Source organism: Dreissena polymorpha, chromosome 9, assembly GCF_020536995.1.
Source record: "Dreissena polymorpha isolate Duluth1 chromosome 9, UMN_Dpol_1.0, whole genome shotgun sequence".
Taxonomy (NCBI): domain Eukaryota; kingdom Metazoa; phylum Mollusca; class Bivalvia; order Myida; family Dreissenidae; genus Dreissena; species Dreissena polymorpha.
In genome coordinates, this window is record NC_068363.1 from 74,082,488 (window position 1) to 74,143,435 (window position 60,948).

The following is a 60,948-nucleotide window of genomic DNA, read 5'->3' on the forward strand; positions in this document are numbered from 1 at the left end:
GGCTAAATAACGATTTTCATTGACGCGTTGAATTCCAATGCTTATCTTTTTATTCAAGTGCTTTGCAACAATACTACACCGTAATTACACAAATTCATATTTTGAAATACACAAAATCCTTTATATGTTTTATGGGGAAAATGACCCGTTTCAATTTTTTTCACACGCAAAATTTCATTTTTTGTATTCAATATATTACAACAGCTAGAAAACACAATCGGAGATAATTTTCACAGTCATTACTTTACCAAAGTATTAAATGTATCGGCCCTTTCCAAACAAAATCAAGCCGTTATAAAAATGCATAAACTAAAGACGTTGATTTAAAAATCATCCGCAAAACAATCCTCCTTAATGAGTGATCGGAACCATTAAAATTATAAATAAACTATATTTGATGTACATACGTCCGGGGAGGTAAAAATAGCATTTTGTTGTCACCTATCACGTTGTGCTCGTATGTGTGAGGATGGCGGGAATATTTTCAAAATTATTTTCGGGATAGTATGGGTATTCTAGTACTCGCTCGAAGGCACGACGTGCTAAGGCGTACCTGGAATAACTCTTTTTGGCTTGAAAACCTACGGTACGGCATACCGCGGATTTATTTTGCCGGTTGCGGATGGCCTTGGCGATTGCGCATGTATGTTATGTTGCACGGTACGGCGTACCGAGAATTTATTTGGCCGGTTGCGGATGGCCTTAGCGATTGCGCATGTATGTTATGTTGCACGGTACGGCGTACCGAGAATTTATTTGGCAGGTTGCGGATGGCCTTAGCGATTGCGCATGTGTAATATCTATTTCCGAACCACCAATGTGTTCGTTGAAATAGAAATTGCATACATTTGCGAAATAGCATAAACTGGCGTGGATTGTCTGTTGGCGATTATTGCATAAACGAGAAGCTCAATCAATAGTGCAACTGGGGTTGGGGCTATCTTTAGGGCAGTACTTCCGGTCGACTCCTCGATATGACTCAGTTATAGTGCTAGTCTATAGCTGAGGTTTATTTACTCTAGTGCCAGGCTGGTGTAAATTATATTTCGCCATTTGGCCATTTATTCCATATATATTTTTGTATTGTTCCTCTCATATGTTTTCTATTTTTCAAATATAGAATATAAAATGTGTTTACGTAAAGTATCACATTAAAACATTATAATAAATATATATTGACACAGCTGGCTTTTCTTGTAATTATTCATCAGCCATTGCTCTTGTTAATATATTCGCGTAGAACAAGTGGATGTCACCAAAAGATCAGGGATCAATTTGATAAGTTTGCTACTGTAACCTAACGTGCATGACATAGACAAATGATAAAGGACGCTTACACTTTGTAATCCGAATAACTCTAACCGGATGAATGACTCGAATCTTGGTTAACTAATGGGGTACTGAGCTGCTTTCTGAAATAATACACTCTAATCCAAAAGTCAAAACAAAATCACGTACATCCAAAGTTATTAAATCTTTGGATCAATCGTGTAATCAATTATTTATGTATCAATGGCCGTTCAATGCATGTATGGTGTATTGATGGGCAAACTTATGGGGATCGAACTTGCGACCTTCCACTCATTAAGCGCACACCATTTACACGACGCATATGGCTAGATTGCTTGTTGTGTAATTCGCATTAATTTGTCAGCATTGGTAAAGTTTTGTCATGGGATTATATTAATCTTTAATTCAGTAATATTTTGCTCGGATCGAAATCTCCTGCTTAAAGATTGAAAACGACTCTGTTAAGCATAATTAATCGCTATGTTGCATGACCGAATTTTGCTACAATTACTTTATGTTTAACCATGAAGAATATTCAAAGAAAAACGTGTGTGTAAAGCTGACAATGGATGTTGTGTTGTCGAACTCTTAGGCTACTTAACCTTGATATAAGAAAGTAAATGCTCAAAGCTTTTCCAACTTCCGTATTATAATCTTACTTACACCTTACAAAACATTCAACATTTTAGAATATACGTCCTTAAATATCTCTCACAGGAACTTCAAGTTAGTTAGCAACTGTTTTCATAAATAATCTGCGTATCTCTGGTTAACCGAAAATTGTTATTTTTATTCAACATCTAGACATACATATACATCGCTTCAAATTTCGGAAAGTATTAGAAAATTTAAGTACTATCAAATGCAATTGTACAAGTTATATAGTTCGTATGTATTTATGTTTTAAAATCTTAAATTAGCAATTACTGAATAAATATTGCAATCATGGTGACTTTAATCTAAATAACTAAACTGTATGCTATGAACGTAAACGCGGATGGTGGAATAGGTTATTCAAATAATAAGTATGTTTAACTATTATGTTAAACTTGTTCAATATTATTTCCGAGATTTTGACGATTAGTTATGGCATCGTATTTTCGAGATTCCTGATAAAGTGATTATTTATTTCTATCAAAATATGTTTTCTGAATATAACACATATTTCAATATTGTATCGTGCTGGACGTTGTGTTTTTGAACGTTGAATATCATACATATTTTGTAACTCGTATAATTGAAAAATAGGACGTTGGGCTACACGGAATTAACGACATTCATTTTCATTGATGGTATTAAGATGCTTGTGTACTTTCGTCATTTCCATGCAGATTAGACATCGCCGACATGTAAGACAATGTTTCTTTAAATGCCATAGCATTACCAGTGTCAGGTCTTTATATGTACAATGTTCTGTGAAATTGGGCTTATTGAACTGCGATAGGTGTCGTTCCTGATTAGCCTGTGCACTCCTCATAGGCAAGCATGAGACAACACATTCCGCTTAAATTAGATTTTCGTTAAGAATAATTCCTTTTTTTAAACGAACATTTCAATACAATCGGACAGTGTATTCCCGTATATAGAGAATACTATGTTAGTGTGATTGTGTACTTAAATTTATCCCACGAGTGAAGAAAGGTTTACATGGCGAGGCTTGCCGAGCCTTTTAATCCTTTCTGACACGAGTGGGATAAATTTACACAATCACACTAACAAAGTATTCTATTTATCCTACAATATTGTTTTATTTGATTTATTCCCAAATTAAAAGCAAAAACACATTAAATTAACTGAATCTTACATTGCGTAGTAATATTTATTGCGATCTTTTCTGTTTACGGAAATCGAAATAGTCCTTAAGAATTCCACGCAAAAGAAAAGTAACGAGACGAAATATCGCTATACGCCTCGATTCAAATTTAATCAGCGTTCAAAATGAAACACACTCAAGTAGAACACAGACGGTTGTGTTCAAACTACAGTTCTTGTTTCACCAATGTAGAAAACCAAAAAACAAACATGGCTCCCGCCATTTTGAAATTGACAAAATGTGTAGACACATACCGTGGCTACGTGAAGCCTGATTCAGCGTTTATTCCCGCTGATATTGTTAATTTTAGTCTTTAAACAACTCTTCTTTTTACACACTTTATACTTACTTACATAAAAGTATTGTTCTACTCACCGAAGTTGTATAATAACCACGTCCATGTTTATTTTCGTAATGTTTATTTTGCTTCCATGACGAGATAAAATTCTAGACAAACTTCTTCATCGCCATCCATCTTTTCCATTTTAAAGCACTGGATGTATGCAGGCATTTCTTTGTGGATAGATATTCTTTGATCGACTGACAAAGGAACGACTAAACAATTAAAGAAATTACCATTTTAATTCGACATCGATTTCCTTCGAAAAGGTAAAGAACAATTCACTGACACTTTTCTTTAATCCATCAATTGTTCAAAAAAACATCGCGTTATTCGAGTACATTCGACATTTAAAGTTATTTTGAAAATGCAGTCTCACCAGTTTTATTCCAGTTTTATATCCAAACACTGTGTTTTTCACATTCATAATATTATAATAATCCATCGTTAACACACACACTCGTAAACTCGTTAAACGACTGTGTGCCCAATGACCTAAATGACGCAATCAGGGGTGAAAGGCCAAAAAAAAAACTAGTCCCTACGAAATGTTCTTAAAATAAGTGTGAACGAAACCTGATTAAAAAAATAACCGTGGAGAAAACCTTATCTTTTCTTTATGAGTCGTATGTGTTCTATAAAATAATTTAGCTGTAGGATATAAGGCTGTACGACACATGACGCACATGCAAAAAGCCCAGAGCAAGGCTCAAATCTCCGCAACAATGCGCGTTCAATGTTGAGGCAATTAGGACTACATTGCCAAAGGTTCAGGTATCACATTTACAGTGTTCGTCTACCTGTTCGTCGAATTGAACATAAACGATGTTGTAGTAAATGAAAGTATACGCAAACACCAAGTGCATTATCAATATTTCAAAATACATTTATTCGAAATGAGTTTATGTGAATAGTGCATTATACTTTGTTACGCATGTATTAACGTAATAGCATGCTTAAACAACGAATTTTTCCACCAAATCGTATTTCGATAATCGTTGCAAAGAAAAAAATAATGTAAACAATCAATGTTGTTGACCGTATTTGAACAACATAGCGGTGTGATGAAATGTGGACAGCTGTGTGTTTCTAGTCAAATTTTACATTATTGAATTTTAATAGAATTACTAAGTTTTTAAACATGTATAATGTTCAAAGAATGTTAAGCTGTCATTAAATGTTGTGTTTTCGAACTCTTAGACTACTTAACCTGGATAAAATATACTAAATGCTAAACGCTTTTAGAAATTCTGTTTTAATAACCGTTCTTATAACTTACAAAACATGCAGCTTTTTATGATCAACGAACACAAATATATAGCGCAGAAAATTCAAAGAAGTGAGCATCTGTTTTCATTTATAATCTGCATATCTCTGGTTACCTGAAAATTGGTTCGGAAATGTCGAAACTTAAGCGCAAGTCTATGTTCACTATTTTTTCAACATCTAAACGTAAATATACATCGCTTCGATGAAAGAATGAGAAAATTACAGTGATATCAAATGCTATCGTACAATTTATATAGTTCTTATGTATTTCTGTTATAAAATGTTAAATTGACAATTCATGTATAAATAACAAAAGCATGGTGTATTTAATATACACAACTAAAACGTATGCTTTCATCGTAAACGCGGATGTCCTCTAGATTATTTGGCTTTGTGTTTATGTTTGTTTGTATTCTGCTGTAGTGTGCTGTTTTTATGACACTAAGTAACATGCTAACTAGATTATATATGGGAAGTAATTAAGATGCATCAACAAGCTAAATTAGCAATGTGTGTTATGCATACCGATCAATATAAACGCAAAATTGATAAAATAAAATTCACAATAAAACGTCAACTTGTGTTAAATGTTCAGTTCTATTATCAAGAAATCTGCCTGACAAACCTATATATTCACTCCATCTCTGTTTAATCATTCATACCTAGGCTTCTACACACATGGGGTGATGAACTTGCTACATTTGATGTAACATCATCCTAATGGAGACGTTACATTATCTATCTATTTAACAGTGCCGATCCGCCCAAACGACTGTTATGTGACGTTCACTTGTGCAGTTTGCTAGTTCGCTTGGTCTCTTGACATTTTGTTGTTTTCATCTGTTTCAGAGTTTAAAAAAATAAGTTGTGCATACATAAATTAAATTTAAAAAATTGAAAATGGCCGGTTAGGGCATGATAGTAGTCGTATTGAATGTTAAGTCTTAAAATGTAATCCAATCACGATTGAAAGCTGTGATTTAATACACACGAATGATTTATTATTTAAATACATGTTTATTTTGTAATAACTTCGCCACCCACGTCTAAAACACAACAGTCATATATATATATATATATATATATATATATATATATATATATATATATATATATATATATATATATATACTTATCTACGATTTTCGCGGTTACCAATACCGTTACCTATAACTTCAACATGCTTCAAAAGATTATTAACTGTTGCAGTATTTTTTGTTTTTTGGTAAGTGATATATAAGAGCTTATGTGACTTTGAAATTAGCTGAACTGATTTCTAGAAGCATAACTTTCTGCACCATCTATTTAGATGATAAGTGAGATTTCCTTCACACATAGCATACTGAAGATAGGGCAGTGTCACTCACAAACAAGTGTGTATTTGCGAGTTAAATTATGTCATAATAAAGGAGACAAAAATCATTTTTTACCAATATATATATTGAACAAGGTTTGAATGCAAAAACTACTAAGACATAACACATTATATTAAATGTGATAGACTGTAAATGAAAAAGACAATGATCCATAATATGGATTGACTAATTTATTGACGTTCAGTGTCAAATTTTGAATAACAAAAATCACCGGTAACTTCATCTTACCGTAAGGTATTTTGTCCATTCAGGATCAAGGTACTTTTAGAATGCTGCATTGTTTTATTTCAATATAGGCATGTTTGAATCACACAATCAAATTTATATTGGAGTCTGCGTTCAAAGAGTATGCTATTTTGAATGTAATTGTTCACAATTTCAATAGTTCAAATTCGCACACATATAACATTCTCAATACTATCAAGTACATTTATTTAAGCGAATCTTTTAATCTTAGTATTCATGCTGATATTTAAACAACAATTACAAATTTAAAATTGTGCTTAATATTATATAGCATTATTCAATATTCACTAATGCGTGCAACCAAAGTTTAGTTATAAACGTCATTTTACATTATGATTTTCATATCGACCTATTTTTCCGTTATTAATGGCATTTTGTATCATTATTACATGTTGGCGTGTTGAAAATCGCATGAATAAACGAAAGCCCGCATTTATTTATCTCATCGACGTAACTGTTTTTGTTAAACGGACGCGACATTACTAAAATCAGTTATTTTTTTGTACATTGTACGTGTGACTATGGGTGTTTATTTGTGCTGTCTGTTTTATTAATTGCCCGGTTTTCTCTAGTGGTTTTATACAGTATATTTTCAACCAATATAATAAAGGCAACAATCGACAAACTCGAAAAAGTTATGACTGTACGTCATGGTCTAAAGTCGTTTAAAATGTTAAATGAAATGCACATTCAACTGTGATATATTTTGTGATGTTGTGCCATCCTAACGGCGACATATAATTTAGCGAACGTTAGGTTTTTGTTTTTTTTTGTGAAATTGGCGCAATAATGATATATATTAGGCTCCAAATCACAAAAAGTGTATATAAGTTTCCAGTACTTACCAATCTGTTTTCTGGCGTATTTAACTCACGATTTTGCCTATTTTTAAATGCAAGAATGATATATATTAGGCTCCAAATTACAAATAGTGAGTATACGTTTTCAGTACTAACCAATCTGTTTTCTGGCGTATTTAATTTACGATTTTCCTATTTTAACCCAATTATATGCCAAAATAATTGGAAATATCAACACCATAGGGCCTTATATCGCATGAATAACCATTGGCGTGGTTGCGTGGGATTTCCAAACCCTCCAACCTCGCCAATCTCAACACAGAGTTGTCGTTCCTTGCACTCACATACAATCTCTGCCAACACAAGAAAATCCTACCAGATTGGGTAGGATGTTGTTTTTTTGTTTAAGTATTATATTATAAAAATTAGTATCATTTTCTTTTTATATTTTGAATATAGTGTATTAGTTTATGTCCATTATAAAAAAATAATTACCTAAATTAAAAAAGTAAAAAAACAACGACGACAATTTTTCAATTTTTTAAGTGTTTGTAAACATGGTGTTAGTAAACTCGGAAATAACGAAAGCTTATTTTAAATTTGACCAAAAGCGAATCAGATTGAGTGTTATGAACATTTTTTATCAGGCAAATACATAATTGCCAACCTTCCTGTAGGTTATGGGAGGATTATGATATCACATATTGACAAAGTTGTTTAACTTAAAGAGGATACACTGCAAAAAGCGATAATATTATTATTAGTCATATCTCCATTAACAATCACTCAAATGAAATGAAAACTCTAAAAAGCATGATGTTCAGGCCTGTAGTCTTTCTTCCCATGAATGTGATGACTGATGGTGAAATAGAGGTAAGAAATAAATCTCACTTCTTAAGTATTTACCCTATACCGTTGATTATCATTTTTGAGACTTCTTTCCTGTAAACACTATCACATTAGGTAATAAAAATCTGCAGTTTTGGTGCGACGCAAGCCTTTTTCGCCCCAAATTTATGCCACGGGCCTGAATATGGTCACCATTCCAAATGCAAAACATGTTGTTTTTTAATCAATCATTTTTTTATAACTTGAAACAATTTGCTTGCATAAACTTGATAAAGATATTTATAATTCTCTCAAATATAAATTAATATACAGACTGAAAGTTCGAATCATATAACAGTGAGTTTTAGTTTTTTTCTTGTTGTAGACATTGTTTGGATGTTAGATTAATAAAATTAAAACTAAAAGAATCTTTGTTGTATTTATGGCATAGTACCTTTATAATATTTATGTAGAAATTGCAAATATCCCATATTTTTAGTCATTTACCTTGTCATTTTCCTTGTTCAACAGACCGACTGACTGACACTTCAATCGGTTACATGCTGATGATTCACCTTGGTATTGCAAATCTTAATTGAAAATTGTAGCAATACCATGCAGTAGCAAAAATAGCCATCTGCTTGTAAATAACCAATTTTGGATGATTGTGAAAACCTCTTAAATTTACTCTAATTGTCAAACTTTTGAGTGGGGATATTTCAAAACTGCATGTATTTTGTTTTCTGAAATCAAAATAGTTGGTTCCAACTTCATATTTCGTAGCACCAACACAGAATTCATATGACATTACTTTGAATTGGGGTTTTTACAACTTTTTAGTAGATCCATCAATAATAGGTTAGTACATGTAACTGTAACTAGACTAAAATCATGGTATGACATATTTCAAATTTCTTTTCATACTGCTTGAATAAATGACATATATTTATATAGCATATATAGACTTTGCTTTACTGAAAAATGCCATGGTATTTATTGCATATTATTATTTAATAATATATATATAATCAATAATTATACCAGTAAAAGTAGTACCATATAACTCCCACTCTGAGATGACCCAGTGAAATACTGGTAATCATTCACATATTACTTGCATATATATATATATATATATATATATATATATATATATATATATATATATATATATATATAGTTATACAGCTGAGGAGAAAGATATGGTTTACAATATTGCAGAAGGGTGATTTGTAATTATTTTTGCACATCCGGAGGCACTTCTTATGACAGTCAGTGAAAACTACTTGCTGAGCAAAAGACAATTCATTGATCCTGTAAAAGGGGTAGTGATCGATGAATGTCACATTGTAAAAGAATGGTAAGAGAGTGAAGTAGAGACTATAGGTACCATAGAACAGTCAGACATATACAATGATTTTTTTCTTCTTTATTAAGTACCTTTATAATATACTTTCCCAATTGAGGAAAAACTACAAAATTCCCAAATGCCTTCTGGAAAATTCTCCAAAGGAAGAACAATTTTATCATTTTTGTTCGAAAAGTCCATCATCTGAAAGTTAACAAAACAAAATGAGCACAGAAACATTTCAAGCCAAAATGCATGTAAATGAATTTTTCAATTTATTGGTGCAATTTTTACCATGCAATTATAAAAGCCCCATAGCTCCCAGTCAGTAGATTTTACAACGCAAGTTTTCCCAATTTGAGGGATTTTCACAATAGTTTTTCCCAATTTATACGATTCAGGTACTTTTTTCAATTGGACAAAACAAATAGCTGATATATACTCCAAATTTTCATATAAAATTTATAAGTCTCTGTAGTTCAATGGAAGAACACTTCCCCTGCTCTGTGGAAAGATATCTGGGTGCAACCACCAGCAAAGGCCATAATTTTAACATGGGTAATTTAGAGGATAAAATGCTTTTGCATGGCATTTGTTTTAGTATTGGTAATTAATTCCAAGAATGATACTTAATGGTATTTATTTGCCTTTCATAATTGATGTTCAATAACCATTTTAAGGGCAAAATATTAACTGTTTTGATGAAGGTATTTTAATTATATATTTATACCATTTAAAATGGTTTCTGTCAACTGCATGTACAAGTTTAGTGCATGAGCAGTTTAGTGCTGGTACGAATCACAGAAGAAGTGGACTAACATTTATGGATTGTTGTAAAAACTTTACTGATTCATTTCTGTTTGTTTTTAATCTTAGCATAATCTTAATTAATATATGAAATTATGTTTATCATATTTTCTCTCATTTTAAAAGAACATTGGACCGTTATTCCAACGTTGTTGTTTTTATAAAAAAATGAAAAATAATTATGGACTAAAATTAATTCTACTGGCACAAGTGTTAATAATAGTGATGTTTGATTTGCTCACCTGGATTTCCTGTTATTTGTCTGTGACCTTGTGCCCTATATTAAAAGTCAAGCTGTGTTTTTATATATTCAAAGGAAATAGTTTAATTCTATTTAAGGTATTTAAAAAAAATACTTTGTAAATTGTTATCAAAATGTAAAAGATAACTTTAGTATAGAGTAATAATAGTGTTACTTCTGTTTTTAAATCTTTTCTTATTATGGTAGAGGAATTCTGGACAGCCTTTTAAAAACTGAAGACCCTTCTTGCATGTTTAATGATGTCCCATTCATGGCATTACGTGATACATTAACAACCAGTCTGATGAAGGAGCTGCCAAACATTTTGGGGCTCAGCAACCCTATTACAGTTTAAGAAAGCCCTGACCGTACACATATATACCTTAAAACAAATTCACAACTCGAAAAAATCTAGTGACACTTATGAAATTTATGAAAAAAAAATCAAAAAAGAATATGATGACCTCAAAAAAGTCTCCTATAATTATCCAGTTACCTTCCTGTTCATGCATTTGTACTATATAAGCCAGGCAGCAGCATATGTGAAGCATTTGTTTTGATATGAGGATAAAACATCTTGTATGCAGTGGTGTTTTCAAGACAAGATAATGTTGTTTTTAATACAATAGTTGAAAGACTACAACTTGAAAACCCCAAAATCAGACTTGCTCTCACATTGATATTGCAGGGTTAATAAATAAGACGTGTGTTATATATGTATATATTTTTTAAACATGTTGTACTGTCAAATACACAAACAACTCAAGACAAATTTAACGTTAGACAAATTGACTCTTAAATATGTTTGCCCTACATTTGTATCAGTATTGTTTTATTCTGAAAAACGTTTCAAACAATTATATTTATGCTGCTGTTATTTAATCACTTATCGGTATTGTTGTTCTATTGTCTGTTTAAATCTTAAATGGAGAACCAATCAACTGATTTGAAAAATGTGAAGACTACATTAACATCTTGACACATTTTGAAATGAACATCTTAAATTCATGATGTAAATAATGAAAAATGTATTTTTCCCTATATCAAATGAATGCAGACTAAATGTTGTATGAAGAATTGTAAAAACTCGAGAAGATATATCACCAGTTATCCACATACAAAATATATGCCATTCCATTAAAATGTTATCAACATGATTGGTGTTTTTTCTTCTTTTGTTTTTGCTTGAAATGCGATAAATGAGATATCCATAAGAAAATGTTTATAAGCTCTCGGTTTCAAATCATTGAGTCTACTTGCCTGAGGCTTAAAATGGTAGGGCACATTTAGTATGGAAGTCCATGTCCATGTATCACACCTCTAGTCGTCATTCCCAGATGATTCATGATAAGAACCGATAGTATGTCCATAATACAGTCTTTCTACTACTTGCTTGATCCTGAACTTAAAATCAACAGAGTTGAACACAGGAGATTTGGCATGCCTTGGCCCAATCGTCCAATCGTTTAATAAAACAAAAATGGTCGCAAGTCCCTCAAAGAATTGGATATCACATCACTGTTTGTAATTTAGCTGGACTTTGATGCCTACTTGAAACATTTCTAACTGCTGTGGAAATCCATCAACTGCTCCTTCACCATCTGTTTACCTGCAAAGGACAGGAATCGTGATGCGCTTTAAAGGAGCACTTACACTTTCCATTGACATCTCTCCTTTGCAACTTGCACTTGTAATGGTAGAGGGTTTCAGATTGTCTCAAGAGTTTTGGAGTTTAGCATCTCTTTAAAGCATTTCTGAAACGAAAGACAATGTAACATAGTTTATACTTGAATTACCAGTCAATAATTGTATAAACTAATTCCACATATTTAAAATATTAATGAAAATTCTCTGAACATTTATTGTAGAAAGCATTTTTCTAGTATCAACTAGCAGTATTTAAAAAAAAGAATAATCAAGAACTATCCTCAACTAAGAGTATGCTTCACTTCTCTCAGTGTTGGATATCGTAGTAAAGACATTTTCTAGACTTGTAAACAAAACAACCAAACAATAAGATAAAGTAAACAAGAGATGTGTTTGTAATAAACACAATGCCTCTATTGCGCCGCTTTGAAGCAATATATTTGACCTTGAAGGATGACCTTGACCTGTCACTACTCAAAATGTGCAGCTTCATGAGATACCCATGCATGCTAAGTATTAAGTTGCTATCTTCAATATTGCAAACGTTATTGCAAAATCTTAACCAAGGTTAAATTTTGGGTCACACACAATGAACGAATGAATGACAGACAGACAGACAGGCCAAAAAATATATCCCCGATCTTTCGATTCGGGGGCATAAAAAGGGTGCACAACTAAGCAAATATTAAACGAAGAGTTTACTGTCCTAGCGAAATGGGTTCTCCTTGTACTAGTATTTGAATCATGTACACTATATGTGGACCAACTATTTCAGAATGGTTCCGAGAAACAATGGGCCATGATTGCTCTATATCGCTCACCAAACACATGTTATTCTTCAGGTTAAAAAAACAAAAGTGGTTTTATATATTATGTTTAAGCTTGGGTTGCCTTGGCAATCAGAGTTATGCATGGAATGCAATCCTTCACAAAACTTTGAAGGAGCTTAATTAAAGCAACATTCCTCTTAAGTTAAAGCAAGGTTTGGCCAGCAGTTAGCGGGATAGTGTTGAAGTGAAAACGTTGAAGTGAAAATATTAATCATGGTGATCACGACCTACACATTTTGATCAAGATAGCTCACCATGACACGAGGCCTTTGTAGTCAGATAAGCTGAAAGATTTACCAGCAACAATGGTTGATTAGTACCTCCAAGAAGTCCTGCTTGATGTGCCACAGCTCTATTATAAAAGGGTGAAGATGTTCACACCGCTTTTCTGGTGTAGTTGCCAAGGAACGAAGGTGTTTTGCTTCCTCTATACGCACACTAGTTAGTTGATCACCACCACCAGGCACTTTATATGACCTAAGAAGGCTAATGGAGCCTGTTTAAGGAAAGCTTGTGATACTTGACCCTGAATTTTATTTTTGTCAACATGTCAATATTTTTTAATTATCATGAATTGTAATGTAAAATGTTTTAAATTACTAATTTCCCTGAAAAAAACTAATTGAAATTGAGTTTTTAAAATTAAAATCAAAACTTACTGATGCAAACCCGAATATCACCTTACAAATATATTATTAATAATATGCTGATTTTATTAATTGTCTGTCGTTTACTTCTTTACTGACATTTGCAGTAAACAAGAATCTATCAAAGTTGGAATAATACCTGTAATACCAGTTTTCACAAAGGACACAATTCTCTGGCACTTTCTTCTTCAGCGTACACATTGTTTGCCGTTGATATAGTAAGACGCCATTTTTGTATCACATGGCTCGGCTATCATCACGTGGCTGCTTATGAAGGCATGAATTTGATTCAGCTATGCTGGTTCCCGTCAAATCTCTGCGCTGAGGCTGAAACACGGCTATTCTAACATATGTCGCCGTTTCTATCGTTCAGACGTGTATATGTTTAGTGAGTCTTCGTGGTGGCAATTTTAAACTCGACCACAGGCCTTTTCTGTATGGAAGAATTCAGTCATCATAGTTTTGTGCACGAGTGATTGAAATGATAAAAGCCAATAACACACACAACTGTCGTTACGTTGAGTTTCGAAGTCGAGAAATGTCGTGTTTTTTATGTTAACGCAAGTAGAATGAACGCCAATTAAGATTCATATCAATTATGGGTTTTGATACCTTCTTGGGTTAAAATGATTAAAAAGGAAATACATTATATATGGGACTCAGTTTGATTAAAAAGTGCGCATCAATGCAAAAAGCTTTAAAATGTTCGTTCCAGAATAAGTTTAAGTTAAATATATAATGGATTGCACACATCTAATGCAACATCAACAGTAAATAAATATTAGACGCATTCGGTCAATTGTTAGTCAACAAGTAAAAATAATAATAGTTTGTAGAAATTAATATCACAATACTAAATAAACAACATCGTTCAGATTCGTTGCAAATATTCGCATCTTAATCCCATGGTAGTTCCATCTCGTTGGTCGTTACCATAAATCATTTTACCTCATCGATCAATTCAATACGTAGCCAAATATTGACGAGGTTCATAAGGTGATAACTTTTGCTGCATAGATTAGTGGTTTAAAACAACTTCTTTATAATGGAAAAAGATATGTACCCTTGTGAGTTTTGTGATAAATTCTTGGTTAACTGTGAGGTTGAACGTTTCTTTTAAACGCGATGACGCCTGCTTAAACCATATGCATATTTTTGTCACTTGTCCTTAAAAAAGACTATCGGAGGTTTGCAAGAATATCTGTCCTGAAAGTGTTTTCAAAAATTAATTATCCTATAAGAATTTTTTTTTTTCAGATATTAGTATGGTTATAAAACAACATGCACAATATAAAGATATAACGCATTTTTATGATGTTTTTGCACAAAAAAATCATATATACGATATGCTCAATTCATATTCAGAGCATTCTAGCATACTAGCCTAAAAGCATTGTCAGTGTTTGTTCCTTTGTTTTTGTTCGCTGTTTAATTAATTGAGTAAACATTTTATTTCAATGAACTTAAGGAAACAAAACATACCAAGTCGGTTTGCGATTTTCATTTATGTATTGCTGTGCACAACTTTATTTGAATGTAAATTACAAGGAAACGGTCGTTGTACATGTGTCCAAGTATGGTCTTGTTAGTTGCGTTTTTCTGAAACAGAAGTGACAAGTTTTAGCATAATGAAAAGATTATAAATCTTCGTTAATATAATACGCTGATTTGGAATGCATGCGAACAGACTCGAAGGAATCTTCATGTGTCGAAGCAAAGGACACCTAAGATAAATCGAAATTAACATTGTTCTCACGTTGCATCTTTAGCATAGGCATACCAACAACGATTCTTCAAACCGCATGCACTCAAAGTGATATTGTGTTGATATCGATCACATTGCATATCAGACATGTTAGACATTGTAAATTTCGTTCAAGATTTTAAATATGTTTGCGTTGTGGTATTTGTTTCGTTTAGGCTGTGTTTTACAACAACATGTGTTATACCAAACAAAATCATTCACTTATTCTCTCTAAGCTTAGTAAAAAGAACTGACGGCATCAAACTAACCTTTAAGTACAGTTGTAACGCAATAATTATCTGCCATAGCCATATTTGCCTTTGCCACCCCTTCCGTGGTGTTTACCGCGATAGCCATAGTTTCCCCCGTATCCAGAGTTTCCGGGGTAGCCGTAGTGTTTTCCGCCATATCCGTAATCATTGTTTTGGGCGTTCGCTACCGGAGCACTCGCTAGAAGCACTATGGCCGTCACTAACAAACACATCAGATGTAAGGTTTTCATCTTGTATGATTGTTACTGGAAAACAACAAGCAAACAGTATACTGAATAAAATAGTGTTTAAACCGCATACAGTGATGCACAACATATATTAAAGTAATATTATACGACATGGTGTGAGGAAAATAATACTAATACAAAATATTCTTATGTGAAATTAATTAAACATGTTTGTGTGTCAATAATTTGGGAGCAAACATAAATGTAATGCTTTATATTTAATTAAAACCTGACTTTTAAGGAATCGATGAATGAAGGCGCATTTATGGAATTATAAACTTAGAAATAATACTAAGATAATGTAGGAATTTGCGGACAACGGTAGTAAAAAAAATAAAACACCATAATAAAAAAAACGTTTAATGGTGGTTCACGGTCATCGGCGTCCGATCGTCAAAAACTCGTCAAAAATTAAAGACCTTATCTGACAACGAACGGAATGCGATAATGTTTAAGTATATTACTTGAATTTCCACGAATCTCAGCTTCATCTTTCAAGATTATTGGCATGCGTGATTAATACTGATTGAGACTGTGATTATTGTTAGTAATGTTGACACATAAAATAATTTTTATATTTAATACATGATTATATATTTCAAAAACATTTACATTTTTCAGTCGAACTACTGGCTGTTTAAAATGCGATATTGTGTTAGTTTCTTTACTAACGTGTAGAGTCTGTGTTAAATTCCACAAGAGTATAGTCTTTGTCAACAATGCTGATATAAAAATGTTTATGAAGAGCACTTCAATAGCGTTTTGGTAGCAGCGATTGTTTAAAACCAACGACTGCAGATACAAGTAAAATTAATATTGCCATACTTTATTGAACCAGATTTAATAATAGTGTAATGTTTGTCTTCCTAAAAATAAAAGTTAACACCACATTTAAGATCCGACATGATTTGTCGTGTCATACCTTATTTCATAAAACACATTTGGGCTAAATAACGATTCGTATTGACGCGTTGAATTCAATTTGCGTATATTTTTACTCAAGTGCTTTGCAACAAAACTACACTCTAAATACACAAAAACATATATTGAAATACACATAATCTTTAACATGTTTTAGAATAAAATACTTGTAATGGTTACATTGTATGTTACACAGATAGCGTATAGGGTAAAGGACCCGTTTTGTTGTTTGTTTTGTTGTCAATATATTACACCAAGGTTGTATATAGCAAAAACAATCGTTGATAATTTTCGCTGTCATTAATTGACCGTAGTATTAAAATGTATAGGCCCTTTCACAAAATTCAATCGTTTTAAAAATGCAACAACTAAAAACATTGATTCAAAATTCATCCGTCAAACAATCCTCCTAAATGAGTTCACTTAATTTACTTTTATTCAGAAGCAATTTATGGAATCTGTTTATCTTAGAAACAGTGAAACACAGGATACATATCAAACAACCTGAAAATATCATTGAATAATAAATATCCTTAACTACAAATTAAACTGTTTAGAATAGACTCACCTGTGTCGTTTATTGGAGGATTCTAAGCATTCGGTAATGAAGCTAAAATGCAGCCGTTTATATACCTGAAGTATTATGTCCATCCTAACGTCAAGTTGAAAACTTAATTAGCAGGCGCAGTATTTACATATTGTGCAGCATATTTGTTATCGAGAATATCTCTATTTTCGGTGAATTCCACAGCAGGAATCATAACGGATTTACATGTGATTAATAAAGACTAACGACAGCTTAACTCTGGAATTAAATGGCTAATAGTATGTTTATGTAAACGTTGCTTTCGAAAAGACTATGACATCCAAATACATTTCTCGGATTAAAACTCCTTAAACAAGTTAATTCAGATTCGTATTGACAATAATTTGATAGAGCATGATGCAATTTTATTTATAAAAACAAAACACGTTCAATAGTTGGTACCCATAACTATTTAGGTATATTAATTAACAATTGTCCGTTTATGCTGTATACATTTTAAACGGGTAAAGTTATTCAAACGTTTTCATTATTATGTTGATCTCTTTTTAATTACGAGTATCAATGCAGGGATCATCTGTGCAAGCCTTTGTTTAAATGAAAGACGTCTATTGCAACATTAAATGTGGAAATTTTAATTATCGTCATTTAAATAAACTAGCAGGATTATACGGATCTTATTGTATGAGGAATTTATACAGCATCTTAACAGCAGTAATGTAAATGTTAATGTAATTAAAGTACATAAGCAGAATAAAGATTTAGAATAAGCGCCTTGACTTCAATAGGATTTGTGTGCACGATGCTGCAAGACAGCAGGTGCGAAAGAACGCACTTAATGAAGTGTTGAATTGTGCGTGTAAGTCGGGTTTCTTCCAAAACGTTCTGCTCGTCTGTATTTATACGTCTATACATGAGTATGAATCACATTCGCGGATATATTTTTTCACTGTACGATTTTGGATGCTCATTGGATAAGTCTTCTCTTATAACTCTCCCGCCAGGACATTTTTTTCGAATGAAATATGCTACATAAATATATCATAATAATCATCAATGGCCAAGCACGAGGCGCTGTGAATGACTGTGCTCCAGAACACTCTAGATAAAAGAGAGGAAAGTCGCTATCGAGGCTGGCAGAAGAAAAGCTCGGGGGACAATGTGAACAATTGACCCCCTTCCCCATTGAATAAGTACTCCCAGCAGCCAACAACATACCTTACTGGCGGAGGATCTCTGTGTTGCTGAATCGTCGTCCTTCATTCCCTTCCCCACCTCTTCAGACCGGTCAAAAAATGATTATGATGATGAGAAAATATACACTGTATCAACTAGCGTGTTACTTTAACGCTTTAATATGCTGTTTTATTTATTATGTCATTAATAAAATCTCTGCTATTGTGTTGTTATATTTTAAGTAGTGTATTGAGTACAAAACTAGTAGGATTTATGTTTGATCGATAATAAGTTATGCTATTTTTGCGATAGTCTTCCCTGGAAACAGCAAATTGTGTTATAGTATTCCTTTTGCTCATGCATGTATTGAACGGCCGTAAATACATAATTACTTGATTACACGATTGTTCCAAAGATTTTATCATTTTGAATGTAGGTGATTTTGTTTTGACTTTTTGATGAGAGTGTCCAACTGTTAGTGTTACTTACAAATACATGTTGTGAAGTGGTTCACCATACATAACCATGTACATCAACATCTTTGGCGCATTTGTGTTTGAAGACTCGCATTATAATGTTACGAATGCGTGACACTGAAAACTGACTAGGTGATAGTTGGTTCTTCTATCAGGTATTTGAACAGATCGCAGTATGTTTATTTCGAAAGATCAGAGTTTCAGTTAATTTCCTTGGGCTGTGAATATACAATCGTAAAAAAGCAAAACATATAGTGCGTTTATTGTTTAAGACTTTGACTATTTCACACTCACTCCTTTTATAATTGTAAAGCGTTTATGCGATCAGTTTAGCATGTTGTACTATTTTGTAGCATTATGATAAACTGCCATACGGATGAGTCCAATCGTCCATTTCTGAATTGTACTTTTGTTTTCAGAAACTACACTATATTATGTTGTAATTGGAAATATTCAAATCAGTATTAACAAATATTTTGCAGAAAGTTTGCAGATAAATAATGATTTGCAGCGAAACGGAATAACAGTCCTGTCTATCCATTTTAAACGGATCTCAACAAGACGTGGTCCAACTTTATTCACTTTATATTAACGTGTATATACAAGTTAACCGCAGATGTTTAATATATTTGTGTTATGTTAATGATGCTCTCAGTTCTTGCACTTAATTTCGAAACGCAGCCATTATTCGTTGCAAACAGTTCACAAAATGTAGCTTTAACTAAAAGTGTAATGCGATTTGCTTTATTGGTCGTATAATCCGTCATAATTCACAGTATGTGACAAATTATGCAGCATTTAATTTCAAATCCTTTGACAAAACATGGAACCCGAAGGCAAAACTGCCAAGCAAGTGATAGTAGCATATGTTACCGCCACCGGAGTCTGATTTGCAGTCAAATGCGTATTCATTCTAAGATATATTGGTAGACTTTTAGGATAAACTTGTAACGCAGTGAAACACTATAAATTATTGTCAATTACGCAACAAATCATACATGTTCAAAATACGTTATGCGTTCAACTGACATGCCTTCTCACGTCTAGTGTAAGAAGGTGATAATACAAGTCCACCTTAATTTACAAATCTGTCAAAACAACATCATACACGGAGTAGATTGTTAATAGTTAAAACCTATTTAGCGTTTGGCTTATTGACAATGTCTCCTGAGTAGGAACTATTATTGATGTATTTGTGGGTAAACTTATGGGGATCGAACTTGCGACCTTCCAGTCGTTACGCGTACACAATATACAAGACGCATGCGGCTAGATTTCGTGTTGTGTAATTCGCATTGATGTGTCAGCATGGGTATTTTTATGATATTATATTAATCTTCAAGTCAATCATATTTTGTTCGGATCAAAAGCTCATGCTTAAAGATTAAAAACGAGTCTGTTAAGCATAGTTGCAAGCTACATGTATGTTGCATGACCACATTTTGCTTAATTACTTTATGTTTATACATGAATAATGTTCACATAAACAATCGCGAGTTAAGCTGTCAATGGATGTTGTGTTGTCGAACTCTTAAACTACTTAACCTTAACAAAAGAAACTAAATGCTAAAAGCTTTTCCATCGTCTGTGCTTATAATCTTTCTTATTACTTACAAAATAAATATTATTTTATAATCTACGTAGTCAAATATCTCACGCAAAAACTTCAAGGAAGTTAGCAACTATTTTCATCAATAACCTGCATATCTCTGGTTAACCGAAACCTGTTTCGGAAATATCGAAACTTAGGCACAATTCTATATTTTCTTCACTATTTATAAAACATCTAGACGTAAATATGCATCGCTTCAAATTCCGGAAAGCATTGGAAAATTACAGTAATATCAAATGCAATCGTTCAATTTTTTTAGTTCGTATGTTTTAATGTTTTAACATATTAACTTTAAAATTACTGAATGAATATTAATTTTAAATAACTAAAATGTATGCTATGATCGTAAACGTGGATGGTGGACTAGGATATTTAAATAATATGTTTGTTGCACTATTATGTTAAACGTGTTCAAGATTATTTCCGATATTACGAAGATTAGTTATGGCATCGTATTTTCGAGATTCCTGATAAAGTGATTATTTATTTCTGTAAAACAATATGCTTTCTGAACCTAACGCGTATTTCAATAATCTATCGTGCTGGACGTGGTGTTTTTGAATGTTGAATTTCATACATATTTCGTAACTCTTATTATTGAAAAGGAGGACGTTGGGCTGCACGCCAATAACGACATTCATTTTCATTGCGACATGTATAACAATGTTTCTTTAAATACCATAGCATTACCAGCGTCAGGTCTTTATATGTCGAACGTTCTGGGAAATCTAGGCTAAGGCTGTGCGACACATGACGCACTTGCAAAAAGCCCAGAGCCATATCCGAATCATTGCGCGTACAATGTTAAGATAATTAGGACTACATTGCATAAGGTTAAGGTATCACATTTACAGTTTTCATCTACCTGTTAGTAATGTTGAACGTAAACGATGTTGAAGTAAACGAATGTATACGAAAACATCAAGTGCATTATGAAGATTTCTTTTATTAGAAATGAGGTTATGATAATAGTGCATTAGATTTTTTGACGCATGTATTAATGTAATAGCAGGATTAAACAACGATTTTTTCCCAAATTTGTAGTTCAATAATCGTTGCAAAGAAAAAAGTAATGTAAACAATCAATTGTGTTGACCGCATTTCAACAACATAGCGGTGTGATAAAACGTGGACAGCTGTGTTTTTCCAGTCAAATTGTGCATGATTGAATTTTGATAGAATTACTAAGTTTTAAACATGTATAATATTCTAAGAAAAAGAATAAGCTGTCAGTGGATGTTGTTTTCGAACTCTTAGACTACTTCACCTGTATAAAAGGAACTAAATGCTAAATGCTTTTGCAACTTCTGTTATCATAACCGTACTTATAACTTACAGAAATATACAGTCTTTTATAATCAACAAACACAAATATATAACGCAGAAATTTCAAAGAAGTGAGTATCTGCTTTCATTAATGACCTGCATATTTCTGGTTACCTGAAAGATGCTTCGGACATGTCGAAAATTAGGCGCAAGTCTATGTTTTCTTCACTATTTATTCAACATCTAGACGTAAATATACATCGCCTCAAGGAAAATTCGAAAATTACAGTAATATCAAATGCAATCGTGCAATTTATATATTTGTTATGTATTTCTGTTTTAAAATGTTAAATTGGCAATTAATGTATAAATACTAAAATCATGGTGTATTATAGGGATAATACACATTTTCGAGGGCATGATCATCTTTGGGCGCTCGATTTTCAGATTTTGATTTTGAGAGCGCCCGCAGATGATCATGTCCGAGAAAATGTGTATTTTCGCTATTATTGCATAAACAAATCACACCTACCAAAATAAATATAAATAACATTGAAAACAATATTTCTTGTTCATTCAACATCGACGAAATAGTTCAATTATTTCATATGACATCATACAGTTAAAGGTTTTGTTTTACATATGCCCCACTAAAGCATCATCAGAAATGACGATGCTTTACCTTCGGATAGGCAGTTTTCGATTTAAAATGTGTTCAAACAGTGGATTAATGCAAATTTGAAATGCAGCCGCACAAAGTAAGAAATGAGGAATTATTTTGACATTTACTGGTAGTGACGGATAAAAATATCGCCAGAATAAGTTATTGTTTCCATAGATGTTTCTTTCGTACAGGTCTATCTGTATCTAATTTCGTTCCGACTAAATTTTCTTAAAATTAATACTTCCAACATGTTGTCACTGAATTATTTCAAATATACAGCAGGAACTTTGAAGGTACATAAACACTTACATTTACAGCATAGTCTTTTGAAAGTGTTGAGTAAATAACCTTAACTTCATTGACGTTGCCAATAAAATAAAGCTGTTGGCAAGAAAGTGCAGATGTTATAATTTTAGAAGTGGATTGAAATATTCATATCCTTTATCCCTGCATGCATGAGGAAACTGGTGCTTATTCAGTTCCCCATTTATGCTTGGAAAGTCGTCCAAGGCAGGAGTTAGTAACACAGTTAAGGGAAGTAATTGCGCGTGGACCAGTTTATGGATATGAAAAAGACTTAACAGGGCTTGAACGGCATGTGAATCGCCTTGTTAATACACGAATTCTCCTGTTCACGCCCTCTTTTTGCCAAGTTTCTGCAACCCGCCAGAGATCTATAGACAGAGTTTAAGCAATAATTAATATACACAACTGAAACGTATGCACACGCAGATGTCCTCTGAATAACGCGGTTTTTATTGTTCTCATCGTTTCAGACAAAACATGAAAATGTTAACGGATTTCAGAATGTATATTTCGTACATTTCTCAATACTCGACATGATGATACAATTTATGTAGTGCTTCTCAATTCAACAGTGTCAGTTACAAGAGAGAAGAAGATGTAATCACAACCGTATTGAACGTATGGTCTTATTTGTTTACCTGTAAGCATCAATTGATCGAATTACTTATACAGGTTTGAATACAAACTTGTTACTTATGCATGTTTTTGACACAATGTAACAAGTTACGTAGATTGTATATTGGAAGTTATTTAGATGCATCGCCAATATCGATCGTTTCATCAACATTCCTTTACCAGCTTAAAGGGATCTTTTCACGCTTTGGTAAATTGACAAAATTGAAAAAAGTTGTTTCAGATCCGTAAGTTTTCGTTTTAGTTATGATATTTGTGAGGAAACAGTAATACTGAACATTAACCATGCTCTAATATAGACATTATATGCATCTTTTGACGATTTTAAAACCTAAAAATTATAAAGCGTTGCAACGCGAAACGATTGAATAATTTGGAGAGTTCTGTTTTTGTCGTTAAATTTTGTGAAACTACGAAGATTGCTTATATAAGGTATAAAATACGTCACGAATGTGTACTCGGCGGAATAGCTCAGTAGGCTAAAGCGTTTTTACTTCAGGACTCTGGCAGGACTCCAGGGGTCACTGGTTCGAAACCTGCTCCGGGCAATGTTCTTTTCCCTTTTTTAATTTTTTTCTTGATTTTTTACTGGAGCTTTTATGATCCAATGTTTACATTTATCAATATATAGCATTTAATGAATAAGTTAAAAAAAATGCCAAAATCTGTGAAAAGGCCCCTTTAATTATCAATGTGGGTTATGCATATCGATCAATAAAAACAACAGATTGATCATTCACAAAAAGACGTCAACTTGTGGTAAAAAGTTCAGTTCTATTATCAAGAAATCTGTCAAACAGACCTATATATTACCTCCAACTCTGTTTAATCGTTCATACCAAGGCTATTACACAGCTGGGGTGATGAACTTATTGCATTTGATGTAACATCGTCCGAATGAAGACGTTACATTAATCTATTTAACAGTACCGATCCGTTCTAACGACTGTGTTTGACGTTCGCCTGTGCGGTTTGCTAGTTCGCTGGGTCTCTTGACACTGTGTTGTTTTCATCTGTTTCAGAGTTTTAAACAACATATTGCGCATACATAAATTAAATTATTCGAAAATGGCCAGTTAAGGCATGACAGTAGTCATATTGGAAGTCAATGCAATGTAATACAATCACGATTTAAGGTTGTGATTTAATAAACACGAATTATATATTATTTAAATACATGTTTATATTGTAATTACTTCGCCTACCACGTCTAAAACACATCATATATATATGCTGAGTTGTACATGTACGAATCTACGATTAACGCGGTTACCAATACGGGAACCGATAACTGCAACGTGCTTGAAAAGAAATAAATAGTTAATTTGCATTTTTTGTACCGCTCGGTGAATCAATTTCTACATGGGTACCTGATCATGACCGTTAAACACAGATTGATCTTCTAATAACATCGTGTCAGGTGAAAGAATGTGCTTGATTAATTTAAAAGAGATTCAAACAGGAACTGTATTGATAGAAACAAGTCAACACAATCCAAAAGCTTTACACTATTTACGAAATAAACCTCGTTCATACATTTTTTTTCGTTGAAAGTAGTATACCTAAAAGTACTTAGTCTTCTGGTTGTCTAATTAAACAAGTCATATTGTTTGCCGTTATAAACGAGTTTTCCAAAAATCTTCAAAACGTTATATTGCGAAAAATGGAATAAAAGGTACGTTAACAAACACGCTTATCAGTACCAGATCTCTTGTTTAAACTTACAAGCTATTGAAGCTTTGTATTCGAATTCAATATCAAAGTCAATCAATTGATAAAATTCAAATCTCGATAGACCATTTGATTTTAATTGAACACGATAATTATTCCGCCTCTTATCAATGGTCACATTTATTACCTTTCATAAACTGCTGCATTATTTTTTTTGTTTTTTGGTAAGTGATGTATAAGAGCTAATGCGACCTTGATATTAGCTGAATTAATTTTTAGAAGCTTAACTTTCTAGACCATCTATTTAGGTGAAAAGTAAAATTATCCACATGGGCATTTTGTGCGAAACTCTTTCCTTCACACACAGAATACTGATTGTAGGGCAGTGTCACTCACACAAATTGTGTATTAACGTGTAAAATTATGTCATAATAAAATGAAACATAAAAGCATTTCTTTCCCATGAATACATTAAAAAACTTTTTTACGCAAACACTACACAAAACACCTATTAAATAGGATATACTGTAAATGAAAAAGACAATGCTCCATAATATTACATGGACTTACAGTATAATTGGTATACTGTCGCGTCAAAAGTTACGGGCGAGTAAAATGATAAAACGAGGTGGATTTCACGCATAGATGTGGTGTGACGATACGAAATTAATTGCATAGGCAACGAAATCATTATTGACAGCTGTAGTATAAATTATATTAGCTTAGAAATAATTGTATTATTTACATGGGCAAATACAATAGGATGTCTATTGATAAAATTGTAAACCATGTTATTAATTTTCATCAAATGGAACACAATACATGGCAATTTTCTGAGACCGGGTAACACGTATCGATATAAATTATGTCAAAAACTGTGTTTAAATTACAAAATCATTATTCTGGGCCGTCAGTATACATAAAATAGAAAATATACTAAATTGCATAAGGTGTATTACTCATTAAAACAAATCTAAATAAAACACAATTTAAATTGTATGGTCCTGGTCAAACGGTTTGGTTAGTCTACAATTATTAAATTGTCTACTAAGCTGCCATTGTATTGTTGTGCAGTATGCAAATCAAATTATTTTTTTCAATTGTTGTTTTTTTTCAAAATAAAGAATTATAAAATTAAAGAATAGAGAATTATGCATTAAACAATAAAGCAAAATATCATTAACACTTTTGATTAGAGTCAATTTGCCTTGACCCGAGTTGATATATGGATATGGTGTGCAATCAATTGTGTCGCTTAGTAGGTCAATGAATTATTTGAAAACTGATGAATACCAAACAGAGTATAGGTGTTTCCCTTGTTTATATATGCCATGGTATTAACCAGGAAGTTTTCCATAATTTAAATCAAAGTGTGATGCATTGATTGATTGCTTTTACTTCAAACAATGAATGCATTAGGCTCTTTCTGTTGTCTACCAATCGACCATTATTTATGTAAAATGTGTATGTTTTTGTAACATAAACAAATACATGAGCCAATTTTATTAAATTTTAGCTATGCATATGCTTTAAATTTTCAAATCAGTAACGTTTAACCCATTTATGCCTAGAGGACTCTCCCATCCTTCTAAATTGGATCAATTTTTTTCCAAAATGAGGGATGTCTAGTATATTTATTTCTATATTTATAATATTTATTACAGAAATCTCTTCAAGCAAACATCGCAGACCCTGATGAGACGCCGCATGATGCGGCGTCTCATCTGGGTCTACGCTGTTTGCCAAGGCTTTTTTCTAGACGCTAGGCATACATGGGTTAATAATATACTTTATATTCACTTTTTTACAATCTAAAATTTGTGCAGTACCCTCTCCATTATTTATAACGCCAAACGCAGCTTTCCCATCATAGTATATGAATACGCAAGTGTTTCTCATTTTTTGCATCGAATTTATTTGCTTTGAAATAAAGACTGAACGCAAGTGTTATAGTAACATTTGATTCTTGATAATTATATGTTTAACACATTATGAACACATACGAGTGTTATAATATAAGTAAATGAGTCAAGTCAGTATGTCGCTCGCACACATATTTTACATCGTTAACACATCATTTAATCTCGCACCCAGTGCAAGATATATGCGTCTTTTTTGCCAACACATCACTCTTTACGTTTCACGGTCCAATTTACTGCTTGTCAACACTCTGTGAATCATATAGATCATGTTAAACTTGCATGTGTTCAAGTTGTTCTTTCATACATTTGCTATTCACATTAAACTAAGACTTTGAATATAATCGTTTACAGTAGCATTGTCGTTTGAAAGTCAGGAGCATGCACACGTTTATAGTTCTTATTTGACTCATCTGTTGTGTACATAGGCTGATTTTGTTGTTCAGGCGTGTTGAGATTGGTCTGAAAAAGGTCGCTTTTGTTGTCGTTCTAGTGTGTATTCATTGTTGCATGCGCTTTTTGCAAACAACCCTTCACGAAATACTGACAAATATATCCTACAGAACGAATACAGGTATTAACACGACTATTATAACATGTATAACCTTGTCAATTGTTTTGGTGTGGTTATGTGTAGTTCTTGTGAGTGTTCGTGATTTAAACTCGACGATAGGCCTGAACGATATGGCAAAAATCAGTGACCTCATTATGTTGAGATTCGACTGTTTCGAGAATTGTCGTGTTTTTACGTAAAAGCTTGTTGAATCAACTCTAATTAAGATTCATATAGGTTTTGAATATAGATACATGCTTTGGTTCAAATGATTATAAATAAAAGAATTATATATGGGACTCTGTTTGATTAACTATAACGTGCGCTTTAATGCAAAACGCTGTAAACATGTTCGTCCCGTATATGTTTAACATAACTTTAAAATGTATTACGCACATCCGATGACACATCAACAGTCAATAAATTTTAGACGCATTCGGTCAATTGTTGGTCAAAAATAGTTAAAAACAAATATTTTTCTTATTCGTCGCAAATATGCACATATTACCTCATTGGTAGTGTCATGCCGCTGATCTTTAAAATAAACCGTTCTACCTCCTCGCTCAATTCAACACGGAACAAGATCAAGCAACTTATTTATAATTGAAAATATATATATATATATATATATATATATATATATATATATATATATATATATATATATATATATATATATATATATATATACCCTTGGGCGTTTTTCGATACATTTTAGGTTTACTGTGAGGTTCAACGTGTCTTTTAATGTCGATGACACCCGATTAAACAATTTGCATGTTTAGGCACTTGACGTTAGAAATAAACTATAGGAGGTTTGCTATTTTATGATTTTATGCCCTGAAAGTGTTTTCATCTTTTACAGATATTATTATGGTAATTAAGAAACTTGCACATATAAATATATAATGCATTTTATGAAGTCTTTGTACAAAAAACCACCCAGACGATATGTTCAATTATTATTAGAAGCATTCTAGCATACTAGCCTTAAATCATTGTCAGTGTTTGTTTCTCTGTTTTGTTCGCAGGTTAATTAATTGATAAACAATGTTATTTATAAAGTCGCTGTCAGTATGTCGAGATCATCGAATAGTTTTATGATATTACATCGTCTACAATAGAATACTTGACTTCACCGTAAGCTCCATTATGATGAGCATTGTTATCTGTTTCGTCCCAAACAATATCTTTATAAGCAAAGCACACGTGTTCTCGTTGGTCTTTAATGAACGTAATGAAATAAAATAAACAAGTCAATTTGCGATTTAGTTAATTTATTGCTGTGTACATCTTTATTTGAACGTAAATTACAATAAACGGTTGCTATACATGTGTCCAAGTATGGTCTAGTTAGATCCGTTTTTCTGAAACAGAAATGACAATATTTAGCGTAATAAATCGATTATAAATCTGTGGTTATGTTATATGCTGATTTGGAACGCCTGTAAAATAGACTCGAAGGATGAGTCATGTATCATGTATCGAAGCAAAGGAAAGATAAGATAAATGGAACTTTCTCTTGAATAAAATACAGGGAGAATGGAAATTAACATCGTGTCCACCTTTGTAGCTTAAGTCTTACATAAGCATACGGAAATCGTTTATTCGAACCGCATGCACTCATAATAACATTGTGGGTATATCAATTACATTGCATATCGGACATGTAAGGCATTGCGAATCGTTTTTGATATTTAAAAAATATATGCGTGATTTGTTTTCGTTTAAGCTATGTTGTACAAACACACATATGCCAAACACAATCAATTCACTAATGCCCACTATGCTAAGTAGTTAAAAAGAACTTACCACACGTACCTTTAAGCAATGCTTTACGACATGTATTATTTGCCATAGCCGCCGTAACCGCCCCATTTGCCTTTGCCTTTGCCACCCCCTCCGAGGATTTTGTATAACCATCCGCCACCATAGTTGTCATAGTCGCCATAATTTCCTGGATACCCGCCATAGTTTCCCCCGTAGCCATAGTTTCCGGGGTAGCCATAGTTGTTACCGCCATATCCGTAGTCATAGTATTGGGCGTTTGCTACTGGAGCAATCGCTAAAAGCGCTACAGCCGCCACTAACAAACACATCAACTGTTTGATGTTCATCTTGAGTGATCGTTTCTTCAATACACAAGCAAACACGTTACGGAATATTTGAGTGTAAATAATAAGGGAGCAAATATAGTTGTAATGCTTTATATTTAATAAAAATATTAAGCCGCACGTATGGAATTATTGGCTTAGAAATGATACTTAGATTATGTAGACATTTGCGGACAACGGTAGTTAAAAATAAAACACCGTAACAAAAGAAACTTGTACAAGTGGTGCACGGTCATTGTCGTTCGATAAACAGCAAAACTGTTCCGCAGAGACTAAGTCATATATCATGCATACTAATGGATCCTCCATTATCTATTGAAAGCAAATATTATACAATAGGAAGGGCAGAACAAGGTCGTCAAAACTGGAAGACCGAATCAGACAACAAAATCGATTGCGAGAATTTTTGAGTATATTAATTGAATTCCTATTAATTGCTGACACATCTTTCCATAATGTGTTGACCATAATATTAAAATATATTGGCCCATTCGTAAAAAATATAGCAGTTTAAAAAATGAATAACCAAAAGTCGTTTTTTTTTTCAAAAATCATTCGTCAAACAGTCCTTCTTTATGGGTTCACGTTCTTTCCTTTTATTCAGACTCAATTTATGGACGTTGTTAATCATATGATAAAGTGTGATACAGAATAAATATTTAACTGAAACAAAATAATTAAATAATAAATATCTTTATAGGCAAATTAAAAGACTCACCTTTGTGGTTGCTCGAAGGATTCTAAGCATTCAGTAATGCATCTCAAATGCAGACGTTTATATACCTAAGTATTTTATCTATCCTAACGTATGGTTTTAAGCTTAATTTGCAGCATGCGCAGAATTTGCATTTTGTGCAGCTTATTTGTAATCAAGTATAAACAGATTATATATATTTTCGGTGAAATTGACAGCAGAGTGATTACGGATTACGTGTATATTAATCTCTTTTTAATGACGAGTGACAATTCAGGGACCAACTGTGCAAGCATTTGTTTAAATCAAAGACGTCTATTTGATCCGCACAAATGTATTCCCATTATTCATAAAACGGTTCTTATCGATATTCACTCTATGACAAACGTCTGTTCATACTATGTAATACAGAAATATCCTTGCAGAATTAATAATATTTGTTGTGTGTTAAAAGTACAGGAGTGTATGACTAAACTATATACTGCCTATGCACGCTTTGTAGACGGAAGGATTCAAACACGAAGATACATGACATATTTAGCTTGATTAAGGACTTGCTTAATATAACTAATATTACACATGTGAAATGATACATACTTAACTTAATGAAGTGCACAATTTAAATAAGGTAACGACTTGAAAATAAATGTTAACATGTATGTGTCCTACAATTTTAATTTACCGTATGATAAAGCTTACACCATAACAAGCAACGTATTATAATATACGTTTGCTTGTGCCCGTGACCACGATTTGTGGCTATCAAATTGTTTGACGGTGTATATATTAATAAAGATAATAGTGACTTTTCTTTATAATTGCAAAGTTATAAATAACGTATACTTGTCTGAGGATAATTTTGCAAAAATAATGTATTGTTGCAGCTTATAAATTTATACAATCAACATTCGCATTACACGTTAAAATTATCAAGGTTGTCTTTAATACATGACATACATGTAAGATAGCAGTTGAAAGAGCTATACATGTTTAAGAATACTCAATTTTCTGCGCATCAGCATAATATATCACTTAAACTGCTGATCCATCCTATAAATCTGCAGATCCTGTTTTGTGCTTTTTGATCTTTTTTAGAGCACAGCGTTCCTCTTAAGCAACCATTAACGAGTTAAGTATGTCAACTATCGAGGATAGTTTTTCTTAATAAGTTTTACAGTTGCATTCGTATAAGTCTGCTATGATTGTTTCAATCAACAGTTTTTACACCATCTGGTTTGGAGCATTGAACAATCAAAGGCCATCCTGCAATAATCTTGTATTTTGGCGGGGTAAAGATGTTTGGTTGTTCTGAATTTTTTTTAATAAGCAACAATTGGAACAGATGCAAAATTTCCATGTAAGAAGTATATGTGTTGCTGTTATATTTATTTTGATAAGAGGGTAAACAGCATCGGAAACACGGACCCTGTACGTTCAATACGAATTCAATTTATGCATGTGTCACCCGCTTAATCGAAATACATGGTCACTAGATTAGTTGACGCTTGTTTTACATTCCCATTTGATTATCATCCATAGTGAACGTTATGTAATAATCACAAAACGTTTTTATTGCTTTAAGGGTCTTAAAATAAACAATCTTGATCTATATGTACTGTTCAATTAAACGAAATGCATTATTCAGTTGATATACAATAAGGAGAGACGAGTTATTACGCATCTCTTTCCATAGTTAACTGCATTCAATCATTTAGATATAAACCTGTCAATATCAAATACTAGGTTCCAAGGAATTATTATTATGTCCAACCTGTTTAAGATCATTTCTAAGAAAAAACAGATAAGTTATTACACTGTATTTAAAAGATTTGTGAACATGTTATTATTAATCTCGATACATAAGAATTATTCTAAACCTAAAAATATAACAACCCTCTATCATGCGGGATAGTGGTCATGTGTACGGTAAACATAACATATAATCGTAACGCATAATGTTACACAGAAGGACGCTGGCCTAAACGCATCTAGTCCATCAAAGCAAAATATAAAAATGATAAAAAAATGCGTTGGCAATAAAGACATTCAATTTTATTGAGTTTATTAAGATTAATGTGTACATTCGCCATTTCCAAACAGATTTGAATCGAAGACATGTATGCCAATATTAAATTTAATGCTATTGCATTGGCAGCGCCGCGTTCTTTTATGAACAACTTTCTGGACAATCCTGGCTTATTGAATTGCGTTAATTGTCTTTCCTGATTAGCCTTTGCCTCCTCTTGAATTATACAAAAAAATATAATACAAACGGACAGTGTTTTTCCTGATAAGAAAGTGCGACACATGACGCACATGCAAAAAGCCCAGAGCGAGGCACATATTTATCTCCGAAACAATGCGTGTAAACTGTTTAGGCAATTAGGATTACATTGGATAAGGTATCACATTAACATTTTCTGTCTACTTTTAAGTTATATTGAACATTAACGACGATGTTGTAAATGATTATATACGCAGAGACCAAGTGCATTATAAAAAAATAAAAAAACATTTATTAGAAATAACGTTTTGTGAAGAGTTTTAGTAGACTTATTAACGCATGTATTAATGTATTATTATGCTAAAACAATGAACTATGCACGATATCGTATTCAACAAATTGTGAGAAGGAAAAAGCTTATGTAAACTATATTTTTTTGTTCACCACATTTGAACATAGAAGAGTGATGAAACTCGCACAGCTGTGTGTATCCAATCAAATGTTACATGACCGAATTTTGCTCGAATTACTTTATATTTAAACATTTTAATGTAAGCAATCACGTGTTAAGCTGTCAGTGGATGTTGTGTTGTCAAACTATTAGACTACCTAACCTTGATAACAGAAACTTGATGCCATAATAGTGCAACTTCTGTTTTTTATAACCGTAGCTATAACTAACGAAACATACAACCTTTTATATTCTACGAACTCAAATATATAACGTAGAAAGTTCAAAGAAGTGAGCACATATTCTCCGAAATAACCTGCATATTTATTGTTACCCGCAAATTGTTTCAGAAATGTCGAAACTAAAGCGCAAGTCTTTGTTTTCTTCACTATAAATCAACATCAAGACGTAAATATGCATCGCCTCCATACAGGAAAGTATTCGAAAAGTGCAGTTATACCAAATGCAATCGTTTTTGATATAGTTCTGATGTATTACTGGTTAAAATGTTAAATTAGCAATAATTTTATAAATAATGGTGTCTCCATAACTAGAATGTATGATACCAATCTAAACGCGGATGGTAGACTGTCCTCTGGATTGCGCGGCTTTTATTGTTATCATCGTTTCGAACAAAACATCAAAATGTTAAAGGAATTTTAGATTTCAGAAAGTTCGTAAATGTCTCAAGACTCAACATGATGACAAAAATTGTGTAGTGTTTCTCCATTCAACAGTGTCAGGTACAAGACAGTAGTAGAGGTATTCACAAACGCATTGAACGTACGGTCTTATTTGTGTATATGTAAGTATCAATTGATCGAATTAGTGATCATAGGGTCAGTGATAGTAAATCGTATCCCATATTAATTATTAACAATCATAGCAAGTTCGAACAACAACTTGTAACATATGCATGTTTATTACACAACGTAACAAGTTAAGTAGATTGTAAATGGGAAGTAATTAAGAAACATCACCAAGATCATCAGCATTCCTTAACAAGCTAATTGAGCAATGTGTACTATGCATACCGATTAATACAAACGGAAGATTGATACAATTACCATACAAATACGTCATTTTGTGTTAAAATGTTCAACTTCATTATCAAGAAATATGTAAGACAGACTTATATATTCACTCCAGGTCTGTAAAATCATTCATACATTCATACCAAGGCTTATACGCAGCTGGTGTGATAGGCCTGTTGCATTTGATGTAACATCGCGCAAATTGAGACATTACATTGATTTATTTAACTGTACTGATCCGTTTTAACGACTTTTGTGTTGCGTTTTAAAGTGACTTTTCTCCTGAGCGATTCCCTATCGTTTCCTTGGATCGCTTAACACTTTGCTAAGGAGCAACTTTTGGGAGCAATCAGCCAGTTAAAGCATGTAAATAGTCGTATTGACTGCCAATTCTTAACATGCAATAACTTCATGATTAATATATGTGACTCAACACAAACGAATGATTATTTATTTAAAAATATATAAAGGTAACTTTGCGTAACACGTCTATGAATACATCTGACAAACACCGAATGCATAACACTTCAAAAGCGATCATTGTATATATACATGCTTAGTTGTACGTATTTGCCATTTTCGCGATAACAAATACGGTAAACCCTGATAGCAACATGCTAATAAAAAAAGTATGCCGACATCACTCTGTAAAGTGAATGCCTTTTTCCTCCGGTTATGACCGTAAAACACAAATTTATCTTCTGTTAACATCTGTAAAATATAATACTTGATGAGATTTTATCGAGTAGCATTAAATACAATAGTTTATGAGCGTTTGGAATTTTTTAATGGTAAAAGGAGACGAACATGCATTCTTACCAATACATACATTCAACATGGTTACACTGCACAAACTACAAAAACATTACACCTATTATTGAATATGATATACTGTGAATGAAAAATGCAATGCTCCATAGTATTAATTTGACTTACAATATAATGATTAAACTGTCGGGTCAACACATACGGGCGAGGTTAATGAGAGTGTTGATTTAGCACATTGTTGGCTTGTTGTGAACAGAAATGGACTGCCTACACATCGCAATCATTCATGAAATTTGAATATCGTATGATCCTGGTCTACTGGTTTAGCTAGTCTACAATATTCAAATTGAATTACTTACTATGCTGTACTTAGCTTAAATATTTTTGCGGGGTATGCATATCAAATAATTCGTATTAAAATTTATTTTTAAATATTATCTTCAGAGAATTATGCATAAAATCAACTAAACGGAATGTCGTAGATATTTTGGTTAAAATTTTTCTGGCATTGACCCCAATTCTTATATGCTTATGATCTGTGTTTGTTTTGTGTCGCAGTTGGCAATTGAGTACTTGAATATAGATGAAAGTCAAAAATATTATACGTGTTTCCCTTGTTTATATATGACATGGTATTAACTACGCAGTTTTCAATTAAAAATCTAATTGTGATGCATTGATTGAAAACTTTAACTTCAAGCAATGGATGCATGACGAAATTATTGTTCAATGGCTCCGAAGTTTCGATACGAAACAATATAAACAATAAAAGCGCCAATATTATATAATTATAGCTATGCATATGCAATAAATTTACAAATCAGTCACGTTTAATTCCATGATTCTTTATAGTCACTAGTGTACTGTGTTAATATTGTTCAGTACCGTCTCCATCATTTATAACGCAAAACGCAAAAATTGGCAACGAAGCCAAAAATAACCATAAAGCTGAGTATGTCTATATAGCAAATAAACGATTACCAAATTAGGTGCATCGTGATATAAACAGAGGTGCAATACAATAATATTTAGGTGTATGCAACCTCTTCGTACTTTGAATCGGTATCGTATACGTAAGTCACAGCGTTTATATATATATATATATATATGTTAAATAGTTTCGACAGTAGAAATAACATTATTATGTTTTAAAGGCTTTCTAAATCTATTTGGGTGTTTATTCCGAGATCAGTTTAATAAATTATATTGAAACTGTGTATTAAATTTTCAAACGGGCCTAGAGGTAAAGATACAATTTAATAAATGAATCCAAATATGGGTAAACACATGCCATATATTAAAGTTCAATGTCACATGTTAAATAACAAAATACAACGGTAACTTTATTTTACCGTTAGGTATTTTTAACATTCAATATCAAGGTACAGTAAGAACGCTAAATATTTTTAATGAATATAATCATATTTGAACCACACAATTATCACGCATTATTTTCGATTTTGCTTTAAAAGCGTATGTTATTTTCTAATGCATTGTTCACAATTTTAATGGTTCTACACACACATATATTGCGGTTGTATGATTCTCAATAATATCAAGTAAATATTTCAAGAAAAAACAGATTCATTTTATCTTAGTATACATGCTGAGACTTCTACAATGTGTCAGGTAGCCAGCCAACATGCCCTATTAAGTTTATATTTTCAGATAAGTCCGAGTACAATTAGGTTATAAACACAAAACGACGTCGATGCAATACGTCAGTTGTGTTACTGGAAATGTATATACTATTTGTTTTATGGTGGCTAACATATATCATTCGTGGACGGAAAGGTTTCTAACACGCCTTTTTAATATAAAAAATAATCCTGACGTTCCATCCATTAAATTTTGCTGTTGTGATCAAACGACATCGCATAAGAGATCACCGTTTTATGCGTATTTCATTTCACTTTGTTTACGAAGTTTAAATAAGACGTACCATGTCCATTTGTATGATTTAATATATGCTGTATGAAACCACTGGACAAACCCAGACAATTAACAAAACAGACAGCACAAACAAACCCGTTCTGGAGGTTATATAAAGTTATTATGAGTGTTCGTGTTTTCGAATTTTAAACTCGACAACAGGCTTGAACGATATTGCAGAAATCAGTCACCATAGATTTGTGCATGAGTGATGGATCTAAGCAATGCAAATAACGCACCTTATTGTCGTTATGTTGGGATTCGAACTGTTTCGAGGATGGTTGTTTTTGTCCGTTAAAGCATGTAGAATGAACGATACTAATATTCATATACGTTATTAATTTTGATAACTGCTTTGGTCCAAATAATTATAAAGGAAAAAACATTACATATGGGACTATGTGTGACTAACTTACAGATAGCGATGCGACATAACAGCATACGCATATCAGCTATTCTTTTAGCATATTGTTTATTATCATGTACTCTGTAGCTTATTGTTTATTCTTATGATAGAAATTTAAGTACATATAGATTTAATAATAGGGGAATATTTTAATAATATGCTTGAGTATGTAACGTATCCGTATGTTGCGGGTATTTAGGAATTAACATAACAGAGGTCAGTTCGGATGGGACATGTAATGAAGTTTGAAAAAATGATTATGGAAGTATGGTTTCATTTCTCCAATGTAGTTCAAATATCGGGAACATCTGTTGACATGGTCTTAGTTCTTGACTAACAATTTGGCTCGTAGGTCAACATTACTTCAAATCAATACATAATTCAGATATGATAATTATATAAGGGTAATTCTAATTTCCCAAGGTACATACGGATACAAGTTCAGATTGAATGTGTATAGAATGTGTATCAGGGTTTGCATAATCGTTTATAGAAGTCTTAGGTTTCATATTACCAATGTGGGTTGTCCATAGAGAACATCTGTTTGTATGATCAAGTATGCTAATGAAATGAGGTCTCCTGTTCCCAAAGTGATAATTGTGTATTGCACTCTTCTGCTGTGACATGTGGTAGATGCATGAGCGATCCATCCAATCAACAAGGGTTATTCGAAGGGGTGGGTTTAGTAAATCGGCGGAAGAGTATCAGTTAACCAATCAATAATGGGATAAGACATATCTTAACTTTATGTTTATTTTTCCTCAGAATAAAAATGCTGTGAGGTTGTTGTAAGAGGATTCTGCGGTTAGATTTGAAAGTCTGCGGTGATAGTTGTCGCGTTTTCTTGACGGGGCGGCCATGTTGGCCGCCGCACTGTAAAATTGTACTTCACGAACAATAGAAGCGTTGTGTTAGAAGTTATTTCACATAAATAAATCTCAATGAAATCAGAAATGAACTTTGGTTGTAACTGTGTTATCCACGAACGATACGTAATTACGTGACAGCGATTAAATGCAAAGCGCTCAAACATGTTCGTTCTATTATATATTTAAGATTAATATAACTTTCACTGCGCACATCTTATGACACATCAATAGTAAATACATAGTATATGCATTCGTTCAAATTTAAGTCAAAAAGAAAAAAAAACTAAAAAATAATATAGAAATTAATACCACAATACCACATAAACAAAATGGTTCCGATTCGCCGCAAATATTCACATCTTACTTCTTTGGTCAGTTGTCAGGTCGCTGATCGTTACCATAAACCATTTAACTTCCTCGCTCAATTCAACATGGAGCCAAATCTTCACTAGGTTATCACGTGATAACTGTTGCTGACTATATTGTTGGTTAAAAACAACTCCTTTATAATGGAAAAAAGATATATATCCTTGTGCGTTTTGCGATAATTCTTGGTTAACTGTGAGGTTCAACTTTTCTTTTAAAGGCGATGACGCCCGCTTCAACCATTTGCATGTTCTTTTAATCACTTGCCGTTAGAAAAAGACTATCGCAGGTTTGCAAGAATTTCTTTCCTAAAAGGCTTATCGGAAATGTATTCTCATACAGATATTATAATGGTATTTAAAAAACGTGCACATTATAAATATATATATTGCATGTTATGATTTCTTTGCATATAACATCATACATACGATATGTACTTTTTTTTCGGAGCATTCTAGCATACTAGCCTAAAATCATTGCCAGTGTTTGTTCCTCTGTTTTGTTCGCTGGTTAACTAACAGATTGTTTTAATATTGTCCTAAAAGTATAAACGTTTTTGTAATTTGACAACATTACAAAAAGTTGTTTCAGATTCGCAAATTTTCGTTTAAGTTATGATATTTTCGAGGAAATAGTAACACTGACCATTTACCATGCTCTTAAATATCGATTATTTTTTTCTTATTACGATTTGAAAACCTGAAAATTATAAAGCGTTGTGCGACGCGAAACGATTGAATAATTTGGAAAGTTCTGTTCGTGTCCTTCTATTTTGAGATACTACAAGGATTGATTATATAGCTAAGAAATACATCCGATCTAAGTATGAACATGGATGGTCGAGTTGTCTAGGCGGGAGACTTTTTACTCCAGGACTCCAGGGGTCAGTGGTTCAAGCCCTGTTGATGGTTTTGTTCCTTTGTTTAAAATTGTGTTCATGTTTTTTACTGGAGATCTTTAGCTTCGATACATACCAAAATCTGTTAAACGGCCCCTTTAAATTACATCGTCTAAACTAGAATCTATGACTTAAACGTAAGCTATATTATGATGAGTATTGTTATCTGTTTCGTCCCAAAAATAGCTTTATTAGCATTGCACACGTGTTCCCATATGTATTCAATTTACTAAATAAAAGAAAACAAAATTACAAAGTCGATATGTGATTTAGTTTAAGTATTGATGTTTAAAACTTTATTGGAACGTAAATTACAAGGAAACGGTTGCTTTACATGTATCCAAGTGTGGTCTAGTAAGATGCGTTTTCCTGAAACAGAAATGACAAATTTCAGCGTAATAAAAGGATTATAAATCTTCATAAATGTAATACGCTGAGTGGGAACGCCTGTGAACATACTCAAATGATACTTCCTGTGTCGATGCAAAGGACAGTTAAGATAAGTTGAACTTTGCCTTGAGAAAAAAAAGGTTAATGAAAATTAACATAGTGATCACTCTTGTTTCTTACGCATATACACACATGGAATATTTAAACCATATGCACTCATAGTAACATTGTGTTGATAACCATTAGATTGCATTTAAGACATATCAGGCATTGTAAATCGTGTTTGAGATTTTAAAAATATTTGCGTTATTGATTTTTTTCGTTTAGGCTGTGTTTTATAAAAACACATCTTATACCAAACACAATAAATTCACGTATGCCCTTTATGATAAGTAGATAAACAGACCTAAAGATATCACACTTACCTTTACGACATTTATTATTTGCCATAGCCGCCGTAACCACTCCATTTGCCTTTGCCTTTTCCACCCCCTCCGAGGATTTTGTATAACCATCCTCCACCATAGTTGTCATAGTCGCCATAATTTCCTGGATACCCGCCATAGTTTCCCCCGTAGCCATAGTTTCCGGGGTAGCCATAGTTGTTACCGCCATATCCGTAATCATAGTATTGGGCGTTTGCTACCGGAGCAATCGCTAGAAGCACTACGGCCGCCACTAACAAACACATCAACTGTTTGGTGTTCATCTTGAGTGATCGTTACTGGAATACCCAAGCAAACAATATACTCAATAAAAATAGTGTTTGAAGCATAGACAGTACTGAACAACATATATCCAAATAACATTTAACAACATATTGCGAGAAAAATAATACTTAAACTAAATATTCCTATGTGAATGTAATTATTTATATTTGAGTGTCAATAATTAGGGAGCAAATATACATGCAATGCTTTATATTTATGAATATACAAAAATAAGCCGCAATTATGGAATTATAGGCTAAGAAATAATAATAATAGTATGTAGACAGTTTCGGACAATGTAGTTAAAAATAAAACAACGTAACAAAAGAAACGTTTACAAGTGGTGCACGGTCATTGGCGTCCGATAAACAACAAAACTGTTCTGCAGAGACTGAGTCATGTATCAAGCATACTGATGGGTCCTCCAACATTTTCTATTAAAAGCCAATATAATACAATTGGAAGGGCAGAACAAGGTCGTCAAAACTGAAAGACCGAATCTAACAACGAAATTGTTTGCTAAATTTTAAAGTATATTACTTGAATTCCTATTAATCTCAGCTACATATTTCCATAATTTATTGACCATAATATTAAAAATGTACTGTCCCTTTCGTAAAAAATCAGCAGTTTAAAAAATGCATCAACAGAAGTCGTTTTTTTTTTTAAAAATCATCCGTCAAACAATCTTCTTTATGGGTTCACGTTCTTTCCTTTTATTCAGAAGCAATTTATGGAAGTTTGTAATTATATGATGCAGTTTGATACAGGATAAATATTTAACTGAAAATATCTTTAAATAATAAATATCCTTAAAGGAAAATTGAAAGACTCACCTTTGTCGTTGCTCGGAGGATTCTAGGCATTCAGTAATGCAGTTCAAATGCAGACGTTTATATACCTGAAGTTTTTTATCCATCCTAACGTAAGGTTAAAAGCTTAATTAGCAACATGTGCAGAATTTACATTTTGTGCAGCTTATTTGTAATCAAGTATAAACAGATTATCTCTATTTTCGGTTAAATCGACAGCAGGAGTGATTACGGATTAACGTGTGTGTAATGAAAAGTGCGGACTGCGTAACTCTGGAATTTAATATCTTAAAAATACATACTATGCTTTAAAAAAGGAGTATGACATCAAAATACAACACCGGCATTAAAACTCTGAGTTAATTCAGATTTGTATTGACACTAAATTGATAGATCATGGTGCAATTTTTTTTTGAAATGACTGGTTATTAAAAAAAGAATTGCTGCCCGTAAATATTTAGTTATACAAATTTATAATATTCCGTTTATTGTGTATACTTTTTAATGGCTGAATCTTTCCAACGTTGTCATTGTTATGTTGATCTATTTTTCATGACGAGTGATAATGCAGGGACCAACTGTGAAAGCATTTGTTTAAATGAAAGACGTCTATTTAAGACGTCCATTTGATGCGCACACACATATTCTAATTATTGAAAAAAAATAAAAGTAATACAACAACATATATTGCAATTAGTGTACATTGCATATAACGCTGCATTTTCGGTGTTAACATCAAGCCAGAACTGCTTTAAACATGTTGACAAATTAAATTACGAGTTTTTATTGTTTTTAAATAAAATGTGAAAATGTTAATTATTTTAATTTCAATAAACTAGCAGGAATATACGGATCTTATTATATGTTTAGTTTATACAGCATTTTAACAGTAGTTCAGTTAAACTTTGAGTGCAGTAAGCAGGATAAATATTTAATATAATCGCATTGACTTAAATAGGATTTGAGTTGACGATGCTGCAAGAAATGAAATTCACGTACTTAATCAAGTGTTGAATTGTCATTGTTAGCCTTGTTTCTTCCGAAACGTGTCACTTTTATGTATGTTTTAAGTATATAACTGAATATTAATCGCATACGCGGATGTAATACAAATATAATAGTGGCATGGGGCTTAACGTTAGAAATTTACACTGACTTGCCCGGGGGCAAGTAACTTTGAACATCTACATGCCCTCATCAAAAACTGGTTGAACTATTTAGAAGTCACTATTTTATTGATCTTTAATGTATTGATTCGCATGCATTATTATGCCAGATTTAATTAACCTTTTTGCCAAGTTCCAACATAAATAAGGTCCGCTTCCTGATATGAGGCATATGTTGTACCGTCTGAAATTACAGCAATGAATTTACTATCCTCAATACTCTTTCTGATGTTTTTCCCGTGCTTCTTCAGCAATAAAATGCATGAACTCTGTAGCTGCGCTATTGTTTAGGTATATCATGCCAATATCAAGACCCTGGGCCTTAGGAAGACAACAAAGTCCTGAATATTCGGTGAATGGTCTACACGTTTGAGCAATGTAATGCACATTTCGAAATTTGATACACAACTAGAATATAGTTTTTTTCATTGAATTTTTGCAATGCCTTATATGCCACAGAATGTGTTATGTCACTATTATTTTGAGCCCCATTCTTGGTTACCTTCATGTAGTGTGACTGTAAATCTTCGTGCGTTTTTGCAAAATATTTAAACACAAAAATGAACCTGTTACGAAACTACAGTTGTTTTAAATTTTGAGACATATCTTGCATTTCATCATTCGCAACTCATTATCAAAATCATCAAGCCACGATGTTTGGAAGTCACGTGATTAATTTTCTTATTTTATCTTCCGTTCTGTTTCGGTTGTTTTCGTTTGTTTATTTGTGTTTTTCGAGTTAATTTTATTAAAAATTGGAAACATCGACTGGACGCTACCGTCCGCTAGGTTGAAACGTCTGCCGAGTAGAACTTGTTTTGAGCGTTTATATGGCTTTTACAACGCAATCGACCAATCAAATGTCTTTTTACTTGTACTTGAAAATATGCAATGTGAAAGGTCGAAAACTAACCGGAAAGATGTTAATACGAAAAGGTAATGCCTCACTTGTCCGATGTTTTTTTACCCGGCCCGGGCAAGCGGGCGTCCGCTTATAAAACATGGGGTCATGCAAATAATTCTTATCGATATTAACCCTAAGACAAGCGTCTGTTCATACTATGCAATACAGAATTTTATCCTTGTGGAATTAATCAATGTTGTTATGTGTTAAAGATACAGGAGCGTGTCAACACTCTGTGAATCATATAGATCATGTTGAACTTGCATGTGTTCAAGTTGTTCTTTCATGCATTTGCTATTCACATTAAACTAAGACTTTGAATATAATCGTTTACAGTAGCATTGTCGTTTGAAAGTCAGGAGCATGCACACGTTTATAGTTCTTATTTGACTCATCTGTTGTGTACATAGGCTGATTTTGTTGTTCAGGCGTGTTGAGATTGGTCTGAAAAAGGTCGCTTTTGTTGTCGTTCTGGTGTGTATTCATTGTTGCATGCGCTTTTTGCAAACACCCCTTCACGAAATACTGACAAATATATCCTACAGAACGAATAAAGGTATTAACACGACTATTATAACATGTGTAACCTTGTCAATTGTTTTGGTGTGGTTATGTGTAGTTCTTGTGAGTGTTCGTGATTTAAACTCGACGATAGGCCTGAACGATATGGCAAAAATCAGTGACCTCATTATGTTGAGATTCGACTGTTTCGAGAATTGTCGTGTTTTTACGTAAAAGCTTGTTGAATCAACTCTAATTAAGATTCATATAGGTTTTGAGTATAGATACATGCTTTGGTTCAAATGATTATAAATAAAAGAATTATATATGGGACTCTGTTTGATTAACTATAACGTGCGCTTTAATGCAAAACGCTGTAAACATGTTCGTCCCGTATATGTTTAACATAACTTTAAAATGTATTACGCACATCTGATGACACATCAACAGTCAATAAATTTTAGACGCATTCGGTCAATTGTTGGTCAAAAATAGTTAAAAACAAATATTTTTCTTATTCGTCGCAAATATTCACATATTACATCATTGGTAGTGTCATGTCGCTGATCTTTAAAATAAACAGTTCAACCTCCTCGCTCAATTCAACACGGAACAAGATCTTGACTAGGTTTATCACGTGATGAATGTTGCTGCATAGATTGCTGGCCTAAAGCAACTTATTTATAATTGAAAAAAAAAATATATATATACCCTTGGGCGTTTTTCGATACATTTTAGGTTAACTGTGAGGTTCAACGTGTCTTTTAATGGCGATGACACCCGATTAAACAATTTGCATGTTTAGGCACTTGACGTTAGAAATAAACTATAGGAGGTTTGCTATTTTATGATTTTATGCCCTGAAAGTGTTTTCGGAAGTTTATTCTCCTATAATAATTTCATCTTTTACAGATATTATTATGGTAATTAAGAAACTTGCACATATAAATATATATAATGCATTTTATGAAGTCTTTGTACAAAAAACCATTCAGACGATATGTTCAATTATTATTAGAAGCATTTTAGCATACTAGCCTTAAATCATTGTCAGTGTTTGTTTGTCTGTTTTGTTCGCAGGTTAATTAATTGATAAACAATGTTATTTATAAAGTCGCTGTCAGTATGTCGAGATCATCGAATAGTTTTATGATATTACATCGTCTACAATAGAATACTTGACTTCACCGTAAGCTCCATTATGATGAGCATTGTTATCTGTTTCGTCCCAAACAATATCTTTATAAGCAAAGCACACGTGTTCTCGTTGGTCTTTAATGAACGTAATGAAATAAAATAAACAAGTCAATTTGCGATTTAGTTAATTTATTGCTGTGTACATCTTTATTTGAACGTAAATTACAATAAACGGTTGCTATACATGTGTCCAAGTATGGTCTAGTTAGATCCGTTTTTCTGAAACAGAAATGACAATATTTAGCGTAATAAATCGATTATAAATCTGTGGTTATGTTATATGCTGATTTGGAACGCCTGTAAAATAGACTCGAAGGATGAGTCATGTATCATGTATCGAAGCAAAGGACAGATAAGATAAATGGAACTTTCTCTTGAATAAAATGCAGGGAGAATGGAAATTAACATCGTGACCACCTATGTAGCTTAAGTCTTACATAAGCATACGGAAATCGTTTATTCGAACCGCATGCACTCATAATAACATTGTGGGTATATCCATTACATTGCATATCGGACATGTAAGGCATTGCGAATCGTTTTTGAGATTTAAAAAATATATGCGTGATTTGTTTTCGTTTAAGCTATGTTGTACAAACACACATATACCAAACACAATCAATTCACTAATGCCCACTATGCTTAGTAGTTAAAAAGACTTTACCACACGTACCTTTAAGCAATGCTTTACGACATGTATTATTTGCCATAGCCGCCGTAACCGCCCCATTTGCCTTTGCCTTTGCCACCCCCTCCGAGGATTTTGTATAACCATCCGCCACCATAGTTGTCATAGTCGCCATAATTTCCTGGATACCCGCCATAGTTTCCCCCGTAGCCATAGTTTCCGGGGTAGCCATAGTTGTTACCGCCATATCCGTAGTCATAGTATTGGGCGTTTGCTACCGGAGCAATCGCTAGAAGCGCTACGGCCGCCACTAACAAACACATCAACTGTTTGATGTTCATCTTGAGTGATCGTTTCTTCAATACACAAGCAAATACGTTACTGAATATTTGAGTGTAAATAATAAGGGAGCTAATATAGTTGTAATGCTTTATATTGAATAAAAATAGTAAGCCGCACGTATGGAATTATTGGCTTAGAAATTATACTCAGATTATGTAGACATTTGCGGACAACGGTAGTTAAAAATAAAACACCGTAACAAAAGAAACTTGTACAAGTGGTGCACGGTCATTGTCGTTCGATAAGCAGCAAAACTGTTCCGTCATATATCATGCATACTAATGGATCCTCCATTATCTATTGAAAGCAAATATTGTACAATAGGAAGGGCAGAACAAGGTCGTCAAAACTGGAAGACCAAATCAAACAACAAAATCGATTGCGATAATTTTTGATTATATTAATTGAATTCCTATTAATTGCTGACACATCTTTCCATAATGTGTTGACCATAATATTAAAATATATTGGCCCATTCGTAAAAAATATAGCAGTTTAAAAAATGCATAACCAAAAGTCGTTTTTTTTTCAAAAATCATCCGTCAAACAGTCCTTATTTATGTGTTCACGTTCTTTCCTTTTATTCAGACTCAATTTATGGACGTTGTTAATCATATAATAAAGTGTGATGCAGAATAAATATTTAACTGAAAAAAAAATAATTAAAATATAAATATCTTTATAGGCAAATTAAAAGACTCACCTTTGTGGTTGCTCGAAGGATTCTAAGCATTCAGTAATGCATCTCAAATGCAGACGTTTATATACCTAAGTATTTTATCTATCCTAACGTATGGTTTTAAGCTTAATTTGCAGCATGCGCAGAATTTGCATTTTGTGCAGCTTATTTGTAATCAAGTATAAACAGATTATATATATTTTCGGTGAAATTGACAGCAGAGTGATTACGGATTACGTGTATATTAATCTCTTTTTAATGACGAGTGACAATTCAGGGACCAACTGTGCAAGCATTTGTTTAAATCAAAGACGTCTATTTGATCCGCACAAATGTATTCCCATTATTCATAAAACGGTTCTTATCGATATTCACTCTATGACAAACGTCTGTTCATACTATGTAATACAGAAATATCCTTGCAGAATTAATAATATTTGTTGTGTGTTAAAAGTACAGGAGTGTATGACTAAACTATATACTGCCTATGCACGCTTTGTAGACGGAAGGATTCAAACACGAAGATACATGACATATTTAGCTTGATTAAGGACTTGCTTAATATAACTAATATTACACATGTGAAATGATACATACTTAACTTAATGAAGTGCACAATTTAAATAAGGTAACGACTTAAAAATAATTGTTAACATGTATGTGTCCTACAATTTTAATTTACCGTATGATAAAGCTTACACCATAACAAGAAACGTATTATAATATACGTTTGCTTGTGCCCGTGACCACGATTTGTGGCTATCAAATTGTTTGACGGTGTATATATTAATAAAGATAATAGTGACTTTTCTTTATAATTGCAAAGTTATAAAAAACGTATACTTGTCTGAAAATAATTTTGCAAAAATAATGTATTGTTGCAGCTTATAAATTTATACAATCAACAATCGCATTACACGTTATAATTATCAAGGTTGTCTTTAATACATGACATACATGTAAGATAGCAGTTGAAAGAGCTATACATGTTTAAGAATACTCAATTTTCTGCGCATCAGCATAATATATCGCTTAAACTGCTGATCCATCCTATAAATCTGCAGATTCTGTTTTGTGCTTTTTGATCTTTTTTAGAGCACAGCGTTCCTCTTAAGCAACCATTAACGAGTTAAGTATGTCAACTATCGAGGATAATTTTTCTTAATAAGTTTTACAGTTGCATTTGTATAAGTCTGCTATGATTGTTTCAATCAACAGTTTTTACACCATCTGGTTTGGAGCATTGAACAATCAAAGGCCATCCTGCAATAATCTTGTATTTTGGCGGGGTAAAGATGTTAGGTTGTTTTGAATTTTTTTTAATAAGCAACAATTGGAACAAATGCAAAATTTCCAAGTAAGAAGTATATGTGTTGCTGTTATATTTATTTTGATAAGAGGGTAAACAGCATCGGAAACACGGACCCTGTACGTTCAATACGAATTCAATTTATGCATGTGTCACCCGCTTAATCGAAATACATGGTCACTAGATTAGTTGACGCTTGTTTTACATTTCTATTTGATTATCATCCATAGTGAACGTTATGTAATAATCACAAAACGTTTTTATTGCTTTAAGGGTCTTAAAATAAACAATCTTGATCTATATGTACTGTTAAATTAAACGAAATGCATTATTCAGTTGATATACAATAAGGAGAGACGAGTTATTACGCAACTCTTTCCATAGTTAACTGCATTCAATCATTTAGATATAAACCTGTCAATATCAAATACTAGGTTCTAAGGAATTATTATTATGTCCAACCTGTTTAAGATCATTTCTAAGAAAAAACAGATAAGTTATTACACTGCATTTAAAAGATTTGTGAACATGTTATTATTAATCTCGATACATAAGAATTATTCTAAACCTAAAAATATAACAACCCTCTATCATGCGGGATAGTGGTCATGTGTACGGTAAACATAACATATAATTCGTAACGCATAATGTTACACAGAAGGACGCTGGCCTAAACGCATCTAGTCCATCAAAGCAAAATATAAAAATGATAAAAAAATGCGTTGGCAATAAAGACATTCATTTTTATTGAGTTTATTAAGATTAATGTGTACATTCGCCATTTCCAAACAGATTTGAATCGAAGACATGTATGCCAATATTAAATTTAATGCTATTGCATTGGCAGCGCCGCGTTCTTTTATGAACAACTTTCTGGACAATCCTGGCTTATTGAATTGCGTTAATTGTCTTTCCTGATTAGCCCTTGCCTCCTCTTGAATTATACAAAAAAATACAATACAAACGGACAGTGTTTTTCCTGATAAGAAAGTGCGACACATGACGCACATGCAAAAAGCCCAGAGCGAGGCATATATTTATCTCCGAAACAATGCGTGTAAACTGTTTAGGCAATTAGGATTACATTGGATAAGGTATCACATTAACATTTTCTGTCTACTTTTAAGTTATATTGAACATTAACGACGATGTTGTAAATGATTATATACGCAGAGACCAAGTGCATTATAAAAAAATAAAAAAAACATTTATTAGAAATAACGTTTTGTGAAGAGTTTTAGTAGACTTATTAACGCATGTATAAATGTATTATCATGCTAAAACAACGAACTATGCACGATATCGTATTCAACAAATTGTGAGAACGAAAAAGCTTATGTAAACTATATTTTTTGTTCACCACATTTGAAGATAGAAGAGTGATGAAACTCGCACAGCTGTGTGTATCCAATCAAATGTTACATGACCGAATTTTGCTCGAATTACTTTATATTTAAACATTTTAATGTAAGCAATCACGTGTTAAGCTGTCAGTGGATGTTGTGTTGTCATACTATTAGACTACCTAACCTTGATAACATAAACTTGATGCCATAATAGTGCAACTTCTGTTTTTTATAACCGTAGCTATAACTAACGAAACATACAACCTTTTATATTCTACGAACTCAAATATATAACGTAGAAAGTTCAAAGAAGTGAGCACACATTCTCCGAAATAACCTGCATATTTATTGTTACCCGCAAATTGTTTCAGAAATGTCGAAACTAAAGCGCAAGTCTTTGTTTTCTTCACTATAAATCAACATCAAGACGTAAATATGCATCGCCTCCATACAGGAAAGTATTCGAAAAGTGCAGTTATACCAAATGCAATCGTTTTTGATATAGTTCTGATGTATTACTGGTTAAAATGTTAAATTAGCAATAATTTTATAAATAATGGTGTCTCCATAACTAGAATGTATGATATCAATCTAAACGCGGATGGTAGACTGTCCTCTGGATTGCGCGGCTTTTATTGTTATCATCGTTTCGAACAAAACATCAAAATGTTAAAGGAATTTTAGATTTCAGAAAGTTCGTAAATGTCTCAAGACTCAACATGATGACAAAAATTGTGTAGTGTTTCTCCATTCAACAGTGTCAGGTACAAGACAGTAGTAGAGGTATTCACAAACGCATTGAACGTACGGTCTTATTTGTTTATAAGTAAGTATCAATTGATCGAATTAGTGATCATAGGGTCAGTGATAGTAAATCGTATCTCAATTAATTATTAACAATCATAGCAAGTTCGAACAACAACTTGTAACATATGCATGTTTATTACACAACGTAACAAGTTAAGTGGATTGTAAATGGGAAGTAATTAAGAAACATCACCAAGATCATCAGCATTCCTTAACAAGCTTATTGAGCAATGTGTGCTATGCATACCGATTAATACAAACGAAAGATTGATACAATTACCATATAAATGGAATACGTCATTTTGTGTTAAAATGTTCAACTTCATTATCAAGAAATATGTAAGACAGACTTATATATTCACTCCAGGTCTGTAAAATCATTCATACATTCATACCAAGGCTAATACGCAGCTGGTGTGATAGGCCTGTTGCATTTGATGTAACATCGTGCAAATTGAGACATTACATTGATTTATTTAACTGTACTGATCCGTTTAAACGACTTTTGTGTTGCGTTTTAAAGTGATTCCCTATCGTTTCCTTGGATCGCTTAACACTTTGCTAAGGAGCAACTTTTAGGAGCAATCAGCCAGTTAAAGCATGTAAATAGTCGTATTGACTGCCAATTCTTAACATGCAATAACTTCACGATTAATAGATGTGACTCAACACAAACGAATGATTATTTATTTAAAAATAAATAAAGGTAACTTTGCGTAACACGTCTATGAATACATCTGACAAACACCGAATGCATAACACTTTAAAAGCGTACATTGTATATATACATGCTTAGTTGTACGTATGTGCCATTTTCGCGGTAACAAATACGGTAAACCCTGATAGCAACCTGCTTATAAAAAAAGTATGCCGACATCACTCTGTAAAGTGAATGTCTTTTTCCTCCGGTTATGACCGTAAAACACAAATTTATCTTCTGTTTACATCTGTAAAATATAATACTTGATGAGATTTTAACGAGTAGCATTAAATACCATAGTTTATGAGCGTGTGGAATTTTTTAATGGTAAAAGGAGACGAACATGCATTCTTACCAATAAATACATTCAACATGGTTACACTGCACAAACTACAAAAACATTACACCTATTATTGAATATGATATACTGTGAATGAAAAATGCAATGCTCCATAGTATTAAATTGACTTACAATATAATGATTAAACTGTCGGGTCAACACATACGGGCGAGGTTAATGAGAGTGTTGATTTAACACATTGCTGGCTTGTTGGGAACATAAATTGACTGCCTACACACCGCAATCATTCTTTAAATACGAAAATCGTATGATCCTGGTCTACAGGTTTAGCTAGTCTACAATATTCAAATTTAATTACTTACTATACTGTACTTAGCTGAAATATTTTTGTGCAGTATGCATATCAAATAATTATTGATACAATTTTATTTTTAAATATTATCTTCAGAGAAATATGCATACAAACAATTTAGCAGAATGACGTAGATATTTTGGTTAAAATTCAACTGGCGTTGGCAACAGTTCATATATGCTTATGATCTGTGTTTGTTTTGTGTCGCATTTGGCAATTTAGTACTTGAACATAGATGAAAGTCAAAAATATTATACGTGTTTCCCTTGTTTATATATGACATGGTATTAACTACACAGTTTTCCATTTAAAATCTAATTGTGATGCATTGATTGAAAACTTTAACTTCAAGCAATGGATGCATGACGAAATTATTGTTCAATCGCTCCGAAGTTTCGATACGGAACAATATAAACAATAAAAGCGCCAATATTATATAACTATAGCTATGCATATGCAATAAATTTACAAATCAGTCACGTTTAATTCCATGATTCTTTATAGTCACTAGTGTACTGTGTTAATATTGTTCAGTACCGTCGCCATCATTTATAACGCGAAACGCAAAAATTGGCAACGAAGCCAAAAATAACCATAAAGCTGAGTATGTCTATATAGCAAATAAACGATTACCAAATTAGGTGCATCGTGATATAAACAGAGGTGCAATACAATAATATTTAGGTGTATGCAACCTCTTCGTACTTTGAATAGGTATCGTATCCGTAAGTAATAGCGTTTATATATATATATATATATATATATATATATATATATATATATATATATATATATGTTAAATAGTTTCGAAAGTAGTAATAACATTATTATGTTTTAAAGGCTTTCTAAATCTATTTGGGTGTTTATTCCGAGATCAGTTTAATAAATTATATTGAAACTGTGCATTAAATTTTCAAACGGGCCTAGAGGTAAAGATACAATTTAATAAATGAATCCAAATATGGGTAAACACATGCCATATATTAACGTTCAATGTCACATGTTAAATAACAAAATACAGCGGTAACTTTATTTTACCGTTAGGTATTTTTCACATTCAATATCAAGGTACAGTAAGAACGCTAAATATTTTTAATGAATATAATCATATTTGAACCACACAATTATCACGCATTATTTTCGATGTTGCTTTAAAAGCGTATGTTATTTGCTAATGCATTGTTCACAATTTTAATGGTTCTACACACACATATATTGCGGTTGTATGATTCTCAATAATATCAAGTAAATATTTCAAGAAAAAAAAGAATCATTTTATCTTAGTATTCATACTGAGACTTCTACAATGTGTCAGGTAGCCAGCCAACATGCCCTATTAAGTTTATATTTCCAGACAAGTCCGAGTACAAATAGGTTATTAACACAAAACGACGTCGATGCAATACGTCAGTTGTGTTACGGGAAATGTATATACTATTTGTTTTATGATGGCTAACATATATCATTCGTGGACGGAAAGGTTTCTAACACGCCTTTTTAATTTAAAAAATGATCCTGACGTTCCATCCATTAAATTTTGCTGTTGTGATCAAACGACATCGCATAAGAGATCACCGTTGTATGCGTATTTCATTTCACTTTGTTTACGAAGTTTAAATAAGACGTACCATGTCCATTTGTATGATTTAATATATGCTGTATAAAACCACTGGACAAACCCAGACAATTAACAAAACCGACAGCACAAACAAACCCGTTCTGGAGGTTATATAAAGTTATTATGAGTGTTCGTGTTTTCGAATTTTAAACTCGACAACAGGCTTGAACGATATTGCAGAAATCAGTCACCATAGTATTGTGCATGAGTGATGGATCTAAGCAATGCAAATAACGCACCTTATTGTCGTTATGTTGGGATTCGAACTGTTTCGAGGATGGTTGTTTTTGTCCGTTAAAGCATGTAGAATGAACGATACTAATATTCATATACGTTATTAAATTTGATAACTGCTTTGGTCCAAATAATTATAAAGGAAAAAACATTACATATGGGACTATGTGTGACTAACTTACAGATAGCGATGCGACATAACAGCATACGCATATCAGTTATTCTTTTAGCATATTGTTTATTATCATGTACTCTGTAGCTTATTGTTTATTCTTATGATAGAAATTTAAGTACATACAGATTTAATAATAGGGGAATATTTTAATAATATGCTTGAGTCTGTAACGTATCTGTATGTTGCGGGTATTTAGGAATTAACATAACAGAGGTCAGTTCGGATGGGACATGTAATGAAGTTTGAAAAAATGAGTATGGAAGTATGGTTTCATTTCTCCAATGTAGTTCAAATATCGGGAACATCTGTTGACATGGTCTTAGTTCTTGACTAACAATTTGGCTCGTAGGTCAACATTACTTCAAATCAATACATAATTCAGATATGATAATTATATAAGGGTAATTCCAATTTCCCAAGGTACATACGGATACAAGTTCGGATTGAATGTTTATAGAATGTGTATCACGGTTTGCATAATCGTTTATAGACGTCTTAGGTTTCATATTACCAATGTGGGTTGTCCATAGAGAACATCTGTTTGTATGATCAAGTATGCTAATGAAATGAGATTTCCTGTTCCCAAAGTGATAATTGTGTATTGCACTCTTCTGCTGTGACATGTGGTAGATGCATGAGCGATCCATCCAATCAACAAGGGTTATTCGAAGGGGTGGGTTTAGTAAATCGGCGGAAGAGTATCAGTTAACCAATCAATAATGGGATAAGATATATCTTAACTTTATGTTTATTTTTGCTCAGAATAAAAATGCTGTGAGGTTGTTGTAAGAGGATTCTGCGGTTAGATTTGAAAGTCTGCGGTGAGAGTTGTCACGTTTTCTTGACGGGGCGGCCATGTTGGCCGCCGCACTGTAAAATTGTACTTCACGAACAATAGAAGCGTTGTGTTAGAAGTTATTTCACATAAATAAATCTCAATGAAATCAGAAATGAACTTTGGTTGTTACTGTGTTATCCAAGAACGATACGTAATTACGTGACAGCGATTAAATGCAAAGCGCTCAAACATGTTCGTTCTAGTATATATTTAAGATTAATATAACTTTCACTGCGCACATCTTATGACACATCAATAATAAATACATAGTATGTGCATTCGTTCAAATTCAAGTCAAAAAGAAAAAAAACTAAAAAATAATATAAAAATTAATACCACAATACCACATAAACAAAATGGTTCCGATTCGCCGCAAATATTCACATCTTACTTCTTTGGTCAGGTGTCAGGTCGCTGATCGTTACCATAAACCATTTAACTTCCTCGCTCAATTCAACATGGAGCCAAATCTTCACTAGGTTATCACGTGATAACTGTTGCTGACTATATTGTTGGTTAAAAACAACTCCTTTATAATGGAAAAAAGATATATATCCTTGTGCGTTTTGCGATAATTCTTGGTTAACTGTGAGGTTCAACGTTTCTTTTAAAGGCGATGACGCCCGCTTCAATCATTTGCATGTTCTTTTAATCACTTGTCGTTAGAAAAAGACTATCGCAGGTTTGCAAGAATTTCTGTCCTAAACGGCTTATCGGAAATGTATTCTCATACAGATATTATAATGGTATTTAAACAAACGTGCACATTATAAATATATATATTGCATGTTATGATTTCTTTGCATATAACATCATACATATGATATGTACTATTTTTTTCGGAGCATTCTAGCATACTAGCCTAAAGTCATTGCCAGTGTTTGTTCCTCTGTTTTGTTCGCTGGTTAACTAACTGATTGTTTTAATATTGTCCTTAAAGTTTGAACGTTTTTGTAATTTGACAACATTAAAAAAAGTTGTTTCAGATTCGCAAATTTTCGTTTAAGTTATGATATTTTCGAGGAAATAGTCACACTGACCATTTACCATGCTCTTAAATATCGATTATATTTTTCTTATTACGATTTGAAAACCTGAAAATTATAAAGCGTTGTGCGACGCGAAACGATTGAATAATTTGGAAAGTTCTGTTCTTGTCCTTCTATTTTGAGATACTACAAGGATTGATTATATAGCTAAGAAATACATCCGATCTAAGAATGAACATGCATGGTCGAGTTGTCTAGGAGGGAGACTTTTTACTCCAGGACTCCAGGGGTCAGTGGTTCGACCCATGTTGATGGTTTTGTTACTTTGTTTAAAATTGTGTTCATGTTTTTTACTGGAGATCTTAAGCTTCGATACATACCAAAATCTGTTAAACGGCACCTTTAAATTACATCGTCTAAACTAGAATCTATGACTTAAACGTAAGCTACATTATGATGAGTATTGTTATCTGTTTCGTCCCAAAAATATCTTTATTAGCATAGCACACGTGTTCCCATATGTATTCAATTTACTAAAGGAAAACAAAATTACAAAGTCGATATGTGATTTAGTTTATGTACTGATGTTTAAAACTTTATTGGAACGTAAATTACAAGGAAACGGTTGCTTTACATGTATCCAAGTGTGGTCTAGTAAAATGCGTTTTCCTGAAACAGAAATGACAAATTTCAGCGTAATAAAAGGATTATAAATCTTCATAAATGTAATACGCTGAGTGTGAACGCCTGTGAACATACTTAAATGATACTTCTTGTGTCGATGCAAAGGACAGTTAAGTTAAATTGAACTTTGCCTTGAGAAAAAAAAGGTTAATGAATATTAACATAGTGATCACTCTTGTTTCTTACGTATATACACAAATGGAATATTCAAACCATATGCACTCATAGTAACATTGTGTTGATAACCATTAGATTGCATTTAAGACATATCAGGCATTGTAAATCGTGTTTGAGCTTTTAAAAATATTTGCGTTATTGATTTTTTTCGTTTAGGCTGTGTTTTATAAAAACACATCTTATACCAAACACAATAAATTCACGTATGCCCTTTATGATAAGTAGATAAACAGAACTAAAGATATCACACTTACCTTTACGACATTTATTATTTGCCATAGCCGCCGTAACCACCCCATTTGCCTTTGCCTTTTCCACCCCCTCCGAGGATTTTGTATAACCATCCGCCACCATAGTTGTCATAGTCGCCATAATTTCCTGGATACCCGCCATAGTTTCCCCCGTAGCCATAGTTTCCGGGGTAGCCATAGTTGTTACCGCCATATCCGTAATCATAGTATTGGGCGTTTGCTACCGGAGCAATCGCTAGAAGCGCTACGGCCGCCACTAACAAACACATCAACTGTTTGGTGTCCATCTTGAGTGATCGTTACTGGAATACCCAAGCAAACAATATACTCAATAAAAATAGTGTTTGAAGCATAGACAGTACTGAACAACATATATCAAAATACCATTAAACGACATATTGCGAGAAAAATAATACGTAAACTAAATATTCCGATGTGAATGTAATTATTTATATTTGAGTGTCAATAATTAGGAAACAAATATACATGTAATGCTTTATATTTATGAATATAAAAAATAAGCCGCACTTATGGAATTATAGGCTAAGAAATAATAATAATAGTATGTAGACAGTTTCGGACAATGTAGTTAAAAATAAAACAACGTAACAAAAGAAACGTTTACAAGTGGTGCACGGTCATTGGCGTCCGATAAACAACAAAACTGTTCTGCAGAGACTGAGTCATGTACCAAGCATACTGATGGGTCCTCAAACATTTTCTATTAAAAACCAATATAATACAATTGGAAGGGCAGAACAAGGTCGTCAAAACTGAAAGACCGAATCTAACAACGAAATTGTTTGCTAAATTTTTAAGTATATTACTTGAATTCCTATTAATCTCAGCTACATATTTCCATAATTTATTGACCATAATATTAAAAATGTACTGTCCCTTTCGTAAAAAATCAGCAGTTTAAAAAATGCATCAACAGAAGTCGTTTTTTTTTCAAAAATCATCAGTCAAACAATCCTTATTTATGGGTTCACGTTCTTTCCTTTTATTCAGAAGCAATTTATGGAAGTTTGTAATTATATGATGCAGTGTGATACAGGATAAATATTTAACTGAAAATATCTTTAAATAATAAATATCCTTTAAGGAAAATTGAAAGACTCACCTTTGTCGTTGCTCGGAGGATTCTAGGCATTCAGTATTGCAGCTCAAATGCAGACGTTTATATACCTGAAGTTTTTTATCCATCAATACGTAAGCTTTAAAGCTTAATTAGCAACATGTGCAGAATTTACATTTTGTGCAGCTTATTTGTAATCAAGTATAATCAGATTATCTCTATTTTCGGTTAAATCGACAGCAGGAGTGATTACGGATTAACGTGTGTGTAATGAAAAGTGCGGATTGCGTAACTCTGGAATTTAATATCTTAAAAAGGCATACAATGCTTTAAAAAAAGAGTACGACATCAAAATACAACACCGGCATTAAAACTCTGATTTAATTCAGATTTGTATTGACAATAAATTGATAGATCATGGTGCAATTTTATTTTGAAATGACTGGTTATTTAAAAAATAATTGCTACCCGTAAATATTCAGTTTTATAAATTTATAATATTCCGTTTATTGTGTATAATTTTTAATGGCTGAATCTTTTCCAACGTTGTCATTGTTATGTTGATCTATTTTTCATGACGAGTGACAATGCAGGGACCAACTGTGCAAGCATTTGTTTAAATGAAAGACGTCTATTTAAGACGTCCATTTGATGCGCACACACATATTCTAATTATTGAAAAAAAATAGTAATAAAAGTAATACAACAACATATATTGCAAATAATGTACATTGCATATAACGCTGTGTTTTCGGTGTTAACATCAAGCCAGAACTGCTTTAAAAATGTTGACAATTTAAATTATGATTTGTTTATTGTTTTTAAATAAAATGTGAAAATGTTAATTATTTTAAATTTAATCAACTACCAGGAGTATACGGATCTTATTATATGTTTATTTTATACAGCATTTTAACAGTAGTTCAGTTAAACTTTGAGTGCAGTAAGCAGGATAAATATATAATATAATCGCATTGACTTAAATAGGATTTGAGTTGACGATGCTTCAAGACAGCATGTGTGAAATTTACGTACTTATTGAAATGTTGAATTGTCATTGAATGCCTGGTTTCTTCCGAAACGTGTCACTTTTATGTATGTTTTAAGTATATAACTGAATATTAATCACATAAGCGGATGTAATACAAATATAATAGTGGCGTGGGGGCTAAAGTTAGAAATTTACACTGACTTGCCCGGGGGCAATTAACTTTGAACATCTACTTGCCCTCATCAAAAACTGGTTGACCTATTTAGAAGTCACTATTTATTGATCTTTAATGTATTGATTCGCATGCATTATTATGCCAGATTTATTTAACCCTTTTGCCAAGTTCCAAGGTCCGCTTCCTGATATAAGGCATATGTTGTACCGTCTGAAATTACAGCAATGAATTTACTATCCTCAATACTCTTTCTGATTTTTTCCCGTGCTGCTTCAGCAATAAAATGCATGAACTCTGTAGCTGCGCTATTGTTAAGGTATATGATGCCAATATCAAGACCCTGTGCCTGAGAAAGACAACAAAGTCCTGAATATTCGGTGAATGGTCTACACGTTTTAACAATGTAATGCACATTTCGAAATTTGATACACAACTGGAATAAAGTTTTTTTTTCATTGAATTTTTGCAATGCCTTATATGCCACAGAATGTGTTATGTCACTATTATTTTGAACCCCATTCTTTGTTACATTCATGTAGTGTGACTGTGAATCTTCGTGCGTTTTTTGCAAAATATTTAAACACAAAAATGAACCTGTTACGAAACTACAGTTGTTTTAAAGTTTGAGACATATCTTGCATTTCATCATTCGCGACTCATTATCAAAATCATCAAGCCACGATGTTTGAAAGTTACTTGATTCATTTTCATATTTTATCTTCCGTTCTGTTTAGGTTGTTTTGGTTTGTTTATTTGTGTTTTTTTATTTAATTTTATTAAAAAAAGGAAACATCGACTGGACGCTACCGTCCGCTAGGTTGAAACGTCTGCCGAGTAGAACTTGTTTTGAGGGTTTATATGGCTTTTACAACGCAATCGACCTAACAAATGTCGTTTTACTTGTAGTTGATAAAACAAAATATGGATCCAAGGAAAGAAAATAAATGCATTGTGAAAGGTCGAAAACATACCGGAAAGATGTTAATACGAAAAGGTAATGCCTCACTTGTCCGATGTTTTTTAACCCGGCACGGGCAAGCGGGCGTCCGCTTGAAAAACCTGGGGTCATGCAAACAATTCTTATCGATATTAACCCTAAGACAAACGTCTGTTCATACTATGCAATACAGAATTGTATCCTTGTGGAATTAATCAATGTTGTTATGTGATAAAGATACAGGAGTGCATATCTAAACTATCTACTGCCTAGGCACGCTTTGAAGACGGACGAATTCATTTACGAAAGAATATTACATATTTATCTTGATTTAGGACTTGCTGAATATAACAAATATTACACATGTTAAATTATACAATACTCAATAGACTGAAGTGCACAATTTAAATAATGTTACGACTTGAAAAAAATGTCATCATGTGTGTGTCCTACACCGTATGATAAAGCTTACACCATAAAATGCAACGTATTATTATAAACGTGTGCTTGTGTCCGTGACCACGATTTGTGGCCATCAAATTGTTTGATGGTGTAGTTATTATTGAAGATGAGAATGGCTTTACTTTATACTTGCAAAGTTATACATATCGTATAATTGTCTGAGGATAATATTGCAAAAATATTGTATTGATTCAGTTTATAAATTAATATAATGAACAATCGCAGTACACGTTAAAATTATCAGGATTGTTCTCAATCCATGACATAAATCGAACATAGCAGTTTTAAGAGCCAGACATGTTTCAAAATACTCAATTCTCCGCGCATCGGCATAATATATCACTTAAACTGCTGATCGTTCCTATCAATCGGCATATCCTGTTTTGTACCCATTCTGATCTTTTTTAAGAGCACAGCGTTCCTCTTATGCAACCATTAAAGAGTTAAGTATGTCAACTATATGTGTTTGTGTTTGTTACTGTGATATTCATTTTGATAAGAGGGTAAACAGCATCGGAAACGCGGACACTTTATGTTCAATATGCATTCAATTTATGCATGTGCCACCCGCGTAATCGAAATACATGGTCACTAGATTAGTTGACGCTTGTTTTACATTCATATGCAAGTATACCATCAGCAGTGAACTTTATGTAATCATCATACAACGTTTTTATTGCATTAAGAGTCTCAAAATAGACAATCTAGATAATGTTACAAAGAAGGACGCTGGCCTAAACGAATCAAGTCCATCACAGCAATATATAAAACAGATAAACAAGTGCGTTGGCAATACAGACATTCATTTTCATAGAGTGTATTTAAAGGACTGTCAACCACGATTGAGGAAAAAAGAAAAGTTTTAAAATAACGTATTTTTGACAATTATAAGTTTTTATTGATCAAAACATTACGACTGGTATATAACATAACTTGAAAAAAAGTTCAATTTTTTAGTATATTCGGTAATAAA

At 32.7% G+C, this 60,948-nt stretch overlaps 1 protein-coding gene and 3 long non-coding RNA genes across 6 annotated transcripts; all 4 read right to left on the reverse strand.

Annotated features, from left to right (window-relative positions):
• Nucleotides 1–14,972: 14,972 nt before the first annotated feature.
• LOC127844330 (uncharacterized) lies at nucleotides 14,973–17,232 on the reverse strand. The gene is made up of 3 exons (XR_008032675.1): nucleotides 17,215–17,232; nucleotides 15,496–15,743; nucleotides 14,973–15,081 (listed from the first exon to the last, which is right to left on the reverse strand). It is a non-coding gene; the product is annotated as an uncharacterized LOC127844330 (long non-coding RNA).
• An 11,494-nt stretch (nucleotides 17,233–28,726) lies between these two features.
• LOC127844874 (uncharacterized) lies at nucleotides 28,727–30,321 on the reverse strand. 3 transcript variants are annotated; one of them, XR_008032924.1, is made up of 3 exons: nucleotides 30,299–30,321; nucleotides 29,288–29,598; nucleotides 28,727–28,833 (listed from the first exon to the last, which is right to left on the reverse strand). It is a non-coding gene; the product is annotated as an uncharacterized LOC127844874 (long non-coding RNA). The 3 variants fall into 3 exon arrangements; XR_008032923.1 differs by lacking the exon at nucleotides 30,299–30,321; XR_008032922.1 differs by lacking the exon at nucleotides 30,299–30,321 and having other exon boundaries at nucleotides 29,279–29,598.
• A 9,164-nt stretch (nucleotides 30,322–39,485) lies between these two features.
• LOC127844875 (uncharacterized) lies at nucleotides 39,486–57,532 on the reverse strand. The gene is made up of 3 exons (XR_008032925.1): nucleotides 57,456–57,532; nucleotides 56,336–56,634; nucleotides 39,486–39,591 (listed from the first exon to the last, which is right to left on the reverse strand). It is a non-coding gene; the product is annotated as an uncharacterized LOC127844875 (long non-coding RNA).
• Nucleotides 45,576–46,630, reverse strand: LOC127844872 (neuropeptide-like protein 31). Its single transcript, XM_052375409.1, has 2 exons — nucleotides 46,576–46,630; nucleotides 45,576–45,886 (listed from the first exon to the last, which is right to left on the reverse strand). Exons 1-2 carry the CDS (start codon nucleotides 46,603–46,605, stop codon nucleotides 45,602–45,604), a joined length of 315 nt encoding a protein of 104 aa, XP_052231369.1. The 5' UTR covers nucleotides 46,606–46,630; the 3' UTR covers nucleotides 45,576–45,601.
• Nucleotides 57,533–60,948: the final 3,416 nt, after the last annotated feature.

What these genes read in the sequence shown, in the direction of transcription:
- LOC127844872 (XM_052375409.1), bottom strand. Translation starts at nt 46,605, where the DNA reads ATGCTTAGAATCCTTCGAGCAACCACAAAG. An exon ending in TCCTTCGAGCAACCACAAAG is followed by an intron (nt 45,887 to 46,575) that starts GTGAGTCTTTTA and finishes TGTGTATTGAAG; the next exon opens with AAACGATCACTCAAGATGAA.